The sequence below is a fragment of the Neolamprologus multifasciatus genome, chromosome 14 (genome assembly GCF_963576455.1).
Source record: "Neolamprologus multifasciatus chromosome 14, fNeoMul1.2, whole genome shotgun sequence".
In the NCBI taxonomy this organism is placed as follows: domain Eukaryota; kingdom Metazoa; phylum Chordata; class Actinopteri; order Cichliformes; family Cichlidae; genus Neolamprologus; species Neolamprologus multifasciatus.
The window spans coordinates 1,249,514-1,320,852 of record NC_140452.1 but is presented as its reverse complement, the minus strand read 5'-3'; the positions used below and the strand labels follow the sequence as shown (position 1 = coordinate 1,320,852).

At 45.9% G+C, this 71,339-nt stretch overlaps 2 protein-coding genes across 7 annotated transcripts; both read right to left on the bottom strand.

The window, feature by feature from the left end:
• Nucleotides 1–5,014: 5,014 nt before the first annotated feature.
• Nucleotides 5,015–25,635, bottom strand: dlc (deltaC). Of its 5 annotated transcripts, XM_085131613.1 has the most exons (11): nt 25,209–25,634; nt 24,767–25,009; nt 24,486–24,543; nt 23,962–24,219; nt 22,741–22,929; nt 20,228–20,397; nt 19,154–19,376; nt 9,872–10,607; nt 9,525–9,639; nt 6,504–6,538; nt 5,015–6,386 (listed from the first exon to the last, which is right to left on the bottom strand). In XM_085131613.1, the coding sequence occupies exons 1-11, from the start codon at nt 25,257–25,259 to the stop codon at nt 6,338–6,340; spliced, it is 2,127 nt and encodes a 708-aa protein (XP_084987739.1). In that variant the 5' UTR covers nt 25,260–25,634; the 3' UTR covers nt 5,015–6,337. The 5 variants fall into 5 exon arrangements, 4 of the variants coding, with proteins under 4 accessions (XP_084987739.1, XP_084987738.1, XP_084987740.1 ...); XR_014868857.1 differs by having other exon boundaries at nt 6,504–9,639; nt 25,209–25,635; XM_085131612.1 differs by having other exon boundaries at nt 5,015–6,538.
• A 5,776-nt stretch (nt 25,636–31,411) lies between these two features.
• On the bottom strand, nt 31,412–64,580 carry timm50 (translocase of inner mitochondrial membrane 50 homolog (S. cerevisiae)). Of its 2 annotated transcripts, XM_085131617.1 has the most exons (11): nt 64,319–64,571; nt 62,591–62,747; nt 59,494–59,525; nt 53,367–53,388; nt 46,300–46,358; nt 46,009–46,128; nt 43,492–43,596; nt 43,212–43,310; nt 35,904–36,060; nt 35,615–35,721; nt 31,412–35,542 (listed from the first exon to the last, which is right to left on the bottom strand). In XM_085131617.1, exons 1-11 carry the CDS (start codon nt 64,532–64,534, stop codon nt 35,444–35,446), a joined length of 1,173 nt encoding a protein of 390 aa, XP_084987743.1. In that variant the 5' UTR covers nt 64,535–64,571; the 3' UTR covers nt 31,412–35,443. The 2 variants fall into 2 exon arrangements, with proteins under 2 accessions (XP_084987743.1, XP_084987744.1); XM_085131618.1 differs by lacking the exons at nt 43,212–43,310; nt 43,492–43,596 and having other exon boundaries at nt 64,319–64,580.
• Nucleotides 64,581–71,339: the final 6,759 nt, after the last annotated feature.

The window sequence follows — 71,339 nt, the reverse complement described above, 5'->3', positions numbered from 1 at the left end:
AGTTTCACCCAGTGTCAACTTTAGAAGTCCGTACAGGACAATCAGTCTTATATACAAAGTTGGGACATGGATCAGCGTGGCTGTGTTATTACAGGGTTCATACCTGACAATATAAAGCACCTTGTGCTGACTGTTGTTGTGATTTAGTACAATAAAATTGAACTGAATGAGCGTTTCCTTTATTCAGGAGTTTACTTCCTGTCATGGACCTTCACTGGGAACCAAAATGCTCAAAGTAGAACCCAGAAAGCTGAGAAGCTGCGTGAAATAAAAACAAATTCAATGATTTGCAAATCTCATTTTATTCACAATTAATGTTCACATAAGTTCTTGGAAAAATCAAAGCATCTTATCTTGAATTAGTTTGTAAATTGTGTTTTTTAAACTGTATTAAAGAGGCTTCACCTCAGCTGTGTTTGTGCTGTTGGAGCCTTTTGGAGCATTTTTAATACAAATATCTGCACAATGACTTGGCTGCTGTGCGGCTTGTTACTATAAGAAACTGAAGAAAAACAGGCTTAACAGAGGGACAGGTGGGGTTGTTGTGTGGGGGATAATCTAATCTGGAGTAAGGCTCTGTATGTCCAGAAAGAAGAAGAAAAAACCAACACATAAACTGAACTGGAACATATGACACTAAAAAGTCAGTGTCATGAACTGGCTGTGTGGAGGCAGAAGAGGATCCAAACGCAAAACTCACAGAGACAAAAAGCTGAACTCAAGATCACTGCTTTATTTCAGACTTTACAAAGAAACAGGACTAAACTGGGAATACTAACAGAAGACCGAGGGAACACAGGAAGCCACACAGGTTCAGGGAGGAGACATTGACGACGCGACACTGAACTGAGGGAGACATGCACATAAATACACAGAGGGTTAACGAGGGAAGTGGGAGCACACACGGGGAACACAGCTGACACGGATAATCGTAACGAGACACGGCAGGAGTAAATGCAACACTAACGGGAGACTGTCAAAGTAAAACAGGAAGTACACAGAGGTTCAGACAGGAGGAGAGAGAGACAGGAGAGCACGGACATAACGGGCTGGGGAAGACATTAAATGAAACACAAGGAGGGGAAACGAGGGCTCACAGATACACAGAGGGGCACACAGGGGGCAACCAAATAAGGAACATCTTTAACAGAACCTAGGAACCACGGCATAAGCAACAAAATACAAAAATAATAATAAATAAATAAAGAAAACTAAGAATGCTGGGCCAACATGGCCCAGGACCATGACAGTCAGCGTTCAGTGCTGAGCAGACGTGATGTAAATGTAACTACAACGACGTAAAGAAGTGGTGTTATTTTCCAGTCAGGTGTGCTGACAGGCTGTACTGCAGACACATCCACAGTGCTGAGCATCGCTGGCTTGTGAAGCACTCTGGTGTTGTTAGTTCACCAGACGAGATGAGAGAACATGTTTACTGAATCTTTGCTGGAGAATAAAAGCAGGTTTTAGACAGAGCCCACACAGTTAATGAAGCGTGTCGTGTTCATCTGCACTTACTTATATTTGGGGCTCTGTTCTGTAGAGCAACAACAGACAGCAGCATCGATAACAGCAGATATATCGTTAAGTCAGAAACAAGAAAAAGATGGAGCTGGAGATGATTCGGGTTGCAAAGAGGCTTGCAGATGTGACTGTAGGCAGGATAAAGCAGACCCAGCATGTCTTACATGAGGTTTACGGGCTGGACGCCAAGGTGAGACGAATGCTGTGCTTGATTAGTATCAGTGTGAGGTCGATGCACTAAGAAAGAAACTGAAAGCTGTTTAAACTGTAATTTTATGGCATCAGGAGTAAATACCAGCTACAAATATGATTATGAGTTGATTTCCTTCAGTGGTTCATTTTTGGATTCGGTCTTGGCACTTTTGACTTAGCGTACGCTTTTACTGCCTCAAAGCATCACTTAGATATTTTGCTTAAGAGCTGGTAGAGACCAAAACAGAGCTCAAAGAGAAGCACTGTGTGCTAACGAGCGCCACATACCAAACATGAGTCCTGTAGGTTCAGTCCTGACCCAGAAACTTCAACTATCCACCAAAGCTCGGCAGTGCAGACGTTTTTCACACAAGCAGCTTCTCTTTGTGTTTTTGCCTTTTGTTCCCTTATCGCTCACTCCTGCACTGGGTCTTACCCCACTACAGTAAGTCCATCCAACTGGGACAAGAGAACAAAGCAGAGGGAGGATTTTCTATCCCTTAATGGCCCAGGAACACCTCAGGAGAAGGTGGCTGAGGACTGGCCCAGCTTAGGCTACGTCCACACCAGCCCGGATAGATTTGAAAACGGCGTTTTCGTCCAAAAAACTGTGTTTTTATCTGAAAACGCTCCGCGTCCACACTGGCGTTTTCAGTTGTTTTCAGAGTTGTGCATCCACATTGAAATGGCAGAAAACGCTTACGTTCCAGTTCTGCGCATGCCTGAAACACAAGAATAGTCAACCTGCCTCATTTAGTCTGACGCTCCTTTACTTTCCAGCTCTTTGAAAGGTCGCAGCAGAATGTGGAGGAAAAGCAGCGAGTTTTTTAAAGGACTAACAATGAGGTGGAGTCGTTGCTGCGAGTAACACAAAAGTACAAAGTTGCAAAAGTGAGTGAGAGTTAAATAATTTGAAGAAAAGCTCTCTGGAGCATGAACAGACATTAATCTTTAATAGGGCTGTGTAATGCCCTCCGCTATCGTTGTTTAATTGGTCACATGACTGCATCATGACTGTTTTCACTGTCCACACTGTGACACGAAAGCACTGTTTTGAAACGTCTCAGTGTGGACGGGAGGCCAAAACGCAGAGAAAACCATGTGCTGTCAGATGAAAACGTTAGTGTGGATGTGGCCTCAGACTGCTCTGCTACCTTATCTTTGCCCTTAACCTTGATTGGCCAGAACCACGGCAGACCTGATGACGTGCTCACGCTTTCCATCTTTCTTTACACTCAGGGTTGCTGCACAGTCCAGGAGCTGCAGGTGTGACTGCAGATGCAGCTCAGGTTGGCCTCCCCTGCAGCAGCACTGCAGACCTCCACCACAGGCCCCCAGACAGTGACGATGTTAGAGGTTCAACTACTAACAGGCTCAACGCTCAGACGTCGTGACCTTTGAGCTCACTGCAGGTGAGCCAGAGTCGGAAGTGACACGTGGCAGAAGCTACTCATTAGCCAGGAGTCAAAACAACAACATCAGATCAAAGTTTAAAGTGAGAACGTGAAAGTAAAGAGAAAGGGAAACAAAAGACAAGCAGACAAAGGACTGAGGGGAGATAAACAGGAGGGAGGTGACCCGGCAGGAGACGGACAAAGAAGGACGTTTGTCACATCTGTTGGAGAAGTTCTTCTTCTCTTCAGCTAAAGACGGCAAAGCTGTGGGTGACTCTGTGCAACACTGAGAACCTGCACAGCTTCTACCTCAGCCTAATATTCATCAGAGCACCAAATGTGGCTCCAAAGTGTGGATGAGATGTTTGCAACATTAAAGCTTGTTGTGTCATAAACACAGTAGCACACAATTAAACTTATGGACCTTTGTTTTGTGGTTTTGCTTTCATACACCAGTGCAGTGGATTTCAAATCAGACAATCACGGTACGACCAGCCGTGTCCTGTTCTCTCAATATTCATGGACAAATTAAACAGCTGATTCCAAGATTGTTATGTTTATTTGGGTTTCTTAAGCCTATCAGGTAGAGAAGAAAACTTTGGAGCATATCTACAGCTGAGTTTATTCTTATGGATCCAAAAGACCACAGAAGACACATGAAGTGAATGATCACAGGATTATTTCTATGGTTCAGAAAAACAACGTCACAACTAACCAAGTGGTGAATATGCTCGATGACACAGACGCATCGCTGTCTACGGTCAAAAGGTGCAAACCGCTGGTTACACTCAAGAAATGGAAGCCCAGGCTGCGTGTAAAAATGACAGTTCATGCAAAATCTTTGTAAAACCACCAGGAAATGTTGTTAAACACTCTCCAACAGCACAAACGCAGCCAGAGGTCCAGTTCAGGGACTCCACCTGTGTCCCCATCCACCTGTCAGTCAAAGAAGCCACGCCCCTGATACTGCAAACATTAATGACTGCTGACTAATCGAAACAGGTGAGTTATAAACAGTTGAAAGAGTGTTTTATGACTCTGGAGGCTTTTAAATCGTAATTTTTCTGCATCTGATTCCATTTACACTAATAAGACTTATTCAGTCGTCGCACTGACTGTGGCGGTGGGAAGGTTAAAGACGTCTGTTCCTCGTAAAAATGATCGATGATTGTATGAATACAGATACTTTTCATTAATGCTGGGCTTCACTGGCTCCAGGACCACGGGAACATTTTTTAAGCTGTCATCGGGAACCACAGAGAAGGCGATCAGTGGACATCGTGGATTTATTATCAGCGCAGAATAAAACAGAAAGACGGCGTCTTTTCAAACGAAGGCAGCTCTTATGGAGGACCAAAACTGAAACACAATTTGAAGTTAATGCACCCAAAAATATTTAAAATAAAAGCCGCTGTAATACAAGTACAAGGAAGGAACTACAATATGTATTAAATGAAAAAAGAAGAGTTAATAATAAAAGAAGGTAACTACAGTGTTAAATTAATATTATTGTTTGTATTGGACATAAATAAACATTTATTTTCATTTTTATGGTTTTGCAAAATGTTATGGTTTATAAAAAAGAAAATTACAAGTAAAGATTATTATTAATAAATGAAATAAATAAATTATACAAAGGAAATTAAACAGTGAGATATTATAAATGAATTCTTATTAATGTTGTTAGCACTGGACATAAAAAAATGATGGGTATAATCTGTAAATAAATGAAATACTCGACTACGACTGCTTTTATTGTGATTCGTCATGTATTTACCTCCTTTTTTTTGTCATTTAACACGTCGGCAGTTTTGGTTTAACTGAGCCTAAATTTAGTTTGTAGACATGGAAATAAACAAAGTCTCGGTTACACAGACAGAAAGAAAAACACAGAACAGATAATGTTAATATTATTTTTCTAATTTATTTAAGAAAAATATATATTTGTTGATTCTGATGGAGACATTAGGCACATTAACATAGACATATATACAATTCTCTTTCATAAATACAAAATTATTTACAACGAGCGAAATTAAATAGGAAAACGTTCTTCTGGGAGGTATGTACACATTGCATTGTTCTCTTAAATTAATGAAGATAATACAAAGACACGTCTACACAAGAACAACACATATTTTTGGTATCAAATGGATTATTAAAAAAACAGGAATAAAAACTCTCTTTGGAGTCCTTCACTGATATAAAACGTTTTCTTTTTTTTCTTATATAAAAGCAAAAAACCCGTCAGCGGCGTTTTTATCGTCAGACCGACTGAACTGGGTCTGCAGCGCTTTCATGAAGGCAGCTTTGAAGTTTAGCTTTTTGATTAATAGAAATATAAAATTCAGCCGGGAAAAATGGACCCGTACGATGAATCCAGCCCAACGGTTCGACTTTGATTATCTTTCAATTCACAAGGCGGAAAGGCAGGAAACAGCTGATTGTTATTAGGGGAACAACGCCCCCCCAGTTCACCTGAAACATCATTTACACAGCGATTAATATCCAGGGCTGAAGGCTGGAGATACAGAGACGGGCGGACTGACAGGCTCAGCTCAGGATTTGAACACAACTTACCATTAAAACCATAATAAAACTCGTCCAGTCTTCTGGGAGAACATCAGACAGTGAAGTTCTCGCTCTGATTGGCTTCAGGTCTTTTTGATGTTTTTAGGGACAGAGGCACTTTGGGTTCTGCAGGTTTGGTGATTGTAAGGCGGATATTGTTCTTACTGAACAGGCCACAATGTGACGAGGAAAAATTGAACGGCGATTGAAGGTGGACGACAGAAGCGTCACAAACTATCCGGCCCAGGTCACAGATACATCATCTGTGGAAAGGTACGGCTGTTTGACCTAAAAGAAGAAGGTTTGCCTCCCATTTCTGCGAGCAGGTCCTCTGATGATTGCAAAATTAGGGAGCATAGCTAAGGCACCCGTCTGTGAGAGAGGCGGACGATTCTCGCTTCGATCGTTTCGATCGTGGATCCAGAAGATTTAGAAAGCGTGCAGAGACAGAAGGTCAGGGCAAGATTTAAAGAATGAATAGTGCAAATGATGTCTTTGCTCCCTCGTCTTCTCATTGCCGAACATTGACAGTATCCAAGCAGACTAAAAAAACAGAAGTCTCTCCATTGAGCAGCAGTAATAAATATTAAATTAAGAAACTGTGTGGAGAATAGATCCTCTGGGTATACTGTTCTGGACAAAACGCTTTCAGGCCCTCAGCAGAAAAGATCCTTTGCTGGTGGTCTGAAAAATCTCAGGTTATACCTGAGAACGAGACAGAAAAGCAGCGGTTAGTCATCAGCATACGGCATCACTGCGCTGCGTCATGAGCATCGTTCATGAAGCACAACGTTAGAAGAAATATTAATAAGTGTTTTTAACCTCTTCCACCTGGAGGCACTGAGACCAGTCCGTACCTGTTAGGAAAAAGTTTGCACTTTCAGCGAGCAGCCCGCCTGAAACACCGCGGTGCTTCATTTCTCTGCAATTTATGGAGCTGCAGTGAAATCAGTGTTGCTGACTCATTTACAGTTGTGATTAGATCAGCACCATATTTAAACAACAACACTGATGACCGGATATTAGCATTCTTTACATTTGGTGATAGGCGCAGTGTTGCAGTAACATAGCACAATTTGCCAGCAGTTTAATTGAATTTATAAGACATTAATATTTTGTGTCCTTGCATCGTCACACAGAATACTACGGAGCCCCGCAGGGGACATGGGAGAGAAAAAAATTAAGACGGACTTTTGCGAGATCTCGCAAAACAAACTCGGGATCTTGCAAACGTTTTGCGAGATCTCGCAAAAGTCTGTCTTAATTTTTTTTTCTCCCATGTCCCCTGCGGGACTCCGTACTTTTAAGATATTTTGAGGCGTGAATGTAGTTGTGTAAACGTCAGATATCTGCTCGGTTTACAAGACATCACATATTTGTAAAAGTGCTCCGACGTTTTCGGAGATCTGACACCCACTAGCTCGAAGCTAACGGGAGGTCGAGACCTACTACAGCCGGGAGGAACACCGCTTTCCCGGCACATCGTTCCTTGACCTCCCGGTCGGCTTCGAGCTGGCGGCCTCCGAAGAATGTGGCTAAAACTTTTGCGAGATCTCGCAAAAGTCCGTCTTAATTTTTTTTTCTCCCATGTCCCTGCGGGGCTCCGTAGAATACTGCAGTGCTAGGATGTATTCATTTTCTCACCCCTACAGAAGGGGCGGGGGGGGACGTCTTTTTTATGAATTTCCAATTTTTTGCAAAAATCTCTCACTCAGATCACAGCTTTGTCCTTTCTTATGGACTTACAGTTAAGCTGTAACATTGTAGCCAGAAGACATGCAAACATCAGTGCTGAGCATTAGAGAGAAAGGAAGGGGCATCTGGTGCATATCATATTACTGCAACCGACCAATCACAATGTTGTGATGTCACAGCTGGGCTAAAATAGCAGAGCCTGCATCAGGGGTCCACCTCCAGTCCTCGAGGGCCGCTGTCAGAAACCTGACTGCATGCTGAGGTGGCAGTTGAGCCATTTGATTCATGTTACAGCAGCTCATCAGTGAATAACATGGTGCAATTAAAAGAGTTTTAGAAGTCCATTTTTCTAAATACTTACATTTATTTAAATTTACATGAGTAGGGTTAGGGGTTATCATCTCAGCATGCAGTCAGGTTCTATAATCTTGCTAATGACCTAATGTTATTCAGGTGTGTTGCAGCGGGACACATGGAAAGGTTTCAGGACAGCGGCCCTCGAGGACTGGAGGTGGAGACTCCTGGCCTACATAAAGATGAAGTTGTGACACGAGACTTTGAGTCTGGCTACATTTAGAATTAATTATTTCAAAAAGTTTGCATAAAACAGACGATTAATAGTAACAATGTTTCTCTGTGGCACAAAAACCCTGAGAGTGAACCTCTCCCATGCACCGAGCAAGCAAGTCAATAAACCGGTAAATACTATTAATAATATGAAAAATACAATCCTGTGGCTTTTTTCTGCAAATGTCAGCTGCTCTAAATTTGCCTTCTCATTTCCACTTTCAGAGGAAATGTTTATTTTTCATCAATCAGTGCAGTTACTAACTTTTTTTTAAATCTAGATTATTGTGCACACACTGAAACCACACAAACAGCTGTCCATCATCCTCGTCGAGTTCAAGTCATTTGTATAACAGTATTAAGTTAATGCTCTGGACATGCTGAGCAAAGTACGGAGCCTCGCAGGGGACATGGGAGAAAAAAAAATTAAGACGGACTTTTGCGAGATCTCGCAAAACTTTTGGGAGATCTCGCAAAAGTTTTAGCCGCATTCTTTGGAGGCCGCCAGCTCGAAGCCGACCGGGAGGTCGAGGCACGATGTGCCGGGAAAGCGGTGTTCCTCCCGGCTGTAGTAGGTCTCGACCTCCCGTTAGCTTCGAGATGGTGGGTGTCAGATCTCCGAAAACGTCGGAGCACAAATATGTGATGTCTTGTAAACCGAGCAGGTATCTGACGTTTACACAACTACATTCACGCCTCAAAAGATCTTAAAAGTGTATTTTGTGACCCAGAAAGAGGAATATTACAACTAAGTAGCTGCCGCCATTGTTGGAATTCAACTTTTGCGAGATCCCGAGTTAGTTTTGCGAGATCCCGAGTTAGTTTCGCGAGATCCCGAGTTAGTTTCGCGAGATCCCGAGTTAGTTTTGCGAGATCCCGAGTTTGTTTCGCGAGATCCCGAGTTAGTTTCGCGAGATCCCGAGTTAGTTTCGCGAGATCCTGAGTTAGTTTTGCGAGATCCCGAGTTTGTTTCGCGAGATCCCGAGTTAGTTTCGCGAGATCCTGAGTTAGTTTCGCGAGATCCCGAGTTAGTTTCGCGAGATCCTGAGTTAGTTTCGCGAGATCCCGAGTTAGTTTCGCGAGATCCCGAGTTAGTTTCGCGAGATCCTGAGTTAGTTTCGCGAGATCCCGAGTTAGTTTCGCGAGATCCTGAGTTAGTTTCGCGAGATCCTGAGTTAGTTTCGCGAGATCCCGAGTTAGTTTTGCGAGATCCCGAGTTAGTTTCGCGAGATCCCGAGTTAGTTTCGCGAGATCCCGAGTTTGTTTCGCGAGATCCCGAGTTAGTTTCGCGAGATCTTGCAAAAGTCCGTCTTAATTTTTTTTTCTGCCATGTCCCCTGCGGGGCTCCGTAGCAAAGACACGTTGAACCAACAGTTTAATTTTGCTTCGTCGAGCTTGCAGAGAAAAACCAAAGTGTGAATTCAGTGTCAGATGTTTAAAGATGACTTTGACCTTTGAACCTTCCTCAGCCTCCCATTCTGCGTTTCGCTGCCACTCTTCCATTAACAAATGAATCCTTGTAATGTGATCGACCCAAGTCAACAACAGAGAGATAAAGACTCGTGTGGTTGTGTTGCTCACCTCAGTAGCAAACACACACTGTTCCAGCTGGTCTGGGATGATGAACACTGAGTGATACAGACTGTCCTTTGCAAAACTGAGAGGAGGGACGATGACGGACGGCTCGCATTTCTTACTGTTAGAGGAAACAAGAGCGAGACAGACAGACAGACATACAGACAGAGAGAGGGAGAGAGGGAAGGTTGGTCCAACAGCAAACAAAGATTTTGACTCAGACTCAGTGAAGACCGCCCCCCCTCATGGACTGATCAGTTAAGACGCAACGAGCTGCGACTTGTCTGAATTAAACTCACAGAAATGAAGCACAAACAGAAACAGAGATAACGATCAAACCATCAGGTCCTTACAGGTCAAACTTGTTCTTGTCCAGGTGCTGCTCCTCCTTCGCCAGGTTGTAGTCTGCCATTTTGTTTTTAAACATGGCCACGTTGTCGCTGCCCTTGTCCACCAGCGCTACGTCCTTATTGGACATTTTAAGATGAGCTCCCGGGAGGAGAAAGGCCTCTTTCTCCTTTAGGCTGCCCAGAGTCGCTCCCGGTAAGCTCCCGTTCTTGGGCGCCCCTCCGCCAATCACCGCGTTGCGGTTGTTCACCGTCTCCAGGTCGTTTTTTACTGACGTGGAAAGGGCTCTCAGCTCCCTGCCCCGGTACAGGTGGCGCAGAACGAAGATGGCGGCGCACACCAGCAGGGAAAATGTCACTATTCCCAGAGCGATAGCGGCAATCATGGCCGCTGGAGGGTCTCCATTCGCGGCCGGTTTCACAGTTGGCTTGAGAGAGTGCTCGCAGCGCGTGCCCATGAAGTTTCGCGGGCACTGGCACACGGGGCCGGTGAAGTGGGTGAAACACGTGCCGCCGTTTTCGCACGGGAACTGGTCGCAGAGGCTGGCGCGCACCGTGCAGTCCTTGCCGGAGAAGCCGAGGGTGCACGTGCAGCTGTAGCTGTTGATTCTGTCGAAGCAGGTGCCGCCGTTCCTGCAGGGGTTGCTGGCACAGTCGTCGATGTTGGTCTCGCAGCGAGAGCCGGCGAAGCCTGGCTGACAGCGACACATGACGATGTTGCCAACGTCGAAACACTGAGCACCTGCAGACAGGAAAAAGACAGGTGGAGGAAGTTAAACCAGAATGTTGCACACACAGAAACACCTGGTAAAGCAGAAGAGGGCAGGTGTTCATCTGCTGCAGACGCATGTTGAGACTTCAAACAGGTGAAACGAGCCAGTTTCAGGGTCATTTATTCTGCTGAGCAGTAACCAGATATGTAGTTAGCATGTTGGCCATGAAGCATCATTTGGAAACGTTTAATAGATTCTGATGCCTTCAGCCCTACTTACAAGCTAAAGCCATACAGCAGACACAGGAAACAAGGTTTTGTGAAATACTCATCATTGAATCGCTCTTAACATCTCATACGTTCACTGGTATTAGTATTAAAAACAGGGGAACCACAGCAGAGCCTCGGGGGAGGCCGGAGGAGGCTAAATACTCCGAATCAGTTTCATTCTAAAGAAAACAACAAAAGAAAGAAAGAAACCAGGTTTCTGGAAATTTGACAAACTGTGGTAATAATTAAGGCGACAGTGTGCAGAAGCAAAGACATTTTGAACCCTGCAGACTCTCCACGATGAAGCAAACTCCATCTGGACAGAGGAAGGACGAGCCGGGGCAGAGAGCGGGAGGGGAAAAATGCTCTTTACAACATTTCCTCTCAACAGATGCCCCTCATCAGGAGAGGAACATGTGTGATTAGAAACATCCTGAGAAGTTGTTTCCCAGCACCAGGAAGTCATGTGATCTGCCAGAACAGTGGACTATAAAACGTAAACAACCATATCCGTCATTTCAGTTTAAATTCTCTGAAACAGGAAAAGATGCGCATCACAAATGAGCTAACAAATGATTCGTTTTTGCTTTTGCTGTGATTTTGTGCTCTAAGAGCATTTTTAGGAGGGGAGAGGCACCCATCCTGCAGCCATGTATGGGTTCATGTTGGGCTGTTATTCCAAACTGCAGGCTGCGTGCTGTACAAACAGACCATATTTGGTTGTTCTGTGTTGCAACACTGCAAACAGAGCACAGCGTCATCCATCAGGCAGCATATTTTCTTACCCTCCGTCAGGCTCACTGAAAGACAGGAATGACTGCAGATGGAAGATAAGCAGGCAGCGGTTTCCACATGTTAATGAGGACCTCAGGGAGAACCGAGGGGTCGACACGCACCCCGAGAAGATGATAGGCCGACTGTTGTATAATTATAAAACTCTGAGATACGCTTCCTTTATTACTGCCAGGCCTGCCGGTGGAGCCGTCTGACCCTGATTATGCGTCTCCTCTCGTAAACGTTGGCCCATCAGGTTACCCAATCACAGACAGCGATTTCTTATTATAGCAAACTGCAAAACATCCTGCACGGTGCAAAATATCAAGCTTTAGATCCAGATCAACGCTAAGATCTGAACTGCAGCAGCTTTGTTGTGTTTTCCTCTCACACACACACACAATAAGAAACATTATCTAGCATCTAAACACTCGTCGTGTCTCACCAAAACCATTTTGCATATTAGGACAGTTCCTCGTAGCGACGACGCTCCCCGGACGCAGCGGTCTCTACCAACCTCCCCGTGCCCACCACAGGACACTTCCATCCCTAATGAGTCAAGTTTCTTCAGAAAACCCAAAACGATTTGTTGGAAATACTTCTACACGATATCTGGAGCTCTTCTGACTCTTTGTGGCAGCAGCAAAGATGCAAACCTGTTGTGGGAAAGAAGTCAGGTTTATCGGCCTCCTTTATTAACACGGCGAGTCTGTGGGTGCGAAAAAGACCAGCATGCTGTTTTTGATAACTCCCTCCTATCCCTCAAACTCTCTCACAGCCATCTCTGAGGTGATGATGTGTTTATCTGTTGCTCCACAGCTGTAAACAGCTCCAGACATCTTGTCTGCCAAACAAGGGCACGATATCTCCAGACATCCCCAACCCCCCAAATGTAAAACAGTCGATTGCACATTAATCACGCTGAATTAAATCACATGAAATACTGTGCAAAAGTCTTGAATTATCCAAATTTCCTTGTGTTTTTGGGGAGTTTGTCCGGTTCCAGCTCGACCTCTTTGTGCCAGCTTCTGTAGCGTCTGTGAGGATCTTCAGGAACCGTTTCTCCAGACGTCCTGAAGGACATTCAAAGCTTTTCTTTCTGCCTTTTGTTCTTCTCTCTGTCGGGATGATCCCAAACTGACCAATGACTGATCAGATTGTGTGTTTTTCCATGAAGGAAGCCGTTAGCGGACAGACGGTTTCCAGGTGGTACGACACGGTGGACGAAAATCCGATGGTTCTTTTTCCGAGTTCATAGTTGCATAAAGATCTGCAACACCACTGACCACAGCCCAAATAATACACCGCCTGTGTCTCTCCCGACCTCTCTGCATACTGACCTGATCCTGCAGCATCAGGATGACCGTGACCATCATCCCGACACGCCGCACACCGTGACGAGACTCGTCCGGCTTTTCACCCCCAAAAATGTTTATGTCAAAATGTGAAATCTTTGATTGAACTAAAGAAATGGAAACAACTGATGTGTGTTTCTGACAGGCTGCTGGTAACAACGAGCCTAAAGACATCATTTCACAGTTGTGTGTTATACGTACACGACACCGGTTCACTCGTATCATCAGGTACAAGATCGGGACACGAGTGAAAACGTGGCCAGTGTCTAAAGATCTGCACACTCAACGATACGATACAGAAGTGACTGACTCAAGACTTTTGCACAGTACTTTCAGTATATGATGAGTAAATGAGGTCACATCACAGTTTAATTAGTAACATTTGTGACATTTGGATATTCAGCGTGTGTACGAGTGAATACTATCAGTACCAGAAAGCCTGAATCAATATTTATGATCAACTATAGTTTAACTATTATAGATTATTGATCTGGAGCAATTTGAGGTTCTGGACACAAATAAGAGAAAATAACACTGATGAGAATAAACTCATCAGTAAAGAGAAATGAAACTTTCACTGTGTTCTGGATCGTTTGCATTAACTGTGATAAATGTGCAGAAACAGACTTCTCAGCAATCACACACACATATGTGCGTATATGTGCGTATATGTGCGTATATGTGCGTATATGTGCGTATATGTGCGTGCCACTGTGAGCCGACTTTGTGCTTATCTTGCTGTTGTGAAGCTCTGGTTTGCATTTCGAGGAAGAAATGAGCCGTGGATGAAAACTCTGTCAGACGGTTAGCAGCTGGCAGAGCCGAGGCTGAGTGCAATCAGGCAGGTGAAAGAAAGGACGAGCTCGTCTCCAGAGCTGCTGCGCAAACAGGTTTGCTTACGGCAACGAGGACGGAGTTTGTTATTGTGCGGGAGGTGACGAGACATGTTCGACAGCGCCCGCCAAGCAACACACACGCAGCACTAACTCGCAGGTGGAGCGGCTAACGTTGAATGCTGACCAATCGCAGCCTCGTCATTGCACAGACGCCCCGTGGCTGCAGTCTCTTCAGCCTCCAAGTCTTCCGGGTACCAAACTGATCTAAACGAGGTCCCGACTGGACCCTGAGCCGCTGCCACAGCCCAGCACGAGACGCTACAGGACGCTACAGGACACTCAGCCACACGTCCTGGATCCACACCCTGATCATTAGCAGCTGCTTTGGTGGTCCTGGATCTACGCAAAGCCTGGCACTCGTCCCGACACGTCTTTGATTACAGGCGTTTAAAGATCGCAGGTCCACGTCTGTGTTACTGGTAGAAACGTCTAACTTTGCATCATAAATTGTGCTCAGAGCAGAAATGACTCAACATTTTCCAAACGCTGGAACAATTCAGTGCAGGGTTGACGAGTGCTTGCAAACTTTATTGTAAAAGCCGTGCGACACGCACAACAGTCACGCTAACCTGCTGCCACTCATGCCTGCAGTGACAGACTGTCGTCAAAATGAACTTTGGCTCAAAAGCCAGCGACAGACAGATATGACCATCGTGACCGAGGGCAGGTGGAGGAAGAACAGATGTGCTTTTAACTCTGTGAAGCTGATGAAAATACACATCTGCAGCTGCAGTCATGGCAACATCAAAGCTCTAAATCGTGTTAAGGAGCTCTCGGCTTACGTTAGGCTGCGGGTAATAAAGCTCAAGTCATGCTTCATCAACTGAAACATAAACTGAGAAGCATAAGCAGATGTTTCATCCTCTCCTAGCCTTCGCTGGCAGCAGAGAAATATTTGGGTTCACAACAAGAACAACAAATGACAACATAACGATTCCCAGGAAGGTCGGGACTGGTAATTCATGTTCTATCACATCTGAAAGGCTCGCTGAGCTTTACCAGCCGTCGCACTCTGGGCAAGACCAAGCCGAGCACCTCTCGAGTCGCTGCAAATGAATGCATTTCATCTACGCATGCAAATTACAAATATTCATATTCTGAATGCCACATTTACCGGCTCCACAACCTGATAAGATATGAGTGATGTTATCAGTGCTGACTGGGAAACTGGGAACCAGCAAAATAAACAAAGGTGGCTTTGATCTGCTCACACAAACATCACGTCTCAGTAATACTTTTATATTCCTTCATGTAGAGACGAGACTGTTAACTGTAATGGGAAGCTGCAGCCAGACAGTGACATCATTCGCTCTTTTTTGTTGCTTATTACCAAAAACACCTCAAACCTGAACGTTACCGGAGCTGCTTCTTGTGCAGTTTATGATTAGATCAACATGCCAGTGACGCAGATGATGCATTTGATTTTCCTGAGGCTGTCCCTGCACTTAAAGCCACATATAAGAGTACAAGTCAACCCTCTGATGTCTGAATCCTCCTCGGTGACCTCGGCGCTAACACGAGTCATCAAATCAGGAAACAAAGAAACTGACCGTTGGAACTGAAACGCTTTAACACCTCAGCAGGTTACGTGACCTGTAGCAGCCATGTCTAAAATATGCACTGATATCTTCAAGCTCACACGGCGCCTACAAAGCACCAAATCTGCGACTATTTTTTATTCAGACGTAAACTGTAAGACTGTGTTGACTCCGACAGGAGTGACCTTTGACCTGACTGCTGAGGGAAAAGGAAAGTAAACACAATGAAAATGAAACTGAACAGGTTGAAACTCTGGTGCGTTTCTGTGTGTTGTGGTTGTTTCATGTGTCATTGTGTAATCATTACTGCAGTCTGTGCACTGTGGGATTTATAGCAGTGTTTAAATTAAAGTTTAGCTGATGCACGGCCCGGCCGTCGGGATGTCGAGGCTTTGAGCCAAGGTCGCCAACGCAAAGCTGCTGCAGTAAAATCATCAGAGCTGAAGAGTCACACAAACAGCACCAAACTCTGATAAACTCTGACCTGAAGCATTCAGAGAATCTGCACGTAATAAAGAAAGCAGTCAGACTGGACACATTCCTGCAGCTCCGTCCTCGCTGTTACACTTTGAGCTGCAGCAATCTCATTCAGAGACCTCGCTGCTATTTTTAGCTGCACAGACGCCAACGCTGGTTAGAGAACAAATCGGATATTCGTTTCATGGATTACGTACGCGTGAGTGCGCGTTTACTGCATCGTTTACATGGATGTCAGCACAGCCACAGAGTATCTCGACTTTGTATCAGCTTTTCCTGCTCCCAGCGTGTTTTAATGCACAGATAGGAAGCTGCTGCTACGTGGTTCAGTCTCCTCTGACAAGTACAAACAGGACTGTTGGGACAATAAAGCCGAGCCTGCTGTTCTGTTTATATTCAGTTTGCAGCAGCGGCTCAGAAAGCACACGATCGATCAGACAGACGCACAAGAAAATAAACCAGCACGACCGTCTTTGTCCTTTACCAAAGCGTGTCCCTCTCCACAGCCACCTCGGGAACTCCCACAGCGTGTGAAACACGCCTGTGATTGGCTCAACACATGCAGGTGAAAATGCAAACGTGAGCTCTCTCTCTCGTTACATTTGTTTCTGTTCCTGAAGTCATAACGTCTGCCTGGTTCTGTTCACTGTATAAAAGTGGTTAACGGGGACCTAATAAGGTTTTAACAGTGATGTTTTTCGATGTCCTGCGAACACACACGTGCACGTCTATGAAGGCGTCTGAATGCTTTTCTGTGTGTTCAAGCATAAAGCAAAAGTATCTCAATATTTCACACACAATTATTAACTGTGTGTGTGTGTGTGTGTTAGCAGAGACACAGCAAAGTCACAGTTTTTTCTGATGAGTCACGCGATGCTGTGATGATGCTTCGAGATAATAAATTAGTGCCTGGACTCCTGCTTCCACCACTTCCTCACTGACCTGCTTCTTCTCAGGAACGTATTTTGAAGTATTTCGCTGCTTCTATTTGTTCTGTCCTTTGACTCGCATGACTTATTCCAAACGTATCTGCAGAGGAGCAAACGCAGCATCGCGTCACTGAATTAAAAGTAAGTGTTGCTCCACGTGTGTGAATTCTGAGGGCTCTGTCAACTATTTCCTGTTAATCATCAAGCCGACTGTTTGCAGGAGGCTAAACCGACCCTTAGACCACAGGTGTCGAGGGCCGGTGTCCTGCAGGTTTTAGACGTAACCTTGATACAAGACACCTGATTTAAACGGATAAATGACGTCCTCAACATGTCCTGAAGTTCTCCAGAGGCTGGTAATGAATAATGATGTGATTCAGGTGTGCTGACCCAGAGATCTAAAACCTGCGGCCAGTGTTGGGAAGGTTACTTTTAAAATGTATTCCATTACAGATTACAGATTACATGCCCCAAAATGTATTCTGTAACTTATTCCGTTACGTTACTCAATGAGAGTAACGTATTCTGAATACTTTGGATTACTTAATATATTATCATGCTGTTTACAACTACATGAATGTACTATTGCTGTGATTTATTACTGTTACTGAAGGTCCGCGGCTCCGAACCGTAGTAAAGGGACCTCTGGCTAATACGGTGGGTTCTGTGTCGGCTCGTAGCTGAAAACTAGCTTTACTTTGTTGTCTGGGTCAACTTTGCTAGCAGAGACAGAGAGAGGCGTTGAAAGGCTGCTCCAACAGAACTTATTGTTTCAGAGGAAAACACGAACACGGTGTACAGTCGAGTCTTAATAGCTTACTTACAGCTGGGCTCGTCAGGCTCTCTTCTTGGCTGCAGTGGTTATTATTATATTTACATGCTTCCAGCTCCCGTTTTTGCTCGATGACAGCTCGTACTTTTCCTTTTTCTCCCTCCCTCGCTCACAGACACATAACGGGTATGGCAGTCCATTCTCCCTGCAGCACGGACTACACTGCCCATGATGCTACATTCTTTAGAGCTATACCTGTAGCATTCTGCCTGTTAGCTTAGCACAACAACAACAACAAGGCCTCTCTCACCCAGGAAACACGCAGAGAGAGCGTCACCCTGTAACCATGGCAACCGTAACAGAACGTAGCTGTCAAACAAAACCCAAACAGTCCTGACCCGCCACAATATGAAACAGGGAAGTACCGCCGTGTAATCCATTTATTTCAACAAAGTAACTGTATTCTAAATACCACCTTTTTAAACGGTAACTGTAACGGAATACAGTTACTCATATTTTGTATTTTAAATACGTAACGGCGGTACATGTACTCCGTTACTCCCCAACACTGCCCCTTGAGGCCTGGAGTTTGACACCCCTGCCTCAGACTGTGCCAGCAGCTCCTGAGGCTCTGCTGGTGACCCTGAACAGGTGCTGAATCCAGCTGCCGGGCTGAGCCGATGGAACTTTGATTTTTATTACCAAAAACGTGAAAGTTTTATTTTTACACCTTATAGCTCATGAAAACCAAAACTCCAGTATCTCAAATTATTAGAAATATTTCAGGTTTGAGTCGTTCACTGTTCGAACAGCAGCTCCTGGTCTAGTTGACTACATGCAAACACAACCGTGGGGACGACTGTTGACCTGAGCTGATCCTCGAGGAGCCAAATTTCTCTTTTCACTGAAGTAAGTTTTGCATTTTATTTGGAAACGAAGGTCCTGCAGGAAGTCGGAGAGACACAGAATCCAGGCGTCTGAAGTCTAATGTCAGGTTTCTGTGATGCTTCGGGGTGTCGTCCAAAATCGGCGCAGCCATCTACCAGAAGATGCAGGCGCACTGCTAACCACGACAGGAACACGAGACGCACCCGACGGGAGCTGGTGGTCGTCACAGCACAACACGCTCGCTAACGTCCACGACACTCTGATGCAGCGGTTCCAACCACGTACTCGGTGTGTGAATCAACTGCTATCAGAAGTCTCTGTATGCAAATCTTTATTTATATACATTCTAATATGAGATACAGTGCTTTAGATTTTCATGAGCTAAAAGCAGTAAAAAGCTTTCAAATATGTGACGTTACATGTAATAGATATAGAGTCTATGAAATCTGCAGCCTTGTGGATTCGAGCCCGTTTGGGGTCGTCAGCCTGGAGGTCTGAGGGTCGTTCTGGCCCTGCGTGAACAGTCTGCGGCCAAACATCAGTCAGAAAGAACTTAAAACGTACTAGGATAACATAGAAAGCATAACTGTGAACTTCAGCATGGTTAGAGATCAGAAGGCACTCTCTGTGCTTCTGATGATGTGAAGTGCATGAACTGGGCTACACTCGAGGGGTACCGTTAGTGCAGGGGCTGCTGCTGCTGCTGCATCGATCCATCCTCTTCTCACAGTTGGAGCCTGTGAAGTTGGACGGGCAGCGGCAGGTGTACCCGCCGGCGTCTTCCTGCATGCAAGTGCCTCCATTAAAGCACGGCCCGTCGGCGCACCTCATGGCGCTGATCTCGCAGCTCTTCCCGTAGAAACCCTGAGGGCACGTGCAGGAGTAATCGTTCTCCGAGTCCTGGAGGAGGAAAACGAGGTGAGGAGGCGACAAGCAAAGCTGCAGCATCGGGTAGCAAAGGTGCGAGCAGGTTATAGTTCATCAGCAAAATCACGCGGACTTTGTACCAGCGATCCGCACCGTTACCCCTCTGAGGTAGAAGCACTGTTACCTCTGTCAGAAGGAGCTTTGTGAACATTAGTGAGAGTTTTTGTTTAAGATACTATTTCATTGATCAGAAGGTTCAATAAACGGCATCGATGAACGAAAAATAACTTCATGGTTCAGGATAAAAGATGATCATCATCACCAACAGCCCCATTCCCCTAACCTGACCCCTGACCCCTGACCTTTACCTCAGTTGTGGAGAAAAACGCTTTTTTGGAAATGCACACCAGCTGACCACTCTCTGTTTTTCCTCCCTGATTGCTAAGACTTTGCACAACAAGATTTGGATTAGGGTGACTGTTACGACTGTTGTTGTAATCATAATATGTAAATTTGAGTGTGCAGGTGCTCCTCCGTGATTGGTGCATCCAGGGTGGACGGATCGTACCGATTGGCTAACAGCCGGGAGGCAGCGCATAAGAAGACGCCGCCACAACCCAACCGTTCACTGTGTCGCTATGTTGGTTTAATGGAGGAGCATGTAGGGGTGGACCGCCGTTTTGTTGTGGTCTGGCCGCGCCTAGACGGGCCATAACAGTGACCATCAGTGACCTCTGACCTCTCAGGGCTAACAGCTTGACTGTGTCTGGCATTTTAGTTCTAACCTGCTTCTCCGCCGGGAAACGCTCCTGCAGTGAGAAGCTGGTAAAGCTGGGAGTTAAAGAAAAGCAGGTTCGGCGGCACCGAGCCCGTTGCTGACTTACGTTGCAGCTGCCGCCGTTCCTGCAGGGGTTGCTGTCGCACTCGTTGACTTCGACCTCGCAGTCTTTGCCGGTGTAGCCGGGCCGGCAGGCGCACGTGTAGCTGCCCTCGCCGGTGTTGGTGCAGGAGGCGCCGTTCTGGCACGGCTTGTGGTTGGTGCAGTAATTCAGGTCTGCAGCGAAGAAAGAAGATTACAGTAAACAGGAAACAACAAGCGACGAGGCAACTGTGGCGTCTGTTGTTTTAGTGTTTGGATTGTTCCCATAATCCTTCGGTATTTGAAAGTCGAACTCGAAACCACAACAAAAGCCCTCAGCGCCGCTAAATTAAAGTGTTTTCTGGTTTTATTATTATGATTGATATTTCTAATTTCACACAGACATCTGTGGAGTTCCCCGTTCAAGATGCGATTCATGTGTTTTCTTGCAAACATAATTCACGAGTCAGCACGTCTCTGCAGCGGCAGATGGAGCTGCAGTGAAATAACAAAAAACAACACGTTTCTAAAACCCGCTGACGTAGAAACTGTCGCATTAACCACGACAGCCGCAGGCAGGTAATTTAACATTTACAATAATATTTATTCTACTGCTACTATTTCTCCGCAGATCTCAAACACAGATCCAGGTAACCCTAAGGTGGTGAGAGGTTTGGTTAAGCTGACAGTTATTTATTTATTTTATTCAACTTTTTACTGTTCGGAAATGCAACATGTAGTTAAGTTTTAGGTACCTGAACATTTTTGATCACTTTAACCTCTTAAGCCCCAACGCCCCCTGATACGGGGGCAAAAGGCAGGAGATCAGGTAGGCTTGGGGCTTAAGAGGTTAAAGCAAAAACTGGTCCAAGAGGAGATCAAAAGACACGTTTGCTAAAATTAAATCTCAGAGTAATTATTCATAACCAGATTGTAATTCATGTAAACCCTGCGCGGTGCACGTAGAGGCAAAAAGTTTTCAGACAGCAGCTGATGAGCTGACTGTTTGTCATGTGAGCTGTTATTAGATGACTTGGATCAATGCGAGTGATCGGTGTGTGAAGATATGTACAAAAAAGGAAAATAAAAGGCCTCAGGATGGCGCCCTGAGGTGCTCCGCTGCATCACGACTACAACTTCAGCTCAAACATGTCGACCTCGGTGCCTTTGCCTAAAGGTTTACTTTAGAAATGATCAGATGCTCCTGAGGAGCAGATCCTCATTCCCAGGCTGCCAAATGCTGCCGTTAAAAGTTCACATAGAGGACTCGGTGTCCTCTGGGCTCTGTGTCATCGATGGAAGCAACAGTGAGACTGGTTTTCTCCCAGCTCGTCACACATGGATGTCGGGTCAGGCACCAGCAGTCACGTCTGAGGGGAACATTACCCACCTCCACCCACCTCCACCCTCCCACTGCCCTGTCTGGACTTTGTGGGAACAAAAACCAGCTGGAGAAACATGTTTATTGTTCATGTTTTCTTCATTCAAACACAGCACATGTGGCTTTTCCTGCATGCATGCAGATGACACACATAAAAACATCCCCTCATAAAAATCTGTTATCAAATGTGGAAATTTGTCTTTAATGTGTTCAACCTTTAAATCTATTGATATGCTGCAGACGAGCAGGGTCAGAGGTCATACCTGTGCATGGCAGCACCTCTGCTTCCAGCTGATCTCAGGTCTGGGATTTAAAAAACGCTGTGGCCAAAAGTTTGTGTCAGCAAAACTGAATGTTGATGATTACTCTTCACTGCGTCACAGCAGAAACAATCTGACCTGAACGTTCAGCAGCAAAGTGCATGAAACACAGCATTTGTGTGGCTAACCTGCTGCGGTGCGCGGCTTTAAAGGACCTGCGTATAAAGTAATCGTTGTTACAGTCACTTAAAAACTGTTATTGGCTCATAAAACTAAACCTTATTTCTAAAGATGGTCAGAAATGTATTTAGAGCTGCTGACGTTTCAGGTAAAAATCTTTGAAACAGAAAATAAATGATGCTGAACCAAAAGCAGAATGCAGCCTCATCTCATATCAGCCCCAAACTTCTTCTATATTGTGAATAAATTGCATCATATCAGGTCATTTAAAGATATAAGTGACCAATGAATCTGATCTTAGTCAGTCAGATGCCTCCGGCATCAGAGACGACGTTAAAAACAGCTCTGCACTTCCTTAAACTAAAAATAAAACATCTTTAAAGAGCACTTTTGGTTTTTACTTGCTGTTCGGTGAGAGTTATGAAACAAATCATAGTTTCAGCTAAAATGCGTCGCTGTGGTAACGGTAACAGCTGACGTGCAGGCAGAAAACGTCACTGTTTTCCTGAAAGTTTCAGTCGTTGCCGACAAACTGGGTGATTTTTTTGCAGCTCTGAACGTTCGTGGATTTATTTCAATACACAGAAAAAGGAGAAGTTACAAATCAGCCGCAGCGTCGGTTTGTTGTGGGGGTGGGGGTGTGCTTGAACCTGCAAAGGAAACACTCAGCTGCCCGTTAACCCCACCAGGGCGACGCCCCCGCAGGTTTACACCCACCTTGGTCGCAGTACAGGCCGCCCCAGCCCTCCCTGCAGTCGCACTGCCAGGGCAGCTTACAGGTCCCGTGTTTGCAGCCGGGGTGTCGCACGCACTCGTCGCAGCTCTTGCCCTGCCAGCCCTGCTGGCACACGCACTCCCCCGGAGACTTGCAGAAACCATGCTGCTCGCTGCACCCTGCACAGATGGCTGATGGGAGGAGGAGGAGGAGGGACGCAGGGAGAGAGAGGGCAGGAGGAGGAAGGTCAAAGAACGCAAGAAAGAGAGGGAAGGGAGGAAATACTATCATGACTGTGTGTGTGTGTGTGTGTGTGTGTGTGTGTGTGTGTGTGTGTGTGAGAGAGAGGGAGAGACAAAACAGCTCCTCACCCCTCTCAGGGACTCCTCCTTAAACACACGATCACGTTTACATCACGTTAACTTTCTTTAATTTCCTGGAGACTCACTTTAACCTGGACCTGCCGAAAGCCTTAAAACTGAATGAATAAACACACACACACACACACACACGCACACAGCTCCCCTACAAGTGCTTGTTAAGTGCTGAGCGAAGCAGCTGGCCCGCACAACAAAAGCAACACATGCTGTCTCCTTTCACGCAAGGCAGCACACATTAAGCTGCAGCGCGTGTCCCCTTAGAGGCGGGCGGGCCAGGGGCCGACTAGGGGCCCATTGTTGATCTCAAAACAAAAGGAGCAGACCTCAGAGGCACACACGCACACATGCACGCACACATGCACGCACACATGCACGCACACACGCACGCACACATGCACGCACACATGCACGCACACTGGAAACGACATAAGCTCTAACATCTCTTTTTGTCCGCTGCAGCCACCGGGGCCAGCGGTGGCACTGACAACTGCTTGACTTCACAATTTCAAGGCCGCCAAAGGTCCCATTCTCTACCCCCCCCCCCCCCCCCCCAGCAGGAGAAACATTAGAACAAAAAATGGAGGGAGCTCAGGAGGAGGAGTTGCACTACTGGCACTACTGTAAGGAAACGAGATCGCTCCTGATTTGGAGCCAGTTTTGTTGCATCATTGAATGTTTTTAGTATATTTTCGTGAGACTGAAGCCGTTAAAAACAGCTTTGCTCAGCGTGACTCTGGGTGTAAGTGGGAGGGGCACGAATGACTCTCCTCAAATGATCATAAGCAGTGAAATTTAAAGGACACTTTCTGTTGAATTGCTGAAAGCATCACAGAGGAAACTCACCCTCTGTGCAGTACTCTCCTTTCCAGCCCTCCAGGCAGTTAATCTTCCCTTCCTTGTCGCAGGTGTAGTGGCCGAAGGTGTCGTTGCGTGGCCGGCAGTAGGCGGAGCAGGCCTCCCCGTGGTAGAACTCATTGCACACGACGTGGTAGGAGTAGCGCAGCTCGCTCTGGTTGCTGCTGTTCTCGCCCTTGGTCCAGTCCTCTCCGACCCTCAGCTTGTGGCGGGCGGCCAGCCGGCTGATCAGGTTGTTCTGATTCTCTGGTTGGAAATTCATCATCATCATCATCATCATCATCATCATCATCATCATCATCAGACAAAAACACCAATCGTGTTTTTAATTATGTTCATCTGTGGCGATGCTAAACATTAATAAATAATAGTTTTAAGTGTGTCGTTGATGTTCACAGGTACGAATCACGAGTGGATTCTCTGTGCGGGAAGATGAGCTGTGAGCATGAGGCCTGCTTGTGTGAGCTGTCGCCACCTGCCGGTGAGCCGGCGGCGATGCGTCGGGAGTTTACCTGTGGAGCGTCCTGGAGCGTCCGCCTTCCAGGCTTCAATGATCAGAGAGAAGGTCCCCTGAAAGGAAACATCGTAGTTAGTCAGATGTTAGTAGACGCGGAGGGAAACGGCACGTTTGAGTTTGCTTTGTCTTTCTGAGGCTTTTGAGAAAAGTTTCTTCTTCTCTGGATGTTTGTGGCTGAAAACCTTTAAGATTTCAAGAGCAATAAAGAAAAAACTCCTTTAGTGCGTTCGCTGCGCTGCTGTCACGCCTGAAACACGCGTGACTGTCGTCACTTACCGGCCACTTGAAGGGAAACGGCACTCTTATGGGCTCGCTCTCGGAGATGGAGTTGGAGTCGGCGTCGAAGACATCCGTGAGCGCGTCGCCGTACGTGCACGGCGGCTCCGGGTTAATAACGTTCTGCGAGTGTTTGAGGCACACGCGGAAAAACATCAGGCAGCCCTCAGACGTTCGGCCACAGATGCCGCTGGAGCTGGTGAAGGAGTCGATCTTGAGCTCGAAAACTCCGGCGGTAAGAGCCTGAGGGGGCAAAGAGAGGAGAGGGGTCACCTGGTGCTAAGACGCACACGAATTCATCACCGCAAAACGGCGCACGTCTGCATCACAAACCCGACGCGCGTGGTTTCTGCAGCGTGTCCGAAACACGTAACACAACAGTTTAACAAAAGCATCAACAAAGCCCCACGCCCCCGTGGGTCCCGTGAGCGCTGTCACTCACCGTCTGTGCCGAGGCGAGCAGCAGGAGACACGGCAGCAGCGAGCGTGCCATGGCGCGTCCACAGGTCCAGTGCGTAAAGTCCAAAGGATCCAAAATCAAACGGAGAGACGAAGAAAAACCTTTAGAAAGAGCGGGCAGTGTGCGCGTGTCCGCGGTGTGCCACCCGAACTGAGACAAAGTTTAATCCGCTCCGCGCTGAACTCTGGACCGCAGCTGCCGTCCCACCTCCTTTATACCTCAGGAGGAGGGCAGGAGGGAGGTGCGTCGGCCGCAAGGAGGGAGGGCTGCTGTGGGCCTGATGTTTCTGTGAAATGAGTTTAGAACGAAAGAAAAACAAAAGCAGCAGCGAGTGAAACTCCCCACGCCGCGCGCCGTTACGCACGCTTTACGCGTTCTTTTAACTTTTTATTTTTCACGCGCTTCTTTTCTCCAGAACACGAAGCCTGAACCACTCAGATTATACAGATTTTCAACACTCTGTGTGACGATGTCCCGAGGGACGGGGGCTGAGGGGGGCATGCTTTGATTGGCTTTCACCAGCTGATGGTGCAATTACGCAGCAAAGTGCCAGGAGCCAAACGCTCACGACGGAGGCGCTGCTTTTACTGCCTCTGTGACGTCACAAAGTGTCCGCAGGTATTTACCTTCTGCGGTCAGCTCGCTGAGGCAGTGAAATGTGCTGTGGAAGTGAAACTACCACACGCGCCTCTCCTGTCGCGTGCCGTCCCACGAGTGGGGAGGAAGACTGAAGTTATGGCGGGTGGTTTTGAAGCTCTGAAGCGCGAAACAGCGAAGCCAGAAGAACCTGAACGTGGTCCTCTAAAGTTCTTAGTGTGACAGGATTAAATCACCATGGTAACTTATCCTGACACGTCGCCTGAGATTTTTATATTCAGAGGTTGAGTTTAAAACTTTTATTGTTTGATTTAGAGCTGCTGAAATCAATAAAACCAACAAATCCAGCTGTTTGTCCGGAATTTTCAGCCACTGATGTGTTTCACAGTTTTTTATATTTGCAGATTAAAGATATCTGCAGTCTTTAATCTGCAGTCTTTAATCTGCAGCGACTGCACAGGTTACAAAAAGAAATCAATCACTGAGAATTTGTGTTCAGTGATTCACCTGATCTGCACAAACTAAAGCACTTTCCACGTTTCTGTGATCGAGCTGTGGCTCAGTCTCATACATCCAGTTTAGTTTAAAGACTCTGCTGTGAGTCCAGTCCAGCTGTCCGTCACACGCACAGCTGCTTTGTCCCGTTTGGAGTTTTGCTTCTTTCTCATCACTGGTTTGCTTTTTACCCATCAGGGCAGCCCAGTTATACTCGCTGTTCTTGAGGTCGGTGTCTCACGTCACAGGGCGACAGAGTGACGTCATTATTTAGATCACCATAAGCAATGAGGCAAAAGAATCATTTACAGGGATCTCTGCTGACATATTTTTACTCTTGCACTACAGCAGCTCTGCATGATCCACAGTTCATAATAAGCTTTCTTTATCTAACACTCGCCCTCAGCTGCAGCCTCGGAGCTGCTGTCTGAAACAAGCTCCTCGTTCCTCCGCTTTTGCGCCTCCAGGCTGCCGTAGCTGTGGCACGCCTCACACACACTTCAACAAATGAGATTTCAATCTAGATTACATGCACCTTAGTGTGTGTGTGTGTGTGTGTGTGTGTGTGTTGGGGTCTCAGCTGTATGATAATGACCCACCTTCAGGCCATGGAGCTTCACTGATGTCGAGCCATAAACTCTCTGCGTACAGTGTCAACACATGAGAGTAAATAAGGCTGCATTCATTCATTCATTCATTCATTCATGTATTCCTGGTGATGGCTGAGCCCTGAGCTCACTGGGTGTTTAAATGCACACAGAGTTTTAACCAATCAGAGCTGTTGTTGCTGCGTTGCTGTGAAGGTGCCAGTTTTCAGTTGGCCGTGTTCTGTTTGCAGCTAAACAGCTGCTGCTGGTGGTGCTGGTGGTGCTGGTGGTGGTGGGGTCTAATCTACAGAGAGAACTTTAAACCAGCTGTGGAGCTTTCAGGTGACTTTTGAAAGTTACTCTGGTTAAATTTAGAAGAACAAAGCTGATCTCAGAGCGACTGCGGAGCGTCGAGCTCACAGGTTTGACGAGAACTTCCATAAACACAGATTTCTGCTGTCAGCTGTGGAAATAAAGACTCTCAGCTCAGCTTCAGGAAAATGTTCAGCGAATGGACCGAAACACCGAGCTCAGGCCTCCCCTTCACCTCAGGTGTATGAGGAGGAGGAGGCGCTCATGCTGAGGAGCTGTAGCTTTTGTTGGGCTGCCACCCCCACCACCCAAACCCCCACCTCCACCATTTGTATTTGAATGAGGGCAGCGCGTGCCTCTGCTGGTCCTGAATTCAGCCCCCTCCTTCCTGGCACGAGGCACGCTTCATCACACCCTATTGTCTGTGTGTGTGTGTGTGTGTGTGTGTGTGTGTGTGTGTGTGTGTGTGTGTGTCGCAGGGATGGATTCTATAATATAAACCAACAACAACAGATGTTTGGCTCGAGACGAGTCGGCAGAGTCTCAGAGAAACAAGAAGGAGGCGTGAAAACTCCTCCGAGCTGTAAACTGGATGACACATAAACCGGTCACATGACCCCAGCCCATGTGATGTCACTGAGGAAGAACAGGAGGAAGAGCTGAAAGTCAGAGCATCCTTTTTCCAGCTGTGCAGGCTTCAGGGCGAAGGTCTGATCTTCTCCTCAGACCACAGCACGACGTCTCGTTTCAAGAATCAAGTGCAGTTTTTGCCAAACCCTAAAACACGTTTGCAGAAACTTCTGACTCGGCTGCAGATCTGAGTCCCACAACATCCCAGAACCAGTTCTGCCGTTTGGTTTCACACATGTGCAAAAACACAACGTGTCACAGCTCCGCCCCTCACATCGTCTGCAGTTCATAACCTTCATCGCCTCGTGCTGTTTAAGCAGGGAGCTCAGTGCTGCTCGTGAAGCTCAAGGAGGATGTGCAGAAACATCCAATCAGAGCTGCAGGTGAAAACTGCTCAAACCACATTCTCACGTAATTTATTGAATCTGCTAGAAAGAGAGGAAGTGCTTTAGTGCACGAATGCATGTTTAAACATTGGAGTCTCAGTCCTGAAGCAGCCGCCTGACGCCGGACACACGTCAGCTTCATGCAGTGTTTGTGTTGGATGCATGGATGCATCAGGAGGGGTGATGAGTCAGAGCACCGGGCTGTGGTCGACTCCTTCGCCACGTGGTGCGAGCAGAATCATCTGCAGCTCAACGTGGCAAAGACCAAGGAACTGATTGTGGATTTTAGGAAGACCAGGAAACCCTTGACCCCGTTTCAATCCACAGGGTCAACGTGGACATCGTGGACGACTATAAATGCCTCGGAGCACACAGGACAATAAACTGGACTGGGTTAAAAACACTGCTACACTTTACAGGAAGGGCCAGAGTCATCTCTGTTTTCTGAGGCGGCTGAGGTCCTTTAACATCTGTCGAACTACGCTCTGGGTTTTCTACGAGTCTGTTTTGGTCAGTCCTCTGTGCCGTTGCATGCTGGGGCAGCAGGCTGAGGTTTGCTGATGCTAACAGACTAAATAAACTGATCCACCAGGCCAGTAATGTGGGGCTGGAGCTGGACTCCCTTAAAGTGTCAGAGAGGCGAATGTTGTCCAAGATAAAGACAATGTTGGACACCCCCTCCCACCCACTCCATGACGTGCTGGTCAGCCACAGGAGCTCGTTCAGTGAGAGACTGAGGTCACCAAAAAGCACCACTGACCGACACAGGACATCATTCCTGCCCGTGGCCCCCTGTACAACTCCTCCCCTAACACACTGTAAACACTGCCATAGTTACTCTCTTTCTCTTTCTTATTCTGTAATGTTTCTGTCAACTTTCAAGATATTTACTTATAATCACATCTGCCAACCCTGGAAACTTATTATTTGTTGATTTTTATATATTGTGCTGTTCCTTATATCCTGACATATTGTTAAATAGTTTTTGTTACTGTGCTGCAGCAACTGCACCCACATAATTTCCTCAGGGATTAATAAAGTATGCTGACAGTGTGTGTGTGTGTGTGTGTGTGTGTGTGATTTATTAATGAAATTATGAAAAATGGCCTCCGTTTATTGTGGCGCGTTTCGAGCTTTAGAGCGTCTTTTTTACCTGATGAGCGCGTGCAGCGTCGGCACCCCGGGGAGTGAGGGCGCGTGCACACACCAGCAGGAAGCATCAGCGGACAATATGCACATATTCAATCGCGCGCCATCTGCTTATCGATCAGACCTCCCCCCGCGCGCCACGCGCTTCGCCTCCTCCAAATGAGTATGTGCGCGTGCCCCTGCGCACGGGAGCGACAGGTTGATGCAGGTGAGCCTCAGCTGCTGCTTTTGTTTTTGTTTTGTTCAAAGCTTTATTGATCAGGTGAAACGCCGCGGACTCTGACAGCCTGCGTCACAGCATCGCAGGTAAAGCTTCGTTTACATTGAGCGAAAGTCGGAGGTTAAAGGTCAGCAGGTTTCCTCGTGTGTCTGTGTCTCTGAAGTGAGGAAGAGGAGGCCCAGCGCTCCATCAGCCCGAGCTCTGCTCCTCCTCCTGAGGAGGTTTTACTGCCGTCGGAAGGAGCTGAAAGGCTTCGCACCTCCGTCGCCTCCTTTTGTCCTCCAACACGCGCCCAAATGGCCCCACGAGAGGCGGCACGAGCTTTTGTTCAGGTGAGACGACACATGGCGTGTGCCGCCCGCGAGGAGGATAAAGGAGGTGTCTGGGGGGGAGGCAGGCCGTGGGAAAGTCTCAGGTGTGAACAGCTGGGTGCGTGAGCGAGGAGTCAACTCTGACACCTGAGCAGACATGCGCAGATAAACAAACGCTCTGCATCAGGAGGAGGGGGCGTAGTCTGGGGGGTCCTGAAGGAGCAGGCAGGTAAATGACAGATCAATCAGGGACTGTTAGCCCCGCCCACACGAACAAAGTTACATTTTTTATTTGTTTAAAGGTTCATTTAGTTAATTTTATAGTTTACTGAATTTATCATAATTTAGTCTCTGAAACATTTTATTCTACTGTAGACGTTTTTACTCCGTTTTTTTAAAATATTTTTTATATTTTTAAAATATTTTTTATATTTTCTTATATTTTTAAAGAGTTTTTTCTTTTTTTCTTACTTTTAGACTCAAAATTTTCATTTAATTTTCTTACTTTAAATATTTCTCGTGTTTTTTTGTTTTTAACTGTCATTTAAATTATTATCTTTGTTTTATTTTACTGTTTATACTTTACTTGAGCGCTTGTCTTGTGAGTAGTTTTACCTTTAGGAGATATTTCGCTGTCATATTGATAATAAAATGTTGAAATGATCCCCCGGTGTAAGTAAAGTGTGCTTCAGTGTAAATGCGACACCTGAGCTGGTTTCGTGTTTTTGGGCTGCAGTCTGCTGCCTTCTGTTAGCGTGTGACAGCTGAACAGCCGTGAGCTGCTGTGAGGCAAATGGAGGAGTCATAAAGCTCTGCGGCAGCCTCGGCGTTCCCAGGTTCACACCTCCACACTGAGTGAAAGCACATTTAGGTCCCAAACCTCCCAGCCTGCACTCAGAAACGAGCCGCGGCTCACATCAGTGCAAACGAAGCCAGACTTTGTGTTTGTGAACATTTCCACCACATCACGTGTTCTTCTTCGTCTGTCTGCCCTTTTATCGCCGCTCTTATGTGAGCTTTCTCACATCGGGGAATCAAACGAGCAGCTCGGGGTCCAGTCTGGCCCACTGGAGCTGTTGCAGTGTCAAAAATGCAGTAAACTCTTGAATACTTTCAGCTTTCTCAGAAAAACACAGCACAGTACCTGCTGAGGCGATGACAGCGTGGGTGGAGATGCTGTTGGAACGTCTTAGATATGTGATCATTAAATGTGAACTTTTGCTTCTTATGGAAGTTTGACTGCTGGAAGCCTCAGACTTTGAGTCATGGCCGTGAGTTTGGGATGAACAATGAAGCTGTTATTAATCAGGTGCTTCCTGATGGTCCTTCCATAATCGGGTTCTTTCTGTTTGTCCATCAGTTTTAACAAAGATCTCCAACACCATTGGCTGACCTACAATTTGTTGTTTAATTAAAGGAAAACCTTCAACATTTGGAAGATGATCTTTTCCAGAAGCAACGAGTCTTTTTTGTGGGTGCGTTTTTTATCATCTGGGAACATCTGGGAACATCTGGGAACATCTGGGAGAACATTAACGGTTTAATCTCACGGTCTGAATGACGTCACCAGAAATGATCACAAACTGATCAGCTGTATTGATCTGTGAAAGAAAACCTGTGGACCTGATGGTTTCTGTTTAAGGTGGAAGCGCCACAACTTAAAAAGGACACACACACGTGCACGTGGAGCGGCGGATTTGGGCGCGCTCGCTCACCTCACTGCCCGTTTGCAGGCGGGCACTCTCACAACGTCATGTGCTCGTTGCGTCCACGTTTATTTTAAAGCAAATCAGGACATTTTCAGCATTTCAAGCAGGAACCAGCAAATAGTCGGTGTCGTCATGATCACGCCTTCCTGCATCAGTCAGCAGATGGAAGGAGGGGGCGGGGCTGATGCTTACCATTAAAATGGAAATGAACTTTCCATTTCTGGTGTGAAACAGGAAGTTCACGAGCCTCACCTGGCCGCCAAACACTAATCAGCTAGTTAACCAATCACAACAAGTCTCTGCAAATGAGTCTGAATTTCAGTCACATCGTTTCCGAGTGCAAATCCTCAGCGGTGACGCACAGACAGAAAACTACGTCAAATCTTTCGTTGTCACGTGCACAGAGACGAAAATCGAAGCTTCATTTTTACTGAGAACATTTCAGAAGAACAGATTGTTACTGTTGTTATGAAATCGTGCTTTTGTGTCCTTTATGAATGTCGGTACATTTAAGAACAGCGTGCATTCGTGCTTTATGTGCATCAGTTTGCATCAGCAGGAAGTTAAATCTCAGACTTGGAGAACAGGACTGAGGATTGAAACAAGCTCCTGGATCCTGCACATCTGGATCTGTGTCGTGAGTCTGACAGAGCGTCAGATGTGATGAGTTTGAGCTGAGGAGCCGTGCTGGCGGCTTGTTTTAATCGCACTGAACTAAATGTAGAAAAACACTCATTTCTCTGCTGCTCATTATAAACGGACGGGTCATTAAACGTGAACTTCTCCGGGATGCACTCGAACTGATTTCACACCAAAATAAAAGAATCTGGAGCTTTTTTTGTGTCATTATGCAGCAACTTGAGATTTCAGGGCCCACCTGTGATTAAATGAAGCGCCCACTCATCACCCACTCTGGATAAATGAAGATCTGTTTGCCACCCCGAGCAGCCCACAGCTCCCACTGCACAAACAGCAAGAAAGTGGAAAGTTACTGCTTCAATCATTTAAAGACGGCCGCCTCCCCTTTGCTAAGAGTCCAAAGCAGAGTTTATGAGAGGGATTTATTATGTCTAATATATTTCCAGTTGAGTTTGGCAGGACTGTGTGTGAATTTGCTCTTTATGAGCACGTAGGAGGGTCAAATATTTGGAATCTGAACAGCAAAGTGTTTCAAATATGCTATTTATACATTTATTTATACATTTATTCACACGTGTTCTGGGCTTCATCACCGCCTGAAGTAAACACCAGGAAAACATGCAAAAATAACCCTGAGCCTACCCAGCACATAGCCTGGACCAAGTCATACTTTTCAGTGGTAATTTAACACGTATGATACATATAAAAACAAATTACACCAAGCTAAGAAAATCCCGAACGATGTTTTGGTGTCTGACAGCGGCGGGACATCTGCGTCTCACAGGTGGTAGCTGTCCCGGCGCCTCCACGGGACACAAACGTGCTGCGAAGGGAAAAACATATTTACAGGTTCTGGGCACCGCGGGGCTCCTGCTGCAACTCCAGCAAAAAGTACATTTCTCACGTCCGGCCCAGCGCCGGCCTCATTTTCCCTACATTAAGCGTATACAGCAGCGCTGCACATGTTCTCTTAAAACTCGGCACAAACGCTTCTGCGAAGCCCGAGGAGCAGCCAGGAGATCAAAAGCATCCCGGCCGAGTCGTCCTCTGTCCAACGCGCTCAACAACAGCATGTTTCAGATGCGTTTGTTAGAGGGAAGCATCCTGAGCCTCATTAAAAGAGGGAAAATTCAAAGCTTGTAAACAGCGAAGGGAAAACTATAAAACCTAAAATGATTCATATTATGAGCCTGAAACGCCAACATTTACACTTTTAAAAGACGGAACAAAAACAGGAAAATCCACACATCATCACGGTTTGATTTATTCTGGGTTTATTACCAATGTGAGTTTACATCAACATGCATATTGAGACTCGTTGCTCTGGAGACAGAATAAAACAGAGGCCTCGGAGGGCGGCGATCGTCGGTTTATCTGCAGCAGGTCTGACTGAAAGTCTTGAGCGTAAACCAGAAACGCAGCACGCCGTCCTCTTTGTAAAACACGCTGCTGTTTAAAGCCAAGAACGAGCCAGCGCATAGACCCGTGTACAGCGCCGTGCACAGGTCTCACGCCTCTAATCGTTTACTCTGCAGGAAAATGAGAACCAAGTGCAGCGATTTATTGAAACATGGTGTCTGTGAGGCAGAAACAGGTGACGGTACTTGAGTGGACACCTTTATTCTCCAGCACAGGCTGGAACATCTCTCCAGGCTTCTTGAAGGACACTCAAAGCTCTTGATGATGATCCCACGCTGCTGCAGGAGGCTCCGCTGTGCGCTGCGTTGGGATCATCGTCAGGCTTCGCAGATCAAATTCAGTCTGATGGTACTTTGTTAAAACTGATGAATCAAACGTCACAGACTGAAATCCAGACCCAGCCGCTGTGGCCTCACTGTTGGACCTCCTCTGTACAGATCGCCAAAGCTTTGGACTCATCGCTCCCTCTGACCTGCTGTTACCGAGTTTCAGTGCAGTTCTTGTGTAGCTTGGATGGTTCAGCTGAAGGCCCCGTGACTTTTAGGCTGAACACTGTGAGATCCGCCATGTTTTCTGCTGAGAGTTCAGAGAATCCATTGTTGGTCCAAAAATGACATTTTATGACAAACTAAAGAAACTAGAATAAATCATCGGTTTGTGTGACAGGCTTCATCAAAGAGCCTGAAGATAAACTTTAAGATGGATTCTGGCAAGTCGTTGTGTGCAGAGACATAACGACTTTACCTCGGAGCCTTTATAACGCCTGAGTGATGAGGTCAGAGTTAAATGGTCAGGTACGAGGACTGGACACGAGGGAACACCGAAGGATCTTCAGAAAGCTGGAGGAGGATAATTTTTGAAAAATGACAAGTTTGAAGCAAAATAGAGAGAAATGAGGGGCTGATTAAGACTTCTGCACAGCTGTGTACAGCAGAAGAACTGGGCGTGGCTCGGCATCTTTGGTAGCTCCGTCACGTGGAGGTGATCTCTGTGGATCAGAGGTCGGGTCAACACGAGTTCCTCGAGGTGCTCCTGAACCTAATATTGCCGAGCTATGCAAGCTAACGTGATCTAGTTTCTAATGAAGCCCTCATGAGACCAGACCAGGTGCGACAGGTGAGCCACGCCGAGGATCACTTCCTCCTCTCCTCCAAAACAGTCTGTTCCTCCTCACAGTCACGTCTCACACAGAACATCAGACTTCAACCTCTGTGGAAGTGAAAGACCTCCTCCCTCTCGCCGCTACGTCCTGGACGCATATTCGTCTACGCCACGGCGGCCGACGCCGCTCTGACATATTCACCAAACTCATAAATGCTACTTATTGTTTATTTGCATCATTATAAACAAATTCATGATGTGACGTTCGCCTCCATCAGCACAGTCTGAGACACACACACAGGAATAGAAAATAAAATACACATTCTCAACGTGTGGCAGCTGATCTCAGGTCAGCGAGCGGCGAGGCGACCGGAGCTGGAGTGGCGATGGCAGCGCTGATTCCCGATCAGCCACCAGCGACCAGAGTTTACGACCTGGATCGTCTCCATCAGAAGCTTAAAAATGCATCAGGTGTCACAAAGATGAGGCCCCACCTCCACAAAAACCAGGAAGTGCAGGACCAGTTAAAGTCCTCAGCCCCGCCCACTGAGACGTCCGTGACGGCGGAGACCATTCGCCTGCAGCACACGGGTCTCTCCCCTCCTCTCTCTCACCTCACCTTGGAGTGATAGGTGGAAAGCGAGCAGGGGAGGGGGTGGGGCTCATTGCTGCTTGGAGCGCCAAAACCGCGAGGCGATGGAGCCGATGGAGAGTCCCTGCTTCGTCTGCTGGGAGAGCTCGGACAGACGCTGCTCCTCCTCCTGACAGAGAAAACAGAGTCAGAGCTGTTCCAGGTGAAACCTGAGACAGGTGCGTTTGATTTCTCCTCCTACCTGCGCCAGCTGAGCCTGTCGCCGCTTGAAGGCCTCGATGGGGTCTTCCTCCAGCGCGTAGTTCTCCAACACCGAACGCACGTCGTCCACGCCGCTCATAGCGATGGCTGATGGAGAGGAGACGGCGAAGGTGAAACAACAGACAGGAAACACGGGAAGCAACCAATTAAATATGAGCTTAGTGACAGTAGAGGGATGCGCTGACGAATACAAGAAGTCAACTACAAAAACAAATGAAGGAACGGCTGGGTGACAGGACGGCCCCTGAACGCCTCGCCGTGCGTCTTACTCTTGAGGAAGTTGGCGAGGTCGTAGAGCGTTCGGTCCTCAGAGTTTCCGTCCCATTTCTTCAGAGCCAGGCCGTTGAAAGGCTGCAGGCTGAACGCCTCCCGCTTACAGTCGACCACGATGACCTTACTGCTGTCGCGGTTCAGACACGACACATCCTGAAAGACACACACACACACACACACACACACACACGTTTACTCTCCTGCTGCAGATAAAATCACTAGTTCGATGACTGATGAGATAAACGCCTCCTCCATCACTCCAGCCCGACTAAAGCTGACACTGGTGATCGTTCATGCCTCATCAAATAAGAGACTCCATTACTTTAATGACGCTTAAGGTAACACTTGCTAGCCCCAGCTGGTCTGTGTGTGTGTGTGTGTGGCAAGGTGTTTCTGCGCAGTGTACCAGGGGCACGGAGAAAAGTTGTCGTACCATAGGCACGAGGAGTGTGTGTGTGTGTGTGTGTGTGTGTGTGTGTGTGTGTGTGTGTGTGTTCATGTCTTTGTAGGGACCAAAAATTGGAAGTTTACTATACTTGTGGGAACCAAAATCCTCACGAGTCTGAAGGTATTTTCCAGACTCAGGATGTGTTTTAGCGTCATGGTTACAGCTGGGTTATGGTCAGGGTTAGACATTCACTTTGATGGTTAGGGTAAAGGGCGGGGGGAAGCATTATTTCAATTAGATGTCCCCACAAGAAATGAATACCCGACGTGTGTGAGACAGATGGAGAGGGAGTCTGTCTGTGGCCCAACCATCCTCCACGTCCTCACAGCTGATGAAAGAAGGCCGCCGTCCTCCTTCACGTTGTGTTTGTGTGAAGGAATCAAGCTGCCACTGAAGAATCGGACCTTCTCAGTCTTTTATGCCATTGTGGAGGAATTTTGGCCGCTCTTCTTTCCAGCTTCAGTTCATTGAGATTTGAACGGTGGATCTGAGCACAGCTCTCTGAAGGTGTCAGCAGGCTGAGCAGTCTGGACTCTTTCAGGATCTCTGCAGCTGAGGACAAACCTCTCCACATTGGTATCGTCCATTTGAAGGATGCTGTTCCAGAAGTGGTTTATAGAGATTGAAAATGTGACGTCATTCAAGGGTAAAACCACAAAGAATTCTGGGAACTTGTGGCAAGAGGTACTAGCTCACGCAGGCTTTCAATTGGAAACAGTCACACAGCGATAAAAAGAAACACAAACTGTCAAGAAGCTGTTGTATTATTAACTGCAACAGCCGGTCACATGACAGCCACGGGAAGCCGACGGGTAAAGAGATCGTTGTTATCGGATTACGTCGTTGAAGAGAAATTGTTCAAGTCATGTTTCCGTAGTAACAAAGAGGCGACGGATGGCCTGGATTGCAGCCATTCAAAGACCAAATATAACGTCCCAGAACATCCAGCTCACAGGTTAGTCTGCTCCAAACATTTCCACAAAGGTCAGTCTGCTGTTGTGGTTAATACGTCATTTTTCATAACATAATTGGTGATTATAGGTTACAAGTCTGGCGCTGAACAGAAATCGTCGCTATGCTCATTTGTTTATTGTGCGTAAATAATGAATTGTCCTGACACAATATTGTGTTTCTGTTATTACCATGGTACATTGACAAAAACATATACTTTTATTCACAGGATAAAACAGTTGTTTGTATCACTAATTGCCCAGTACGATTACAGCATAAAGTATTATTGTCACTGCTACATTTCTGTAATGAACCAGAAATTATTTCCACTACTAATTAATTACCGTTGAGCTCAAAGGTCCTATTAATAAACGGTTAACGAATGTGTATTTATGAAGACGATTTGTGAGACTGGTAAACTTATGATACGTACGATGGTCTTTCGTTCTACACGGTGCATTTCAAGCTCCTGTACCCATCCGTCGGTAAACTGTACCTGGGCTTGTTGCAGTGACCTGAAGTTACTAAACTTCATTGTTTACCGGCATTGTTCTCCTTCGTTTTGTACAGAACTTTTTTGGGGGGCAAAGAAAAAGCAAGAATTTATTGGAACCGGAGAATGAACGTTTTGCGGTGCTGCAAATGCTTGCATTTGATGCTGTACTTGCCACGAGTTCCCAGCATGCAATGCGCGAAAGTCACGTGGTCTGTCAATCTCCATTCAGCCTTCGTAAACCTCAGTTAAGGAAATGGCCTTGTAGCCCTCCCTCAGCAGACGCTCCTCTAAGATCACTGCTGGTTGCAGACCTGCAAACTGCCCAAACCTCTGCTTTTACAGGGAAGCTTGATCTTTCAGACGATCAGTTAACCAGAGCATTTGATAGTCGACACCTGGCTGCTCCTTCCCCTCCTCCACATGTTGTTTGTGCACTTCGTCTTCGTTTCAGGTACATGAATAATGACATAAATGTCAGTGACGTAGAGAAGATGCAATAGAGCAACATGGACGTCTGACAACGACGGTCTTATGATGCCATGTGACCAATAAAAGCCGTCTGAAGCTGTCATGTTGAATGTTTGATTCGTCGATTCAAACTGTGAAACATTGGCTTCACTCTAGAACGGCAGCTGGACCAAAGCAGGAGTTTGCTCCAGGTGGGGGGTTAACTCTCTGGGCCTGCAGTCATTCACACACACACACATCAATGAAAGGTCGCGCCCCGACAACTTCCCCAGCACCGCACTTCTCCGTCTTTGTATGAAAATTCCTCTCGTCAAATCTGCCGTGCGATGTTATTGGCAGGCGCCATCTGTGGCGGCCCTCTCCGTTGGGAGATTAGAAATAGGAATGACATCTACTGCTGTGCAGCGTCCAGCAGAGGAAACTTTGCCGTCACAGAAGCTCACAAACACCAGCGCGACTCCCTCCTGCGAGACCCTCGGCTCGTGTTCTCGGGCAGCAGAGTCGGTGAAGTGCTACGAAACGCTGCACACTCACAAATACAGTTCAGGTAAATGTATTATGTGCTGTACTGCAAGCTGACAGTGAGAGTCTACTTATCCCAATCATATCAGAGCCTGACTCCGCCCACTGCATGGCCTTGAAAAAGACCAAAACATTTATTTGGGTCACTTCGAGCTGGGCGGCTCCTCTCCAGCATCTTCTCCCTCTGATGTCTTGCAGCACTGCAGTAGTTGCAGATGCATCAGTTTGAGGAGGCTTGTCCTGCTATTGATGGACCAGCATGCAGTCTGTGACAGTGGGGCCAATATGATATAACATGACAGCGTCACACAGCTGCTGCACGTCTGTGACCTCCCATTCCACTACAGCATAAAAAACGACTGTTTGATTAAGTGACTGTGGATGTTTGAGTGAACGTCACGGTCAAGAAACCAGTTTGATGATCCGAGTTTGTAACGTGGGGATTTATTCTGCAGCCACTCAGGACTGAGGAGAGAAAACCAAGGAAATAACCCCGACACCATCACACCAGCAGCCTGAACTGGTGACACAGGCACGATGGACCCATGCTTTCATGGTGTTTAGTCACATCCTGACCAGGTTTGTCTTTCCAGTCTTCTGCTGCCCAGTTTTGGTGAGTCTGTGAGCCGTCGTCTCGACAGGAGAGACGCTCATCGTGTCCATTCTCCTCTCGCAGAGGACTCCTGCTCATAGGACATTTTCTGTAAACTCAGATGGTTGGTGGAAAAATCCCAGCAGGTTAGTTTCTGCACCGTGACATGTTCAAAGTCACTAAAATCCCATTTCTTTCCCATTCTGGTGCTCAGTGTGAACGTCAGCAGGTCTTCCTGGGCGTGGTTAGAGGCTCTACATGTACTTTAACCCTAACTACTGTTGCAGTTCATTACTGCCTTTTTTAAACTGTATTTATTCTTTTGAACTGTGTTGCTTATTGCACTGTAGAGGCTGGTCCATAAAAACTTGCTGAGTCTACATGTGACTGGCTGATTAAATATTTACTGAAACAATAAAATATCCTTGAAATTCAAAAAGTTTATTATTTAACTCTGTGCTTAAAGACGTTACTCTGAGCAGCTCTTTGTGGTTTCACTGGGATATTTTCTGAGTTGATGAGTGAAATTTACTTTATATTAATGTTAAATGTATTCTGAGTTTGTTATAACAGATTAGGGTCATTGTTAGAGTGAGACACGTGCACATGTACACGAGCTGGGATCCCTTCAGTGTTTTAGTGTCTGCAGACCTCCTGATTTGGGGTTTTGCATAAATAAACTAAACATCAGGCTTAAAACTAATGATTTCAAAATAACGAAGTTAATCCAACTGTTGCGTTTCTTATCCGGCAGCAGCCGACAAACAATAAGACGTCTGATCCACTTCAGGCCAGCAGCCGACGCTCGGATGCAGGCCAGCCAACAATAGCAGAGGAAGGGTTAACGCTGAGGTAATTATCTCATTGTGGTGTTAGTTTAATGTTCCTGAAGGAATATCAGACAGTGGAGAATCAAACAGCTGGTAGAACAGGATCAGTCTGCCTCATTACACGAACGTTCGCCACAAACCAGATTACACTCTGAAATAAAAAGACAACCATTGTTTTTCCAACTCAGCGCTCGAGCGTCCAATGAGCAGCTTTGCTCGTTTTTAGGTGCCGAATAAGAAAAAGAGCTAAAATAATAACTAATGTAGGCGATGCACAAATATAATTACATTTTTATTTAAAAAGCACCGCCAAGGCGCTCGTTATTGTCGGGTAAATATCCTTAATGACACAAAGACAACCCCAACAGTCAGATGATCCCTGCGGAGCAAGCACTTGGCGACAGTGGGAAGAAAAAAACCCTTTTAACAGGAAGAAACCTCACAATCCAACTGACAAACGAAAGAGCATCCAAGACTGATCCGTGCCAAATATTTCCCCTAAATCTGAGGGACTCGGAAAAAACGGGAACCAAAACCGGAAAATTAGCCAAAATGCATTTTTTGAAGTTTTCTCCAGTTACAGAAAAGAAACCTTCAGATTGAGACTCTGACGTCTGTTTGAAGCCTGATGGTGTTTGTTTGGATCAAACTCGTCCACGGCTGCTAAAAGCACAGCCTCAGGCATCGTTAAACAACTGCTTATTTCACAGGACTTAATAACTTTCTCTTCCTCAGCACTTTAACTCTCTCTCAGCATCTGTTGCATTCAGCCTGTCTTGGCGTTATGGAGATGAGCTGGTAAAGTGTGTCTTTGCTCTGGGAAGTAGGTTAAACCAGCTCCTTCCAGCCTCCACCCAGCTCTTTAATGCACAGAGATGGCAGTTGGAGGGAGACAGAAGGAGGAGGAAGAAAGTGGGGTGAGGGAGGGTGAAAGGGAGGTGACATAAGAGGAAGAGGGGAGAAAGGAAGCAGAAGGTTAATGAGGCCTGAGAGGGAGAGCGAGGGGAGGAGGAGAAATCAATTTGTGCAGCAGAAGGCGAACATGGAGAGGACACGGGGGGCGACGCAGCGCCGAGCTGCTGGAACAGAGTTTAGAAACGTAAACTTCCTGCTCACGGCTTTATCTTCCAGAAGTAGCTGGAAAGTAAAAGTTTGGGCACCAAACCTGATCAGGCAGCAGTAGAGGATCATCGATTAGTTTGGTCTGATGGTGCAACAGAGGAGAAACTGCAAACAGAGCAGCACGAATGCTTCTTTGTTGTGTGCATAGAGCAGATGTTGTTAACTGTCCGCTCAGAAAACGTGTTTCAGTGTATTTATAACTGAGCCGTTAACTTTGTAATATACTGAATTATTTAATTGGTTCAGTCTGTTACTGTGATCGTCTCAAACTCGTGGTCCACGTCACCCCTAGAATAGAATAAACCTTTATTATCCCACAGATAAGACTCGGTTACAGAGCTCTTACAGCACGGGAAAATGAAGGTGGTCCTATAAAGATAAGAAAAATTGAGAAAACTGTACAGAGATTTGTATGAAATGTACAGTAAACAAACAGGCTGTGAGTAAGACGACCAAAAGCTGCATCACAGAGTCGTGCTGCAGTAAGAACGACCTCCTTCCTGCTGCTGAACGAGCTGCTCCGTGTTCAGTCTCATGCAGGGGTGGGAGGTGATGGAGTGATGGATGTTAGCTTAGACAACATCCTCTCCTCCCCAACCTGCTCGACGGACCTCAGCGGACAGTCCAGGACAGAGCTGGCCCTCCTGACCGTCCCTCTCTGCCACCATTACAGCAGAAAATCGCAGACGCCACCACGGTGTCGTAAAAAACTATATTAATGTGAAGAAATATAACTCAGTTTGACCCTCGAAGTGACTCTTTGTGTTCGGAGGATTTGTTTGTTGTTGAGTCCGATGTTGAAATAAGTTCTTTAAACGACTGAATATGAAGCGACACGAGCAAAGAGCACAAACCTGCTGAGGCTGTGTTAGAGTCACTTATGTCGACCACGATGATAGCAGCACTGCTGCCACGTGTGACGGAGACGACCGATGGGTTTATTTGGTGCTTCAAGGCTTCAGTTAGTTAAGGGGGAGGAAAAAAATGTGTTCACGTTTTGTTTTGTTTTGTTATACAATATTTAAAATTTACAAAACAAACAAACAAACAAACGCTACAATTTTGGAAATATTTGTGTTTCCTTGTTTGTTTCTCTACTTGAACACTAGTCGTCCAATGAGACGACTGTCAGCAGCGGCTCATTAGCAGAGACGCTTTTATTACACGGAGCAAAAACACAATAAAACTGGGTTTAAAAAACTTTCTTTGGTCTGCAAACGTGTGCTGAGGCACTGACGGCTAACGTAAATGTTATCAGTGTTTACCCCGACACTGATAACATGATAACACCAACGACAGGAGGCATCGTTGGAGTGTGTTTCACTGCTGCAGGTAACGGGGATCAGAAAGTAAACGAGCAGCACCCTGACCTGCAGCAGAGCAGCTCTATGAGAACCAGTCAACATAAACTACACAGAGAGCACGGACACCTCAGCGTTTGAATTAATGAAGGAAGACAAAATGAACAAACACTATGTTAGTTATACGTGTTTCTCTGTTAACAGTCGACTTGAGAAGCGAACGAGATGCTTTGGGATGATTTTAGTTAAACTCGTCACGCCCCGCCCTTCACAGAGGGGGCGCTGTCTCGTTTTAAAATTTACATCCATCCAGAAATCAGCACTAAAAATCGTTTAACACACGAATAAAGTTATCTAACACGAGCTGAACACGTCTTTAACTGAATCTAAAACTTTTTATTATTAAATGTGTAAAAAAAAAAATTTGGATTTTTTGAGCCACAAATTCAAACTGATGTGAAACATGAAATTATTCAAGAGCAAAAACACCTTTAAATGTATGTTAGTGTCCTTTAAGTCCTAACATCTGTCATGTCAGGCTGACATAACACCACACACACACACACACACACACCTTGATATGATGTCCCTCCACGTAACGTGTTGCGTCTCTGAAGAGACGGTACATGACGAAACCCTGAGGGTCGATGCTGTCGATCAGAGGATACGCCGTCTGCACACGAGAGGAAGCACAAAACATGGATGCAAACAGCTCATTTAATGTGTCGTCACGCCTCAGATTAGTGAATAAGACAGAAACACGCTCCTCTCCCCCCACGTAAGTTCAAAGTGGTACGATCCCATTAAAGAGGGCCGTGTGGGAACAGCAGGAGAGCAGCTGCTGAAACGCTCACCATGCCGGTCTCTGCGGTGAAGACGACGATCTCGTAGAGCGGCGCCACCTGCTGGAACAGGTAATCGATGCCCGGACGTTTCTTAAAGCGCCAACCTGTTGCCAACTGCAGAGAGAAAGAGCAGCTGTTTAAACACATCTGGATCGAAGCGTAGGGTTTCCAGCTGCTGCAGTCCTGCAGCTTCTTCTGCACTTTGGTGGACGCGAGCAGTTTGTTTCTGTGTTTATCGTAATAAAGTTTTATCACATATGTTGTTAAGAATACAACACAGAGTCTGTGAGACCAGAAAAGAGTCGTTAATAAAGTTTACATGAATCGTTTTACAAAAGTATGAACGCGTGAGGCGCCGACAGCTGCAGGAAGGAGATCTGACAGCCGCTGTCTGGGCACGCTCAGAGGTCGTGACCTCGTCGCTCAGGCTGCTTTGAGTTAAACAGATAAAACAAGCTTTGTCCCATTATCACCTGTTTGTGTGTGTGTGTGTGTGTGTGTGTGTGTGACAGGAAGGAAGGCTGACACGGTCCAGCAGGTGTTGGCTGCTGCGCACCTGTCAGGTAAGAGGCCTGTTTTACACGAGTGAAAAGACACTGAGACGAGCGGACAGGTGGTGGACACGCCTCCAGCACATCCTCCACCTGTCTCTCCTGAACTGTAACCTGTTTGTTAAAGGATCATTTCAGGATTATTCAGTCTTCAGGAGTTCACTGCAGCTCTTTGTGTGCTTCAAGTTTAAGGGAACGAGGACAGGAAACGAGGACAATAAGAGGCCAAACACAAGCTCGCAGCAGCTTTCTGAAAAACAGCAGGTGAGGAGCAGGAAGCTACGCACCACAGCTCTAAACTCTCAAACTAATGGAGCTCATCTCCTGAGACACTATTTGGCCAAACAATTAATATCCATTCTCTTCCCTTTGTATCCAAATAAATCCTATAAATCCTATAAATATCCTATATAAATATCCTCCCCCTGTGACCTTGAATGTAATTCAAGGTCACAGGGGGAGGAGCCTATCCCAGCTGTCTCAGGGTGGGAGGCGGGGCACACCTTGGCCAGGTCGCAGGTCTGTCACAGGGACAACATCCGTCCCGTTTTGGCTGCAGCAGGTCTCCTTTCTAGAAATCTGGCTAAATTTATTAAACCCTCCAAAATGTGACGATCCAGAGTTGCAGTCTTACACGCTTCCCTGCAGCTTCCCTGCAGCTTCCCTGCAGCTTCCCTGCAGCTTCCCTGCAGCTTCTCTGCAGCTTCTCTGCAGCTTCCCTTCAGCTTCTCTGCAGCTTCTCTGCAGCTTCCCTGCAGCTTCTCTGCAGCCCCATCAGAAAACATCATCTACAGCTACTCTCAGTACCATTGATATTTATTTAGTCTTCATCTCCAGTTCAGATCTTTCTGAGTAAACTTCCTCCAAACCATCATCGTGTCTTTTAGACTCCATCAGATAGCATAGCATACATTTACACTGCTATGCAGATGACACCCAGCTCTATCTGTGCATGAAGCCAGATAACACACACCAATGAGTTAAACTGCAGGAATGTCTTAAAGACATAAAGACCTGGATGTGATGCGAGAGCATCGCAAAAACACATAAATATGCCTGAAACCCGTAAACGAAGCAGCATCTGGCTGCAGCGGTCTGTTTTGGTCTATTTTGGTCTGTGTTGGTCTGTTTTGGTCTATTTTGGTCTGTTTTGGTCTCGTCTTGGTCTGTGTTGGTCTGTTTTGGTCTCGTCTTGGTCTGTTTTGGTCTGTTTTGGTCTCGTCTTGGTCTGTTTTGGTCTCGTTTTGGTCTCGTTTTGGTCTGTTTTGGTCTGTTTTGGTCTATTTTGGTCTGTTTTGGTCTCGTCTTGGTCTGTGTTGGTCTGTTTTGGTCTCGTCTTGGTCTGTTTTGGTCTGTTTTGGTCTCGTCTTGGTCTGTTTTGGTCTCGTTTTGGTCTGTTTTGGTCTGTTTTGGTCTATTTTGGTCTGTTTTGGTCTCGTCTTGGTCTGTTTTGGTCTGTTTTGGTCTGTTTTGGTCTCGTTTTGGTCTGTTTTGGTCTGTTTTGGTCTCGTTTTGGTCTGTTTTGGTCTCGTCTTGGTCTGTTTTGGTCTGGTCTTGGTCTTGTCTTGGTCTTGTCTTGGTCTTGTCTTGGTCTCGATACCCTCTGGTCTTGGTATTGTCTTGGTTTAGGCGGTCTTGACTCCAAGTCTACTTTATACAGATAAGGTGCTGGGATCAGGGGTATCTGTAATAGACTGATTATAATCTGTGGGGCTGGTTGTAAAGGATCAAATACACCACGTTGTTGCTTTGCTCCGTTCACACCTCTGCAGGGCTGACAGCATGCTTCTTCTGCCTGCTGATTCCTCACCTTCATAACGTTCTGAAGGAAGTTGGAAAAACTTGACCAATTTAACTTTAACAGTTTTTAGTTCTGTTCAGGTTCAGTGGGATTGCTGCAGTGTTACCCTCCAGCTTCCCATTGGACCGTTTATAATCGACAAAGGCTGTGAAGCTCTCGGAGAAGCAGACGTACCGACCACTCCGGGTGCAGCAGGACGTCTGTGAGCTCCAGCACCAGCGTGTAAGGAGGCTGGTAGTACGGCTCCTTCAGAGGGTCGGGGAGCAGCTTCGGGCTCGTGGGCTCGATGATCATCTGACATCATCAACGAGAGACAAAGACGAGGTCACAGAGAGCCTCTAAAAGTCCTAAACAGGTAATGCAACAGTTCAACTGGCTGAACTGAAGCTTCACTTTAATCAGATCTTAATTGTTTGATTCTCATGAAAGTTTGTTCTGAATGTTTCCATGACTGACTGGACTCACCTGTCTGTAGTCCTTAAAGTATTTGTAGGTTCTTCGTAACTGTTGGACGACCGGAGGGTCTGAAAGAAAAGGGGAAAGTGCTCAGTTACATAAGTGACGGAGGCTGACGGTGCAGTAAATGCTGAGGCGTCTGCCACAAAGACACAACAGCTGAGCAGGGAGATGATCAAAGAGGAGGCGGGACTCCTTTGTTAGCTGCTTAGAGCCCATTTAAAGCCGACAGATGACTGAAAGTGAGCACAGCTGTAGTTCTAATGGCTTCTGAAAACTACAACTCCCTAAGGGGATGCAAACAGCTGATAAGATCTCAGCGAGGACTTCCAGCCAAGCCAAGCCGACGCTGAAGCCGCAGGTCTGACAGCTCGGCAAACATCACATATTCAAGTCATCTCCTCAAAAAGCAAACGACCATTTAATACGGAGGGGAAGATCTGTTGGGGCGATTTCCTTCTACCAGTTTAAGATCTTTTTATTTTAATCTTTTTCTCATTTTTATTTATCAAGGTGGAAACCCTGGTAAATAACAGCAAAACACAGCATCCATGATCTTCTTCATACATTTCCGTGAGATTATTATGTATATACTTATATTAATTTGGCAATTTTTAAATTCACTTTTAGCTTTAACAAATACTGGAGTAGCAGGAGGAGACCTGATTGGTCAGAATAAGACCCAAAGCTGAGCTGATTGGTTTTATCAGCGTGGTGATCGGGGGAGACGATGCCGAGTCTTCGTGCTAATGTCTACTAAATAACAATGACTCCATTTCCCATGGGGTGGTGGGCTCATTACTGCACACCTCTATCCTCCATCTCCCTCTAAACACTGAGAGACGCACGCTGTGTTCCCGCGGGACTCCGTCCCCCAGAGTTCATTGCAGGAAGCGAGGGAGCCATCTGCCTGATGTGATGACACGCTGAGGAGGTGGACACACACGGTGTGGAAATATGTACATGTATATATGGTTAATAATTAGAGAGGGGCGGAGCAAAGGAGAGAGTGCACGACTCCAAATTAGAAGGTCAAGCATGCGTCCATCAAAACACGGACAGCAAAGATGGAGCTGAGATTCCTCATCGTGTTCCACTCTGTGAAGACGAGGTCGTCATTCCCATTAACGAGAACAACACATCTTTTAAAAGAGGACGGGAAGGCAAACAAAGCAAGCTTAGAGCATCCAGTTTTCAAAATAAAAGACCCTGTGGAGACCTGGATCACGCCGCTCGAGCTCCAGCAGTGAGTCAGTCCTCATTAAACTTTACAGCAGATTTAAAGGTGTTTACAGCCTCATTTCAGCGTCCAGGTCCTGAGAGCAGCAGAGAGGCTGACGAGCCAATCACATTTATCTTAGAGCTGACATCACGGCTCATCTTGGCCCAACTTTGACCACCGTCTGAGCTCAAACACTGCAAAAACAAACCTTTACTGTCATTTAAGAACTTTAGTAATCCTGTCTGTATTACTGTAGATTACTTTTCACTGTTTCACACAGTCGTCCTCAGCTGGGCCGTCTCTCAGATTCTTGCTTCCTTAATTGGCTTCCAGTAAACTCTGGTATTTATTTGAACATTTATAAATAATGTGCAACACCCTACATGGCTCCTGCTTATATCAGATCTCCTCTGATCTTATTCCTGCCTCGCCGACCATCGAATCCACCACGTCCTTTTATATCCACATTTTGAGGTTGGATCACTTTCCTTCTTCCATCGGAGCTTCATTTTAAACATCAAGCTAGCTCAGTTTGTCCTGGTTAGATCCCCTGTACTGTTGTCTGTGTATGATATGTTGGTAATTCTTTCATGTTTGCTTTTATCCAAATAATATAATACTGTAACTGTATCCAATCATTACTAATTCACCAACAACACGGCTGCTGAGTGAAATTCTGGGATTTTATTTGGATGTTTTAAAATTGCAGACACACAAACTTAAAAACAGCTGCATCACGTGAAGCTTTCGTCCACAGCATGTCTTTATCATGTCTTCCTTCTCTCTCCCCAACCAATCACAGCAGATGGCCCCGCCCCTCCCTGAGCCTGGTTCTGCTGGAGGTTTCTTCCTGTTAAAAGGGAGTTTTTCCTTCCCACTGTCTCCAAAGTCATATGATTGTTGGGTTTTTCTCTGTATGTGTTATTGTAGGTCGACCTTACAATATAAAGACCTTGAGGCGACTGTTGTTGTGATTTGGCGCTGTGTAAATAAAGTTCAGTTAAAGATGTCCAGAAGTAAACAAGGAGATGACCATGCAGGGGAGACAACTTAGGTAATAAGTTACTTAGGTAACTTATTACTTAGGAGGAGTTGTACTTACATCTTATGCCATCAGCTTGTCCTCGGTCACAGTTTCCTTCCACATATAACTTTGCAAAAACTGCATAAAAAGCACTTGCAGCAACAAAAACATAATATTCCAGAAACACGCTTTGCTGATCCGATCAGCTGTTCATAACACTTCCTACGTCCATCAGCGTGAACTATCGCATGTCCGCCATGACCTGCCCGAAACCGGAAGTGACATCATTTTGCGGAAATGTAGTTTTTTACCATCAGGGCCTCATGAGCCTATACTGGTGTTTTTAAAAGTTATGTTTGACTTTATGACTTTCTGTGTGGTTTCTGGGATGCTTAGGACTCATATTGCACTGCTGGAAATAGTTTATTTTGATGCAGATGCTGCTTTTTTGCAAATTTGCACTATAATATTTATTTTAGTTTTTCCTGCAGTGTATAAAAATTGGTGTATTTCAAAAATAAAACTATGAAGAGACTCAAAATAAATTTCCTGTGGTGGGAAACTATTTTGTGCAACTTTTTTGTATTTACAGTTTTGAGGGATAAGCCTCTTAAATTTCTCTAACTAGAAATATATGTTAAAAAAACAAAAACGATTTTCAATTTTTTTGTAGTTTATTGCACTTTTTTGCAATTTATGTAATTACTATGCACTTAATGCAGACATATTATTAAAATTTGGGCTGTAATGGTTGTATTGATGTATAGCAACTTGAAATGCTCCCAAAAATGGCTCCACAGCATGTAAACATATAATATAAGCTCTGGGGACTTGGTTCTATGGTCGGTCTTAAAGGGTTAAATCTGGTTTCTGTTTTGATGTATACTCATATACGCATGACATTTACAGACATAAAAAAGACAAAATGCCAACAAATATCCACAAAATCGAGAAAAAAGTCCAGACAAAATAACCAGAAAACACAAGAAATTACCCCAAAAACAGAAAATGAGACCAAAACACCTGCATTACGATCCTAAGAAGCCCAGAAACAACAGAACAAAATTCAAAAACATGAAATGGCCACAAAGAGACTCTAAGACACACAATGACCTGACAGGAAAGATAAAACCTCCAGTGAGCATCTGCAGAAACGCGAGTGTTCAGATTATTTGTGACAACAGCTCGATTACACACGGGGGAAAGTAGTGTGTGATGTCAGAGAAGGTATGTCCATCTTTTACATACAGGCTGTGGGGTCCTAGCAAACAGATGGTGTGAGAGTAATGAAATAAAAGAGGAGCAATAATATCCTCGAGGCTGAAGAAGAGGATGTTTACGCGTGCAGGCAGCGTGGCTGCTGAGTAACCTCTCCCCTGGGAGCCCCACCAAACACACCAGGAAAAGTGTGTGTGTGTGTGAGAGGGAAATCTAGGACGCCAGTGTGTGGGGATATCCTCCACAGAGGGGAGGGGGATTAATCTGGGCTTTTCTCATGTTAATGGAGCCGAGGAGAGGTGATGGAGGTGGTGATGGGGGAGGAATCTGTCTTTCTGACAGTTTCTACGACTCAGAGGAGGAAGGTGGTGTTCGAGGCAACACCGAGATGTTAACCACATTTTACTGGATTACACTGGAATTTGTTTCAGTTGTCAAAATGCAGCCAAAGACTTCACAACGTGACCGGTTTCGCTTCCTAAACGAGAATATTTTCCCTTTCTTCACTTTTCTTTTATTGTTTACGAGTTGGAAACATGCAACACACCCCAAACACGACCTCTTCTACTGTTTCCAGCTCTGAAACAAGCTGCTTTAGCACCACCTTAGACGACCCTGTCTCTATGACCTCACAAAGATCCAAGAGCAGAGAAAACAATCTGAATCTGAGCGTTAAGAGCAGAGAAGTTTTTACTGTTTCTGAAATAAAAAGGTGGGGGAGGAGGAGGTACGATGAAGACGACAGAGAGAGGGACAGAGGAGTAAGGGGATGAAGTTAAAGAGGGAGGTGTGGAGAGATGGAGTCTTAAACAAAAGCCACGGCGAGGACGGGCATCTGCTGCACAACGCCACCTCCGCCTCTTCCTCAGATATCAATCGTTTGCTTTCTCTCCGGGTGACAAACGACGGCACGCCGCGGCCTCTTCAATGTGTTGACACGAGGCCCCCGGGCTGCACTGCGAGGGGTTATTAATGCTGCGGCAGCAGGACGCAGTACGGACGTGTCAGGTTCAAACACCACGGAGGGCTCGGCGTGCACAGAAAGACCACCAACGTATGAACAGCAGACATCCAGAGCAGTCAATGTGTCCACTCACAGTGCATTCTGGGTAAATGTTGAAGGCTCAGAGTGTGGGACAGATGGCAGGACGTGAGATTTCTAGTCTGTCGCTCTGAAGGTAAAACTTTTCATTGTGCGCGAGGCGCGTCACATGCTGGTTGCTATGGTATCCGACGCTCCTCAGCATCACAGATACAAATGCCGCCACTTGGCACGCGAACAGATTCTGCAGCCAAACGTGTCCCAGAAGTCCCATTCGCACATCCGTCGCCCCACTCACCTTCTGCTGCTCCCTGAGGAGGAGGAGGAGGAAGGTAGGATATGAAAGAGGAGTGAGGAGGGTGAAAGATGTGGAGGCGCGTCTCCCTCAGGGGTGGTGAACTTTTAGGCTGCTCCCTAAGCTGATCAGGGATCATTTGGTTCCTGAGGTCCTGCAGGTCAGGATGTGCAGAAAGGGAAATGTGCAGGGGGGCGTTAGAGATGTGCAGCACGCCCACCTCTCATCACCATTCTGACATTTCTTCTTCTCCTCGCTGCGAATACACTTAGAGCCCCTCAGACTGCATGTGAGAACTAATGATGAAGGTCGGCTCTTCTTCAGCATCTTCAGCGTTCGTCGTAACTGATGGTCTGCTGTCAGAGGGCGCCAGCAGCGACTTCTACTCACGAAGCGAACCGGCTGCAAACACCAACGAGCAGTTTTCTCCTTACAGTCAGTATTAATTAAAAGAGCATTAAAGTCCTTCTGTGTGCAGTTTAAACGTGACGCAGATCCGTTTTGTCCGCGTCCATCTGCCGCGGGTTCGTTTCACACGCCGACGGCGGCGCTGAAGCCGACTGAGCTTTGAAGCCTGCAGACTTCTGTTTCACGTTATTCTTGCTTTGGTGCACGGATGTGGATTTAGATGCATCTGTGCGTCGCTCACGTTTGTAAAAGGTTTGAAGTTTCCTGTTTAAATGAAACAGACAACTTCTAATTTATTTATTTACTTATTTTTTCCACTATAGATAAAATATCGAATATAAATCTGACAATGATTTGTGTTTTAATCGTGCAGATTAACAGCTTTATGTAGAGACGTCAAACTCTTTTCTCATGTCTGACGCCTTTCTGAGGACACGGAGGGAAAATGATTATTACCTCTATAAAACTTTCCTTCTGCACAGGTTTTGTGTATAAAAACAGTTTAAGAGCCAAACTGCTGGTTTAAGAAGATGAAACTGTGGCGTGGCGAGCTGTCCACACTGTAAATGAGTGTGTGGTGAACAGCTGTGAGCGTCACATCAGCCCGGATCTAATCCACTCATCAATACTCAGTGTCCCTGAGCTTCAGTCCGACCTCGTCCTTCTGTTCATCAATCAATCGATCAATCCACACATCCTCCCTCTCTCCCGTCTGTCCCGCTTCCAGCCTCGGCAGCATCGCGAGCCGCCGACCGCAGATGGAGACGGACGGGCAGAGAGGGGGCGTCACCCGCAGAGGGAGGAGAGACGGAGGTTTGCAGCCAGATGAGGACAAAGTGGACCTCAGGGAGCGATTTAGGCTGGAAAGGGAGGACTGGAGGAGAGGAGGAGGAGAGGAGGAGGCAGATTGGACCCCCGGGAGGAAGAGATATTGACCATCTGATTATGAGGTTTAATAAGCAATCAGAATAGCTTTTTAAGAAAGAGAGCAGATCAATGTGAAGAGCAGAAAGTCAGAAGGATGAAGATTTACTCTGTTTACATCATCTTCCTCCTGAAATGATGCAGCTCACAGATTCACTTATTTGATTGACATGAGCCACACATGGAAGCGTTTAATCTTTATAGATATTAATAAGATGAACTTTGTCGTCTTTGTTTCTAAAGCTTGGAAAACACGTCAGGAGAGATGATTTCTTTATTACTTCATCTTTAAATTAAGGCTTCAGTTTTATTGTTATAAACATCTTGCGTGTAGTTTTCTGCACGACTCGACAATAAAATCTAATCAATAATGACTGACGTGCATGAGGAGGTGTGCAGAGGACCACACCCTGCCCCCCCCGTCAGTTATTTAAAGCCTGCAGCCCGTTACTGTGACCACGCACGGCCACTTCTACAAGCCAAAGGTGGTCCAGCCTGCTGCTGGTCATCTGTGTGCATGTAAAGCTACAGCTGCACAGAACTGCAGCTCAGCTAATGGACGCAGCTCCACACTCACACCTTCAGCCTCAGGCCCACGTACAGAGTGGGGGGGGGGGGGGGGGGGATGCCAATGGTCTCCACATGTATTTTTAGCATTACTCCCATTATTCTGTCATCTTGTTAAGAGGCAGCGGGTTCATGGAGGAGGCGAGGTGTAGTCTGTCTCGCTGGATGGTAACGTGTGCATTTGTGCTGACAGGCAGCTCAGGGGTGGGCGGGATGAATGATGGGGCATATGGATGATTGGAACAAACTCAGTGAGAACAGTTGGCACCGAGCGATCAATCATTCACTCAAACAGAAAGCAGAGAGCGCCTCAGCTGTGAGCAGTAAACAGTTTGTGAGCTCGAGCTGAGAAAAGGAATAAAAAGTTTACACTCACCTTTGTCGAACTCGTCTGGAATCTGTGGAGCAGAAAGGAGGCGGTTACAAACGTGCTCTCATCAACCACGTCTGCTCATCAGAGCTGTGAGGGCAGCATGCAAACATGCAGCTCCACATCTGTCTGCTTACGTACGTGTGCTGATGCACTGCAGAGAATAAAAGCTGAAGGGATGAATTATGTCTTATGTTCATGACTCAGGTACTGATCAGCTGATTATTAGCTGATTCAAATGAGATTTACTTATAAACAAAACAGCAAAAAGCTCAATAAAGTCTGAATAAAATACAATAAAATGCATTTATTTATCAGGACAAAATAAAACAGTATCACAGGTTTAATGTACAATTACATTATATGACTTCTATGATTCATCTACAGCTTCGTGACTTTTTCTGGGCGTAAAAACGACACAAAGATTTGTTTTTAAAACTTTTAAGAAGGACTAAGAAAATCTTTTTAGAGATAAAACAGAAATATAAGATAAGATGATGAAGGCCTCCCCCTGGTGGACATGCAGCAGCACTGCAGTTACTACACTGGACCACAGGTCACTGACTCTGTTGGACTTTGCTCACTTTAAGACTTTTAGGAGTTTATTCTGGAAATAAACTCTCTGGGATTAGAGACACGAGACTTTACTGCAAAGTAAAAGAGGAATGACCGTGTGGGCTCTTCATGGGAAGTTATTACTGATCCGTATGAGACAAGAAAATCTCCGACCTTTGAAAGATTTTCCAGGGATGGCAAATCAATAACCGTCCTCACCTTCACCGTTTAATCAGCGAATAAAGAAAAAAATGAAATAACAATTAAACGTCTTATTTTATTTATATTAAGAGCTTTTTCTGTTTTCCTGGGAATAATCCTGATATTCAAACAGATTTCCAAGATTCCCACCAGCTGATGCTAAAAATGCACTTTGCTATTTTAATTCGACTCTTTAATGATTTTGATGTAATTCTGATGGGCAGACGTGTGAGAAAAGGGTGGATGTGCACGAAGCTCCTCTGGTGAAGCGCTTTTCTTTTTACAGAGAGGAGAAACTGGCGAATTAGAGGCGTGCAGATGCTCTCGTGCGGGGGTGAAGCGATGTCAGCGCAGAGGCGAGGAAGAGGCCGTTAAACCCTCATCGACACCTCGGTGCGACTGCAGAGCAGCCTGGGAGAGCGGGACGGGTTCCCACACTCCCCAAACTCGACGTGTCGAGGACAGAAAGTACAAAAACATCCCAGAATCTGAGCCGGCCAACGGAGACCACCGGCCGGACGTGATTCATCATTTAAACGTGTCGCGCTGGCAACAGAGAGCCCTCAAACACGAATAACTCCACACAGACACCCAATAAAAGAAAATCATTCCACAGCGTGCCAGACCCGGTAACAGGCCAACAGCTTGTTCTGTAAATGTCTTCAGGAACGCCGCTGTTCCTGGAAAAAGCCTCGGAGCTCGCCACTTCTCCCAAAGCTGTCTGAGAGCTCCAGCAGGCGACAGCCGCCGAGCCGACCGTAACGTCTAAATCTGTTCAAAGTGCGTCCTCTGAAGGGTTTCTCCTCCTCACAGCCAGGTCATGTGACCTCACGAGGGGGGCCGGCTAGCAGGAAGGCGTGAGAAGTGTGCCTCGGCTTTGAAGTGCTCCGGCCCGCCTGCTGGCAGGATACAGCCGGAGGCTTTAATGCGAGACAGCGGTCCTTACAGTGCAGCACGGAAAAGAGGCCGGCCTGCGGTTCCCGTGTCCTCGCGGCGCTTCAGAAGAAACCAAACGGCGCTGATTTTAGAACATTTGCATCATACTGACCGCAGCGTTAAATAACAGCAGAGGGTCCCACAGGCTCAAGTGTGAGACCTCGCATGCAGACAAACCACACGGACGTCCACGAAAACCCTAAAAACAAACGTGTGCGTGTCAGCGTGAGCCGCGGTCAGCAGCTGGTTTCCCCACGCTGCTCAAACAGCCGGCGCTCTGGTTTAAGAGTATTTTAGATGCACAGATTTACTCTCACACATTCACGGGGCCTCCACGTTACTCCATGTGCACCAACGCCCCCGAGCACCACCAGGGCGCTTTGTGCTGGGTTTCATGGTAAAGTTGGGCGATATCTAACATTTCTCCAGCAGATATTCATCAGTCCAATAAATGATGATAGGCGATATATTCATGCAGGTGACTTTTGATGGGCGGAGCAATGTAAGCATGCACGGACTGATTTGGGCGTTTAGAACACAGAAGAAGTCCAAGCATGGACGCATTAGTTGCCAAAAAAACCCCCAAAGTTGCCCATCAGGGATTTTCTTTGGCTTTAACCAGATGAAAGAGGCAAACCTGAGGGTGTAACCAAAGGGCGGTGGCGCTGGTGCAAACACGACTAACCTGCACGAGCATCTACGCGTCCACTATCCGGCTGAGCGTGCTCGGCTATCACCAGCAGAACAGCAAAGTGCTCTTGCTAAAACGGTTGAATATTAACCCTGTCGTGCATCAATTATGACGACCTCAATCAGGGAAAAAAGTATTTTTTTATCCATCTTTAGGCATGAAAAAAAGATTTTGAACTTCTGAGAGGTTAGAGAAATTTACATTTTAATTTAAATAAGAATCTTTTTGAACAGTGGGGGGCAGGGCGGGCTGTCCACTGTAGTGACCACCATGAAAGGGTTAAACGGACAGCTCAGGTGGACAGTGCACGCTGGCTGCATCTAAATATCTGTCAAAGGAAATGATGTCGCATCGTGCTGTGGAAAAGGATCGTTCGTTGAATTGCTGAAAACGTTTGGCGAACAACACGTGCTTCCAGGACGGAAATATTTAATAACACAAAACAGCGCTGTTACTCGTTTCACCACCGACAGCTTCAACCAGCATTATTAGCATCGCCCGGTGAAAGGCTCGGCCCATCGGCAATAAACTCCAACCTGAACGTCCCAAAGTTTGAACTGTTTCCTTTTGACAGTCCAGTCGTTTCAGCAGATAAAGATATGAAGACGCCCCTCAGCCTCCTCACAGACTCTGCTGTGGTATCACTCAAGTCCTCGGCGACTTTCTGCTCGAGTTACAGCATTCACAAGAGTTTCAGAACACTTGACCTTTGACCTCGACGTCACTGAGATTCAAACCTGTCTGAGATTTTCAGTAGACCCCCCCCACCTTCAGTATTAACTTCACACTCCTACGTCGCCTACCAAACTTGTGTGTCCATGCTGCCCGCCCACCGCGCGGTGACGACAACAGCAGCAGGTAAAAACGTCTAAACAGTGAAGTGATCGTTCATTTCATGACGTTTCGAGATGAATTACACCTGTGGCTTCAAACAGCAGGGAGATCAAACTTCAAACTGAGGAAAATAATTTAAACTTTATGACTAAAGAGCAGCTGAAACACACTCGTGCCTATGGTACGACAGCTTTTCTCCGTGCCCCTGGTACACCGAGCAGAAACACTAAGCCACACACACTTTCTGGGAAGTGTTTTCTGCATAAACACCTCTCCGAGCGCCGGCACACGCCGCCGTTAAATGCCCTGAAGACGACAGTTTGAGGATGAGGAGTTGGGGGTAAGTGTGGCTTTTGTTAGCGCAGACAGAAGACGGGCGTCACGGCGACATGAGAAGTGTGCCGTCTGATTGGAGCTCCTGACAGGAAGTCAGGTGAGATAAGTGTGCCCTTTGAAGAGAGAAATCCTCCCGTGCCGGGACAAAGAGAGCTCATCCTTCCCACATCCACACCTCGTCTCATCACAGCCAAACTGAAACTAGCCTACCTGACCAGACGGTCAGTTCACATCCTGTCAGTTAAAGCTTGCACGGTCAGGTTTTGAATTACTAAACGTACGATTTCTAATACAGTAAAATCCATAATCAGGGTAAAAAAATGAAACACCAGTTTCCTCCCTTCCAGTTTGGATCGTAGCTGATCCTGAGGTGGAGGATTCACACGGAGATGAAGCACGACGCCTGTGCTTCAGGTGTCCATCACTCTCTGCTCGTCTGTTACCGAGCTGTCTCAGACGACCAGCCCGACCCACCAATCAAACCCAGCTTTGCACCAGAACAACCCCCCCCCCCGTGTTTGCTTTTCATTTAAATTCAATTCAAGGGCGCAGAGTTGGCGTGGACAGAAGGGACACGTCCCACCAATAATTTGATCTGTTCGAGTAAAGAAAAATAAACACGACAGAAAGAAAAGAAAAACGATCTGTCAGCGTCTCGTCCACCCAGCGGTGCAGAAAGAGTTAAATTACGTTCTCGACTGGAGTCCTAGTCATGTGACAAATATGGCCAATGTGATTGGCAGCTCTGTTTAGTTTTATCAGTGGCAAGCCTGCGCTGCGAGGAGGAGAGGAGGCAGCAAAGAGGAAGAAGCTGGATACAAGTCAAGTTCACTCATAAAATGTGTCACAATAACGTTACAGCTGTGCTCGGCTTTGGCCCACTATTGGTTATTTCAGTCTCCCACAGTAACATTTCTGATTTTGATTGATGCTGTCAGAGAAAACGGCCTCGAGCAGCAGGACATTAGTTTACAGAGGCTGTTAACATTATATGTCTAACATTAAAATGTTGGTGACACAATAATTTCATCCTAATGGTGCTGACATATTCACAGGGTTCATTTCTGAGACAAAATATCATCATGATTTTGCAAATATCCACCTTGTAGTGCAGTTTGCACAAATTGTTTTAAAAATGCACACAAACATGACTGATGTGACTCATCAGTCATGTTTGTGTTGTGCGCCTAAACTGTTGCTGACAGATCTGTTACTCTGTGGTCGTCTTAGACGAGTCGTTTTATGGACAAAACCCAGCAGGTCATTGAGTGTTGCCTTAGTGCTGATGTGTCAGAGATGTTGGTGTAACTGAAGTAATGTTAAGTCCTTAAAGTTATATTCTTTTATTGTCATGACTGTATATGAAGCTATTTTTATTTTTGTATGATACCTGATTTATGTGGATTATGGCTGAAGTAAACTAAAGCCTGAAATACTTTAGTCATTTTTTAATAGTAACATTATTTAATTCACATATAAAACTATGAATTGTAATTTTAAATGTTTAAAAGCAGGTAGAATAGCACATGTAGGCAAGTAGAGTTCTCCTCTTTTTAATCAAGAAGCAAAGACAAAAAGGAAGAAGAAACAGAAACAGGGTTCGGTGGTTGAATCGTCCGTCCCCACCAACGCCAAAACCAAATCTACACCCTGATTCAATTCAAAGCTCGAGGACATCCGTCTGTGAAAGGACACTTTAGAAAGCTGTAAGTGTGCAGTAATGAAGTGCAGAGCAAGTTTATGAGTCAACTGAAGTTACTGCAGGCTTCAGTCTGACGTCCTTTTCTCCGACGCTGACGTCCGCCGCCGGCTCTTCTGTTCCCGAGCTTCAAATACACAGCGAGCAAACGACACGCTCACCTCTTTGTCACCAACAAAAGGATCCTAATGAGACTGAAGTGTGCCCTTTGAAGTGGCCATTAACACCTCCAACAAAGATCCTGTCCCTAAAGACCAGCATCACAGGAAACCGCAAAGCTCAGGCCAACCCCCCCACCCCCCCTCTAATCTGACAGCTTGATCCAAGCTGTTATTACTTTCAAAATCACATCAGCTCAGGTCTGTCATGCTAACAAACATCTGTTTCCATCAGTTCACCACAGAAACACTGACTTGTCTCTCAGCTGGTGAGGGGACGATCGTATTACCCGAACAAAGCAAAGCTTCTGCTCTGGAACGGCTGCTTATCTGAACACAAACGTGTGTAATGTGAAGGCGACGGATGCACATGTTTAAAATGCTGATGCTGCTCTCGCAGCCTGCTGAACATCTGGATCACCGTCTGGCTGGAAGTGCAGGTCGTTACTGCGTGAGGACCCTGAGCTGCTCAATCCCGTTACAGTACGAAAGCGGACAAAAGGTGAGATAAGTGTGCGGCTTCCTGTCCCACAGCGACACCTCTCAGCCCTCCATCACGCAGCGAGCTGCTAAGTGTGCTCCTCACGCGCCAGATACCTGATTTGAATCTGAACAGGTGACTCCACAATCAAACACCGTCGCCTTAAAGCATGAGCACGACCACGTGTGTGTGTGTGTGTGAGTGTGTGTGTGAGTGTGTGTGTGTGAGACAGCAAAACTTACCGTGTTTCCTTGTTCATCCACCGAATTTGTGCCTAAACAAGAAGAAAAATAAAACAGTTTATTACCTCCATCCATCCTCTCACCAGTCTGTCACAGAGCTAACACACACACACACACACACACACACACACACACACACACACACACACGGGCACTTTAGAGCAGGGGTCTCCAGTCCCAGGCCTCGAGGGCCGCTGTCCCTGCAGGGTTTAGATGTGTCCTTGATCCATCACAGCTGATTTAAAGGCTAAACGACCTCCTCAACATGTCCTGAAGTTCTCCAGAGGCCTGATGATGACCTAATCATGTGATTCAGGTGTGAGATCTAAAACCTGCAGGACACCGACCCTTGTGGACTGGGATTGGGGACCCCTGCTTTAGACTTACCAGTTAACCCGTCCTCACTAACTGCATGTGTTTGGACTGTGGGAGGGAGCCGGAGCACCTGGAGAGTGTATCACCTGTTCAGGTTGTTTACTAGATTTGAGGCAGGTGACACACACACTTCACAATCATGCTCGAACCTTCCAGCAGAAATATTAGCAAACACAAAGAAATCAGTATTTGAAAACACGCCTGAGTAAACAGACATCGCTGGTTTTGGTCGAGCAAAAACATTTTGGACGTTTGGATATCAATGACCACAAAATCAATAACGAGTGTTTGTTTTACATGCAGATTTTAAACTGTTTTCATTAGAAAAACAACCAAACCAGCCAATAATCAACAACATCTCCTCCCGGGATGTTTGCTTGTTAGAAATGGTTAAACCACTACGCTGTGGAGCCGCTCTTACACACATTTAAAAGCTTCATTTATTACACTTCCAGGTAGGTGCCCTGCAGGTTAAAGGTCAGCTTACAGATCTATTTATACTATCAGAAGCGAGCAGCTGTGGTTTGGGCTCTCTGATGTCTGTAAGCCTGAAAAGATGAAACTCAGCGGTGTCGGTGTTTCCTGTTTCAGCTGCGTCTTCTCCTTCGCCTGCACCGACACCGAGGTCGTTTCTGAGTCAAGACTGCAGTGAGGCCAGGGCCCTCAGGCGCTAGCACACCGTCAGAGGCTTCACGTGCTGCTGGTAGTGTCACACAGCGCCACCTCAGCCCTGACACAGGAAGAGAACAAGTCAGAACCAGAAGTTTTCAAACTGTCTCTGCCGATCTCTGAGCTTCTGTACCGACACGCCGCTCCAGTCGTGGCTTCAGCACCGCGCTAACCTGCACACTGCACCAGGTTACAACCAGAAAAAGAACCTGCACGAGCAGCTGGAGTGACCGAGGTGCTGTGATGGGCTGTGATGACATCACACACATCACTAGCTATGATGCTGATTATTAACTCAGCAGCTCTTACACGAGTCTGATCGCTGTAATAACCTCCTTTCAAAGAACCAATCACAGTCTTTACATATTTATGTTCATTTAAACCTTCGGTGCAGCACAAAGAAACACAGAGAAACAGCAGGTTATAATCCTGAACATCTCCAGATATGAGCCACAGAAAAGATGTGATTAAAACCAAAATTATCCATCATAAAATCCCTCCTGGCATTCTCACAGCGCAGCACAAATATTTCACAAATAACGGAGAAAATCAAAGTGAAAAAGGTGGAAAATCTCCAGGAGGAACGAACTTCAAAAGGATCCAAAATACGATCGGAAAGCGTGGAATTAAAGACATAAAATCCTGATTGGGAGACGCGTGCCACTGTCTTCAAAACACGCAGAGAAAAAGCAAATCAAAGAAAAATAAGAAAATCTCCAATAACTTCATGAACGACTTGGTTCTGAAGAGGACGACTCCCCAAATCAAACATTACATTTCCATCCTCTCCTCCTTAAACGGATCACTCTGGATTAATTTTTCTACTCGACAAACCTCAACGACGCCCTTCACCATCCTCAGTCTGACTCTCCTCTGAAGGACAGGCTGCTAGCTCCACCCATCTGTCCCTGCAATCAGGGAGCCAAGTGTGAAAACACCAATCACACCCACCTTTCCATCAGAGGAAGTTCAGAGGCCCAGCGCAGCCAGAAATGCAGATTATACCTGTTCTTTTGTTCTTTTGTGGCTCAGAGAATAAAGCTGCATCTCCTGTTTGAGACGCCTTAAACTGATGTGTTTAAACCCAGCAGCAGAACCAAACATCGATCCATGTTTCATCCATGACCAACAACCACGTGCTGGGTTCATGCTTTCAAACAGGAGTATGTATAAAAGCGCCCGGCCAAAAAGCCCACGGTGATCTTTCCAGGAGTTTAACATCACCGACCCCGAGGGTAGCTGTGGCACATTTATTCCAACAAAACCGTCATTAAAGTCTAAAGAGAAAACCACAGAGCTGCCCTGCATACATGAACCCTCACAGCACACTCGCATGAAGGAAACAATAAAAAGCCTCTCTTCCTTTAAACATGCCACACCACACTCTGTCAACTATTCGTTTAAAAAACGCTCCTCAAACCTTTTCAAGAATTTCAGTTTGTCCTCAAACAAATCTCTTCTTTTCTTTACATGGAAGGGTTGACATGATCCATCTGATCCAGTGGGAAACATCTGGATTGCAGGCTTATTCTCGACTTTATTCCAGGGGTGGGGAACTCCAGGCCTCGAGGGCCTCTAGCCCTGCAGGTTTAAATGTGTCCTTGACCCATCACAGCTGATTTAAATGTCTAAATGACTCCTCAACATGTAACGTTCTCCAGAGGCCTGATGATGAACTAATCATGTGACCCAGAGGGTCAACACACTTGAATCACATGATTAGGCGTCCTGCAGATCTAAAACCTGCAGGACGCCAGCCCTCGAGGCCTGGAGTTGGACACCCCCGATCTAACACATTTAAACTCTGCAGCTCTTGAATGTTTGTCAAGTTTCTGGATAGAAACCAGGTAGAAACAGCTTTGTGTCTACTGAAATTTAATTTCAGCTCCTTTGTCACATCAGCCCTACAGAAAGAGGTTGAACCGGATCTGAACATAGAGACCTGCTGCTGAGCAAGCTGATTGGCTGACAGTGACCGTGTTTCCACCTGTGAAGCAAACCGGCTGAAACTGACGAAGTGAGGACGCCGTTTCAGGAGGCAGCAAAGACTCACCAAATATATAAACGATGGCGACCGCGCCGCCGACTCCCATGAACCCCGCCAACCGTAGCACCATCTTCTTGGTGTAGGCCGTGTTCTCCTTCTGCTTCCTGTCCTCGGCCTTCTCGCCCTCCCTCTCGCCCTCCCCTCCCTCTGGAGGAGGCTGACCCTTAAACAAAAACAAGCGTTTCTGTTTGACTCTGAACTAGCATTAATGAAATGTGCAGCACTGATGCGCCCACCTTCAGTCTGAGCTGAGAGGAAAGCGTTAGAGACGTCAGCTTCATTCAGTTTAACACAAAGAAAAGTTTTTGCGTCTCTTTTAAACAAACAAGCAAAAAAAAAAACTTTATTCCCAAAAACAGAAACAATAAAAACTGACAGGAGGTGGTTTGGTGTGGATGCTGGCACAGTCGACAGAGCCGTGCAGGGCAGTAGAGGAGTGCTGCATGAGTGCTACATAGCAGCCTCCATTGTGCTCCTCGTGCATGTTTCTGAGCTGACTGTCAGAATCAGACCACATGTAGCAGGGCCGTGCTCACAGCACAGTCCAGCTCTGGTGGATGAGCAGGTTCACACTGAGCACAGGAGACAGATGAGAGTCTGGAGACGAACGTTATGATGCCTTCAGGCTCATCCAGCATGACTGGTTTAGCTGGATGAAGTCCTCAAACCCAGTCTCAGACCTGCTGCTGCCAAACTGCAGACTGCAGCATGCACAGCTGCACTGGTCCATGTCTGGGAGCAGATCACCCCCAAAACACCGTCCATCATCTCATCAGGAGCATGCCAAACTAACTGAAAAGGCATGAATGTGTGCAAATGTTATACACATTTGAAACAACAGACTGACAGAAACCAACATGGTCTAATGGAAGGCTGTTGATTTCCTTCATGTCCAATTAAATTCATGGATTTTAACAGATTTCAGCACTTTCTGTATCTGCTGCTGGGAAGAAGTGGCAATTATTTAGTCTTTAACTAAAACCCTTATTACAGTTCGTCTGTAGATGTCACACTTTTATGTTTGGAGTCTGTGGGAAACACACGGTTAGGAGTCACGTGGTGGGTGGCTTCCTCCATGACCAGACACCACACTGAGCTGCACGTGGAGGAGGGTGGGGGTCTGCTCTGACCTTCAGAGCGAAACAAACCTCGGCTGTTAACGCGATTTATCCCGCAGATAAAATCAAGCTGTGGCACTGACAAACACACACACAGCTGCGGGTGAAGGGCAGGTAACCACAGCAGTGCCAGCTGCACGCTGTCACACCGTTAGGGTTAACCCTAACCCCAGGGTTACTGTTCAGAGGAACACACTGTGAGGACACTCACGTGAGCCGGGCTCAGGTAAGCTGTGTTGCTACAGCCAGACTAGATATTAGCATGCTAACATTAGCATGCTGGCTAGCTAATTAATGCCAGGTTCATTCATTCAGCAGACAGCTGAGCCCGCGTGGGGTGGTGCTGTCATAACGTCACATTTCTGAAGATCACGTGTGTCGCGACAAACACCACAAAACACACAGTTTAGTCCGTCCGGGCCCGCGTGGGTCAGGAAAATAACTTTATGTAAGCTAGCTGTCAGTCTGAGCTAAGGTTGGAAATGTTCGTTCGTGAGTTGATTTACATCACCGGGGCAGCTCGTGAGGGCGGGGTTTCACGGTCGGACCTACTACTTAGTACAGTTGGCTCCGCCGACGCTACTGAGTGCTGTTAAGGTTGTAAAATGAAGCGCACCTGAGTCGGCTGCTGTTGCTGCTGGAGTCTCTCCTGGAGGATCGCCTGAGCTAACCCGCCCGTCGCACCGCCCGCTGCGGCCGGCGGCTTGTCCGTGGACAGTGTCCGGATGACGTCCACCATGGCTGGGGCGGAGGCACTCGCCGCCGCGCTCCTGAGCCGGAGGAGGCCCCGGCTTGCCCGCAGACACATGGGGAGCACACACACAGCCGACATGTTGGAAAGTAGCACTACAGCTAACGCAAATGACGCGAGTAAGAAGGACAAAAGCACCCGATTGGTCGAGGCCCTGTGAGGGGCAGGCAGACGCCCCAATCAGAGGATTGGAAAGCCACGTGGGGCGCTAGCAGGGAGGGCCTTTTAGGGTTGGCACCAATCAGAAGAAAGAGTGAGTCTGACCTTCGATTGCGACATTAACCCTCATATTCTCCTCAAATATTACTATAGACAGTAGTAATATTGTAATATTAATATTACACGTTTTACCACCAAGAGATATTTGCCTCAAGAAAATGGTTTGAATATAACTGATGAGCAAGTGTCTGTGTCAGGCACTTTGTTTAGTTATTGAATACATAAATGGCCCCTTGATAATGAAACTCTAGCGCCACCTTCAGGTCAAACTTTTCATTTTAGATTTAATTTTAGATTTATTTTCTAATTATGTTTCTAATCAGGTGCTTCACCAGGGGATTTACCTCTGTATTTTTTTGGCAAATCGCTCTTTGACAAACGTCACTCCCTGGACAAAACCTGACCTGTAAATAGAGGTTTTAACCCACTTGTACAGCATAAGGTTTTATGATGGTCCCAGACCATTTTCCTCTCTCTCCGGTGCCTTTTTCCACCTTTACAAACAGCACTTTACGAGTGACGGGGCAGAGGTCAGGAGACCCAGACTCCCCCTTGCACGGTGTCGGTCAGTGTTGGCAGAGATGAACGGGGGAGATGTTGAAATTCGTCTCGAAAGACTGAAATGTTAGGAAAAATTCTCGTGAGACACACGAGTAACGAGCTCCAACACATTTATTTTACTTGCAAGGAAGCAAAAGCAAAAACAGTAAACATCAAGAAAATATATCAAAAACAATGCTTACATCAGTAACCATTACTATACATGATCTTAGTGCAAAGAGATGCCGTGATGGCACATGCACATGAAAAACATGTCTGAATTCAGGGTGCTGAGGTTGGGGTCATCCTGTAATCTCTTAATTAGTTTCTAGAACTTAAAAAACTTACCTCAAAAAAAAAAAAAAAAACCTAAGTAAAATTCACTTAAGATGACTAAGTTAGTTCAACTTATTCAATTTGAGTACTTAAAATAACTTCATTGTTTTCAGTAGTACTAACCCAAGTACTGAACAAGAGGCCCATCGGTTTGGTACTAAATGACTGAACTCTACTGGTAAAGACAGGTTAACCTATTATAATTTACTTTCCATTTCCAGTGTATTTCCTTTCAGAATTGAAAATGTTATCAATTCTGCTCATGTTCAGTTGAAGTGCTTAAAAATGAATAAAATCAAGACTGAACACTCTCAGTCGGTTTTACAGATAATAAACATATTTTAACAGGTGAACAATTTTACGACCATATTTAGTTTTTAGTTGCTTCGCTTTTGTACGTGGAGCCAAACATGGTCAACATGCAAAGGGCTGGTTTCCTCATTCCTGGTAAAGTTTTCTCAGGGACCGTTTGGAGTCGGAAAGTGAAAAGTCAGTTCTTATAAACCGCTCTTAGATCGTCTGACTGCATCTAGAGATCAGATGAATTCAAAATCCTGCTCCTCACATACAAGGTCTTAAATAATCAGGCCCCATCTTATCTTAATGACCTTGTAGTACCATATCACCCTATTAGAGCACTTCGCTCTCGCTCTGCAGGCCTACTTGTTGTTCCTAGAGTATTTAAAAGTAGAATGGGAGGGAGAGCCTTCAGTTTTCAGGCCCCTCTTCTGTGGAACCAGCTTCCAGTTTGGATTCAGGAGACAGACACTATCTCTACTTTTAAGATTAGGCTTAAAACCTTCCTTTTTGCTAAAGCATATAGTTAGGGCTGGACCAGGTGACCCTGAATCCTCCCTTAGTTATGCTGCAATAGATGTAGGCTGCCGGGGGATTCCCATGATGCATTGAGTTTTTCCTTTCCAGTCACCTTTCTCACTCACTATGTATTAACAGACCTCTCTGTATTGAATCGTATCTGTTATTAATCTCTGTCTCTCTTCCACAGCATGTCTTTATCCTGTCTTCCTTCTCTCACCCCAACCGGTCGCAGCAGATGGCCGCCCCTCCCTGAGCCTGGTTCTGCCGGAGGTTTCTTCTTGTTAAAAGGGAGTTTTTCCTTCCCACTGTCGCCAAAGTGCTTGCTCATAGGGGGTCATATGATTGTTGGGCTTTTCTCTGTATCTATGAAGCGCCTTGAGGCGACATTTGTTGTGATTTGGCGCTATATAAATAAAATTGAATTGAATTGAAGTGAATTGAATTGAATTGAATTGAATTGAATTGAATTGAATTGAATTGAATTGAATTGAAATTGAATTGAATTAGATGCTCTATTTTCATTGTCCACTTTTCTTGTTTGCACCATTTGTTCTTCATTTTTCTCTCACTTTCTCTGTTTTTTAGTTTTCTTTTTCTAAACTTTGCTTTCTACTGTCTTTTCAGCGAGAGCATGAGGGTGGGAATGGATGTTTGTATCTGTGTGTGCCTGTTTGTCTGTGTCTATATGTCAGGTTGGGGATCAGACGCCACCTCTCTGGGGACATCTCAGGCCCTCCAAGGTTTGGAGGCCTATCTCCCCCCACCACTCCCCCTGCCGGTGGCGGACGCCCTCAGACATCGGTGCGTTGGTGGTTCTTTGTGTCCGGGGGTGGGCGTCCAGGTACACACCAGCTCACTCCTTGGTGGCTGCTTGTCGGGGCCTGGAGCCTGGGGCTCGCTCGGGCCCCTTCGGGGGTGGGGTGCCCCCGGCTTCTCGGTCACTCAGGCACAGCTGGCTGCCGGCGGAGCTCACGGGCACGTCACTGCAACCCCCCCCCCCCCCCGGCTTCTGCTCCGCGGCTGCTGAGTAAACACTGGCACTTTAGAGTCGCAGTGTTTACTGCCCAGATGCGTATCACATCTGGTAGGTGTGTTTCTTCAGGCTGAACCCCTACCATAAAGCTCTACCAGTTAAAATTTGTTTGTTTGTGTTGTAGAGCCGGACCGTGGTCCGCCTGTTAGCTCTCTCTGATCTATGGTATCATAAATAAGGTGTCGTCAATAAGTCTTATCAGGAAGTCATTCTCAAGAAAAAAACAGCTCAAAATTTTGATTTTCTAACTTGTCCACATTATCAGCCATGAGCAAAACAAGCCCCTAACACCCCTCTCTGAATAAATATATATATATCCTAAATTGTGGAACACTTTGCCTCTGCACATCAGGACCTCCCCAACACTGGAGACTTTCAAAACTTGTATAAAGACCTATTTTTATTGTCTTGCTTTTAAATCAGTATGAGTCTGTTACTATTGTTTTTATTATCATTCTATGATTCTATTCCCTTCTAACTTTATCCTATTTTATGTCTTTTGCTTTAACTATTTTTATTGTACAGCAATCTACAGGAAGTGCCAGAGTCGTCTCTGAGGTCTTTCAACATCTGAGTTGGTTTGTTTTAGCAATGTAAACATTCAGACCTAATTTTCCACCTAAAACCATCCGTGTACTCCAACAATGCAGCCACAATCTTTCAATGAGCACAGTCCAATCAGTACTTTAATTTTCTATTCAGTATGTTTGCCAAAAGAAAAGAGGCTATGAAGAAATACAGCACTATGTATTGGAGGTGCTGTAAGTGATCGGTCCTAGAAAACTAAGATTTCACTGCTTAATTTAAACTAATCAAAATGTTTTTTTAAAATCCAATTTATCATTTCTTCATTTTTACACTTTCAGGTTGTCTTTCTGTTTTCTATCATCGGCAAGTTGTGGTTTTCTGGCTTCAGTTTTCAGCAATCAGCCTTCCAGCCTGAGAGAACTGGATATGAGCCACAATAGTCTGTTGGATTCAGGAGTCAAGCAGCTCTGTGTTGGTCTACAGAGTCGATTCTGTAGACTGGAAACTCTCAGGTCAGAGTTCTAACTGTAATGCATGCTGATTTTTTCTATAATCCCCACTTTCTTTTTGTGTGGCTTAATCAGTAATGAACATACTTGGGGGGGGGGGGGGGGGGGGGGGGTTGGTTGGTTTCAGCTTATATTAGTTTATGTTAGCTAATTAGTAACAGAACCAATAACTCAGAGAAAAATAAGGACACTAAAACAAAATCAAAGGGTACACTTTTCTGCTGTCCCTGGCTGCAACAATGAGCTTTGTGTTAGAAACCAAGGATATACTGTCCACTTTCACTGAAGAAGACGTCAAAACTGCATATAGAACTACTGTCTATAAACAGCATGTCTCTGAGCTTGCTTGCTCATAAGGGTCCATCTGACATACAATTTATTCTCTGCCTACTGTCTTTTGCTGTTGTAGTCTGTCAGGCTGCTGGATATGTGAGAAAAGATGTACTTCTCTGGCTTCAGCCCTCACATCCAACCCCTTCAGCCTGAAGGAGCTGGACCTGAGCTACAATCGTCCTGGTGACTTGGGAGCAAAACTGCTTTCTGCTAAACTGAAGGATCCCCAATGCAGCCTTGAGACTCTCAGGTATAAAGAGCATTTTTGTCTTGTACAGATGTCTAAGCATCATGTTTGTGAACTAACCCATTATAATATTATGGTTGTATCATAACACAAAAAATAGACGCGGATTTGACAAGGGGAGACTGGGTCTGTCTCTCAGTGGGACAAAACCACCAGGAGGCATCCTAACTGGGGTAGCAGCTGTTCCTCTTTTAAATGATGGATGAAAATAGCAGAAAGACAACGTACATGGGTATTTTTGAAAACGCAGATTTTCCGTTTTGATTCCGTTTTGACGGTCCAAACGCGGGACTCCGCGTTTGGACCGTCGTGGTGGTGGTCTGGTCACTATTCACCGAGACAATTTCGCTTGCAGGACTATGGACTCTGAGTTTTTCCCTTCATTTGAGTCACAACTTCTTAAGGTTGGTTCTTCAGATTTATTTTATTGTGTTTTAATTTACCGCCCTCCCGGCCCCGCTGGTGTTTTTATTAAAGATTTTACGGACTTTTTATCTTCCATTATTAAACTGGAGAAAGTCTTAATGATTGGGGATTTCAACCTGCACGTGGATGATCTTAACTGTAGCATGGCCTCTGACTTTTTATCCATTACAGACTCTTTTAGTTTTACTCAGCATGTCTCTGGGCCCACCCATGTCAAAGGCCACACCTTGGACCTTGTGTTTTCTCTTGGCTTAGACATAACTAGTGTCTGTGTTGAAGACGTACAGGTGAGTGACCATTCCTGTGTTACTTTTAGTCTTAGCTTCCCACTGTTCCATAAGCGCTTCATAAATCAGGATGTTGCTTTGAAGTTTTCTAATATGTTGGACCCTCATGTGATTAGTGGCTGCACTGATGCTGATGTTGCTACACAGTGTTTTAATAATCACTGCTTGGAGATTTTAAATTCAGTGGCACCTATGAAATCTGTCATTGCTGCCCCAAAAAGAGCTCATCCGTGGATAAATGATGATGTAAGGAAGGTCAAAAGAATCTGTAGAAAAGTAGAACGTCTTTGGAAATCAACCAAACTCAAAGTTCACAGGCTCCACCTTAGGGAACTTTGGGTTTCCTTACATGAAACCATAAAAACAGCCAGATCAGCATATTTTTCTCAGTTAATATCATCAAGCAAGAGAAATTCCAAGGTACTGTTTGACTCCATAAACTCTATTGTTTCCCCCGTGGTCCACCGAGTACCTGTGACATCTATATCTGAGAGTGATGAGTTTCTGAATTTCTTTGTGGATAAAGTTGATCATGTCCGTATGAGCATTGGTTCTTCAATACCATCTGTTTGTGTCTCTGGGTCACCTCCCCCTCATTTACTGTCAGTGTTTAACCCAATGACCATACATGACCTTTCACTCCTGCTGGATAAAATGAAAATTACCACTTGTGCAAATGACATTCTACCTGCTGGGCTGTTTAAAAATGCTCTCTCTGTCATTGGCCCCTCTATTGTAGAGATATGCAATGCCTCTCTTTTAACAGGTGTGGTCCCTACATTCTGTAAACATGCTGTTGTTGAGCCGATATTAAAAAAGAGCAGTTTGGATCCAACTCAGCTTAAGAATTATAGGCCTATCTCTAAGCTCCCATTAGTAGTAGTTGCAGATCAACTTACCACTTTTTTAGAAAAACATGAAATTTATGACAAATTTCAGTCAGGTTTCCGTAAAAGTCACTCAACAGAAACCACATTACTTAAAGTCTCTAGTGACATTATCATGTTAGCTGACTCCGGAGCATCCTCGGTCATGGTTTTGTTGGACTTGACATCTGCCTTTGACACCGTTGACCACACCATCCTGATTAACAGGCTCCGGGACGTAGTTGGTGTGTCTGGTCATGGTTGTGGTTTCAGTCATATCTCTCCAACAGATCACACCAGTGTTACGTTCATTACACTGGCTTCCAGTACATTTTAGAATTCATTTTAAAATCTTGGTACTGACTTTTAAAGCTTTGAATTGTGATGCCCCTGCTTACATTTCTGATCTTTTAGAACCCCACGCTCCCTCTCGCAGCCTGAGATCTTCTAATCAAAGGCTGTTGGTAGTCCCCCGAACTCGTTTTAAGACCAGAGGAGATAGATCTTTTAGAGCGGTGGCCCCCAGGTTGTGGGATGCTCTCCCTCCATCATTACGTTGCCTTGATTGTATTTATTCTTTTAAAAAGCAGCTTAAGACTCATTTATTTAGATTGGCTTTTAATTAGATTTGTGCTGTGTTTTATTATTAATGTATTTTATGTATTTCTGTTTTATATTACTGTGAAGCACTTTGTGGTTTTTATCCTGTGAAAAGTGCTATACAGATAAATTGATTTGATTTG

Bases quoted from the DNA above. Each gene is read 5' to 3' on its own strand.
- dlc (XM_085131610.1), bottom strand. From the start codon at position 25,259: ATGGCACGCTCGCTGCTGCCGTGTCTCCTGCTGCTCGCCTCGGCACAG. The intron at 22,930-23,961 runs GTGAGTTTCCTC...TCCTCCCATCAG, and splicing joins AGGAGAGTACTGCACAGAGG to CCATCTGTGCAGGGTGCAGC. The intron at 19,377-20,227 runs GTAAGTCAGCAA...TTCCTCCTCCAG, and splicing joins GGAACGGCGGCAGCTGCAAC to GACTCGGAGAACGATTACTC.
- timm50 (XM_085131617.1), bottom strand. From the start codon at position 64,534: ATGTCGGCTGTGTGTGTGCTCCCCATGTGTCTGCGGGCAAGCCGGGGC. The intron at 62,748-64,318 runs GTGCGCTTCATT...TTTTTGTTTAAG, and splicing joins AGCAACAGCAGCCGACTCAG to GGTCAGCCTCCTCCAGAGGG. The intron at 35,722-35,903 runs GTAAGACGCACG...CCTCTCCATCAG, and splicing joins CCTCGCCAACTTCCTCAAGA to CCATCGCTATGAGCGGCGTG.